Source organism: Pan troglodytes, chromosome 10 (assembly GCF_028858775.2).
Source record: "Pan troglodytes isolate AG18354 chromosome 10, NHGRI_mPanTro3-v2.0_pri, whole genome shotgun sequence".
NCBI classification, from domain to species: Eukaryota; Metazoa; Chordata; class Mammalia; order Primates; family Hominidae; genus Pan; species Pan troglodytes.
In genome coordinates this window covers 97,860,387-97,932,475 of record NC_072408.2, presented here as the reverse complement: position 1 = coordinate 97,932,475, position 72,089 = coordinate 97,860,387, and the positions used below count along the sequence as shown (strand labels likewise).

General features: G+C 34.5%; 1 protein-coding gene across 1 annotated transcript; it reads left to right on the top strand.

Moving 5' to 3' along the window:
* The first annotated feature begins 41,090 nt into the window (after positions 1-41,090).
* On the top strand, positions 41,091-48,590 carry KERA (keratocan). The gene is made up of 3 exons (XM_001135135.6): positions 41,091-41,371; positions 42,803-43,696; positions 47,560-48,590. Exons 2-3 carry the CDS (start codon positions 42,811-42,813, stop codon positions 47,730-47,732), a joined length of 1,059 nt encoding a protein of 352 aa, XP_001135135.1. The 5' UTR covers positions 41,091-41,371; positions 42,803-42,810; the 3' UTR covers positions 47,733-48,590.
* The last annotated feature ends 23,499 nt before the right edge of the window (positions 48,591-72,089 follow it).

Here is a 72,089-nt window from a genome sequence, read left to right as displayed (position 1 = left end):
TGTGTTTACATGTGTGTTTGTAAATTTCCTCATCTTAGCCCTGACAAAACACAGGGCCTGGAAGTAAGTTTTCCAGACGTGGTTGCTGAGTAGCATTAATGGAATGAAGCTGTGGTTGGAAGGAACAAGTTACAAAGGTCAGTCATGAGGCGGGCCTCTCCTGGTGAACTCCAGCACAATTGCTTCTGCTTTACGCCCTTTAACATTACACAAAACATTGCAATTTACTTTAATTCCTGGAATTATTTACAAACATCTATCTATTAAATATATTTTTTCATTAAAGTGTACTTGACAAATAAAAATTGTATATATTTACAGTGGACAACATGATGCTTTGATATGTGTATCCACTGTGAAATGGTTAAATAAAGCTAATTAACAAGCACATTACCTCACATTCCTATAATTTTCTATTGTGAGAACATTTAAGATCTGCTTTTATTAGCAACTTTCAAGTGTACAATACACTATTATTAACTGCAGTTACCATACACCATAAATCTCCCATGCTTATTTATCCTGTCTAATTGAAACTTTGTACCCTTTAACCAACATTTTCCCATCTACCCAGCCCTCACCCTCAGCTCCTGGTAGCCACCATTCTACTCTTTCTGCTTCTATGAGTTTGACTTGTTTTAGATTCCACATATAAGTGAAATCATGCAGTATATTTCTTTTTGTGCTTGGTTTATTTCACTTAGCAGAATGTTCTCCAGTTTTGTCTGTTATTCCAAAAATAGGACTACCTTTTTTATGGTTAAATGGTAATCTACTGTATATGCAGATGCTCCTTGACTTATGATGGTGTTATGTCCCAGTTAACCCGTCATGAGTTGAAAATATATGTCAAAAATGCATTGAATACACCTAACCTATGGAACATCATATCTAGCACAACTTATCTTAAATATGCTCAAAGCACTCACATTAGCTACAGTTAGACAAAAATCTTCTAAAATAAAGCCTATTTTATAACAAAGTATTGAATATCTCATGTAATTTATTGACTAACGTACTGAAGGTTAAAATTGTGTGATTGTATACTCAAAATATGGTTTCTACTGAATGTGTTATCACTTTTGCACCATCATAAAGTCAAAAAATCATAAACCGAACTATTCTAAGTTGAGGACCATCTGTATATACACCACATTTGTATCCATTTATACATGAAGGAACACTTACATTGATTCCATATCTTGGCTATTTTGAATAATGCTGCAATGAACAGGGGAGTACAGATAACTCTGTGAAATACTAATTTCAATTACTTTGGTATATACCCAGAAGTGCCATTGCTGGATCATAGGTTAGTTCTACTTTTAATTTTTTGGGAAGCCTCTTACTGTTCTCTGTCACGGCCGTGGTAACTTACATTCTCACCAACAGTGTGTAAGGGTTCCCTTTTCTCCACATCTTTGCAAACACTTATCTTTCAACTTTTCGATAATAGCCATTGTAACAGACACGAGGCAATATCTCATTGTGGTTTTACTTTGCAATCCTCTGATGATTAGTGATGTTAATCATTTTTTAATATACCTGCTGGTCATTTGTATGTCTTTGTTTTGGAAATGTCTATTCAGATTCTTTGCCCGTGTTTTAATTGGGTTATGTGTTTCCTTGCTATTGTATTGTACATTATATTTTGGATAACTCCTTGTAAGATGTATGGCTTGGACATCTTTTCTCCCATTTCACAGGTTGTTTCTTCACACTATTGATTGTTACCTTTGCTGGGCTGAAGGTTTTTAATTTGATGTAATATCTATTGCCTGTTTTTGCTTTTATTGCCAGTGCTTTTAAGTTCATATCCTAAAAATATTCGCTGAGACTAATGTCAAGGAGCTTTTCAATCCTGTGTGTGCTTCCAGTAGATTTATAATTTCAGGTCTTATGTTTAAATCTTCAATCCATTCTGAGTTGATTTTTTGTATGGTATGAACTAAGGATCCAATCTCATTCTTCTATATGTGAATATTCAGTTTTCTCAACACTATTAAGAAGAGTCTTCTTTCCCCATTTTGTGTTCATGGCAACTTTGTTGAAACTTAACTGACCATAATATCATGGATTTACTTTGGGGCTCTCTATTCAGCTTCCTTGCCCTATGTGTATATTTTTATGCCAATACCATTTTCTTTTGGTTGCTGTAGATTTAAAGTCAAATAGTGTGAGACCTCTAACTTTTTGCTCAACATTGCCTTGGATATTTGGGATCTTGATTAGTTCTATGCAAATTTTAGAAATTATTTCCTATTTCTGTAAAAAATGTTATTGTAATTTTCATATGTATTGTGTTGAATTTTTTTTTGGATAGTACTATGGCTTAAGTGTATCCCCCAAATTTCATATGTTGAAAACTTAACCCCAAATCCAATAATGTTGGGAGATGGGACCTAATAAGAGGTGATTCGGTCATGGTCATGAGGGCTCTACCCAAATAAATGAATTAATTTCATTATTGGAAGAAATAGTTTTGTTATAAAAATGAATTTGGCTTATTTTGCACATGTGCATGTGTTCTCCTACCCTTCCAACATGAGATGACACAGCAAGAAGGCCCTCGCCAGATGTGAGCGCCTTGACTTTGTACTTTCCAGTCTTCAGGACTGTAAGAAATAAAATTGACATACTTATTTTAATTTATAATTACATTTTTATAAAGTTATTCATTTTTGGTAATAAATAAATAATTTGTTACAAATAAAATTTATAAATATATAAAATACATAAATAAATATATACAAATTGTTATAATTACACAGTTTCAAGTATTTTGTTATAGCAGCACAGAACAGGACTAAAACAGGTGGTACAGACATTTTAACAACACTACATTTTTCCCTATGAACACAGGTTATCTGTCAATATATTTGTGTCTTAATTTTGTTCACTAATGTTTTACAGTTTTCAATGTACATACCTTTCTCTTCTTTGGTTAAATTAATTGCTAAGTTTGTTTTGTTTTTTGTTTGTTTGTTTGTTTGTTTGTTTTTTTGAGACAAAGTCTTGCCCTATTGCCAGGCTGGAGTGCTGTGGCGCAATCTTGGCTCACTGCAACCTCCGTCTCCTGGGTTCAAGTGATTCTCCTGCCTCAGCCTCCAGAGCAGCTGGGACTACAGGTGTGCACCACCACGCCCAGCTCACTTTTTTGTATTTTTAGTAGAGATGGGGTTTCACCATTTTGGCCAGGATGGTCTTGATCTCCTGACCTCGTGATCTGTCAACCTTGGCCTCCCAAAGTGCTGGGATTGCAGACATGAGCCACCGTACCCAGTCAATTGATAAGTATTTTTGAAGCTATTATAGATGATATTGTTTTCTTGATACCTTTTTTGGATCATTCATTGTTAGTGTATAGAAGTGCTACTAATTTTTGTGTGTTGATTTTTTATCCTGCAACTTTATTGAATTTGTTTATTAATTCTAACACTTATTTTAGTGGAATGTTTAGGGTTTTCTGTATAAAACATCATCTATAAACAGAGACCATGTTACTTCCTTTTCCCCAATTTGGATGCCTTTTATCTCTTTTTCTTGTCTAATTGCTCTGGCTAGGTCTTCCAGTACTACACTGAACAGAACTGGTGAGAATGGGCATGCTTATCTTGTCTGTTATCTTAGAATAAAAGCTTTCAGCTTTTAACCATTAACTATGATGTTAGCAGTCAGTATTCTATCTTTTTTTCAGAGAGTATTGTCTACCCTCATAACTTGGGATACTGAATAGAGACATATTAATTCATATGAATTGATTTACTCATATTTAATCTATTGTCTCAGCCCAATTTTGTGCTGCTCTAACAGAACACCAGAGACTAGGTAATTATAATAAGCAGACCTTTACTGGCTCACAGTTCTGGGAGCTGGGACTTCCAAGATTGAGGGGCTGGAATTTTTCAAGGACCTTCTTTGCTTGTTTGTTTTGTATCATCCCATAGTAGATGGGGAAAGAGAGGGAGAGAGAAACAAAAGGAGACCAAACTCATTCTTTTATAAGGAAACCACTCCTGAAACAACAGCATTAATTCCTTCAAGAGGGTGATGACGTCATGACCCACACACTTCCTACTGGTCCCCACTTCTTAACACATTCATATTTGAGATCAAATTTTCAGCACAAGAACTTTGGGAGACACAGTCAAACCATAGTATTCACCAACAAATTTTTGGGCTGTATCTTAAAAATATATCACAAATCTTACTACTTACCACTACTGGTCCAATCTACTATTACCTCTATTCTGTATTAATATAGTACCTCCAAATTTATTTCAGAAAATATTCAAGCATGGAATCTTGCAGTTAATTTTCAAACAGAAGTCAGGGTGAGGCTTGAAAAATACAAATCAGCTCATGCCCTGTCTCATCTTAAATACCTGAAATGTCTTCTCATCAAACTTAAAAGCCTTTATCATAACCTCCAAGGTAATGTTCCCTTATTACACTTCTTGCCCACTCCTCTCCAAACACACTGATCTCCCTGTTTCTTGAAAATTCCAGATAAATATCATTGTTCCAGGTTTTTATGCATTTGTCTCTGCCTGTTCCCCAGCTAGTGATATAGTTAATTTCCTCCTTAATTATGATCTCTTTTCAAAATAATTATAGTTATTTGCTAATCACTTCATGTTAAAAAGCACCCCATGTTGATCTCTACCCTTCCACCCAAGTAAAGCACATGCTTTTCCTCCCCACAAGATCAATCCATAGTCCTCAGAAGTATGCCTGCACACAGTAGGTTCTCAAAACTTTTTGTGGGATAAAAAATTAATCTTCCATTTATGTGGCACTTTATACTTTGTGGAACAGTTTCACCTATATGTGAACAGTTTCACCAGTATGAATCATCACAACTTTAAAACTGAAACTGAGGAGAGAAAATAATCTGCTAACACGATGTAACCATTGAGATGCAGAAATGAAGCTCACTCTTAACTCTTTTATTGTTGTTAGGGTTTCTAATTAAAAGCAGTGCTCTTGCTACTATACTTTGTGATTTAAAAGAGATTGAATATTTGGAATTATGTTCCTTCTCTGCCTAATTTTTTGAGGTTTTTTTTTCATGAAGTGATACTAAATTTTATCAAATGCCTTTTCTGCATCTATTAAGAACATCATGTGTTTTTTCCTTAATTCTGTGTATGTGATGAATCATATTTATTGCATATGTTGAACCATCCTCACATCCCTGAAATAAAATCCATTTGATCATGGCATATTTTCTTTTTGATGTGCTGTTGTATTTGGTTTGATAGTATTTTGGTGACAATTTTTGCATCTATGTTAATCAACCATGTACTACAAATCCATAGCCAACATCTTACTAAATGGGGAAAAGTTGAAGGCAATCCTTCTAATAACTGAAACAAGACAATGATGCCCACTTTCACCACGTCTATTCAATACAATACTGGAAGACCTAGCCAGTGCTATCAGGCAAGAGAAAGAACTAAAAGACAAATAAATTGGAAAAGAGGAAGTCAAATTATCTCTGTTCACTAATAATATGATTTAAAACAACTCTATAAATTAAGAGCAGATTAAGTACAGTTAGAAAATGACTTACAAGATATTTAAGTGGAAATGTTATGCAGCGCTCTGCTAAAGGAGATAAGGAGACAAAAACAAAAAAGGATTAAGACATAGGAAGACCAAGTATTTTTAATATAGCTCTAAATGAAGACCTATAAAGAAATAAATGAAATAATGCAGAAGAGAAATATCTGAAGAGAGAACTATTTTTCACAAATTGGTAAAAATATGAATGTATTAATCCAGGAAAAAATTACTTACAAAAAAATCATTTAGAATGACAGTAAATTTCTCTACTAAAACCAATACATGCCAGAAGATAATTGTGTAACATCTTTGAAGCACTTAGAGTAAATAACTGTTAACATTTATATATGAAAACTATTTTTAAACATACTATTTCAAATAAAGATATGTATAGTTTACCACCTAGAAAGTTCTAAAGAATGATATTCACGGAGGAAAATGATCTCAGAAATACTGTCTAAGGAGTAAGATGAAAATTGAACAAATTAAATGACAAATATTAGATTAATCAAAATAAATATTTTAAGTATCTAATTATATGATTATGTTTAATGTGTATAAATTTTAAGAGGCTAGAATAGAAATATTGCATGCAATAGGTAAATAAAATTATGTGAGTTAGGAAACATAAATGAAGATGTTTGAAATCCTCTTATCATTAGAAAAAAGAGGATCAATATGTTGTTTTACTTTATTTTTTCAAAGATAATTTTGTAGGATAAAATTTTAAGAGTAAGAAAATTTAATGAGGTTTATAAATTAAAAATCAATAGAGGTTTAAAAAGTGGAATAAAGAAAAATAAACATACATTCACTACTGAAGGCAGGGGTTCAGGGCCAAATGACCAATTAGAAGCAGCTGTGGTCTGCAGTGTGGACAGAGGGGAATGAAAACATGTGAGTGAATTCAGCACCTTCAACTGAAATATCCCACTGGGACTGATTAGACAAAAAACTTGACCCATGAAAAATGAAGAAAAGCAAGGCGGGGTGACGATCCACCCAGAAGCATGGAGCCGAAGGAACCCTCACACCCAGCCAAGGGAAGCAGTGAATGACTGTTCAACCACACCTGGGAAACCACACTTCTCCCATGAATCTTTGCAATCTACAGATCAGGAGATCCCCTTGTGAGCCCATGCCACTAGGGCCTTGGGTGCAATCCACAGAGCTGTGTGGAGTCTTGGCAGAGCAGCCACTCAGTCACACACAGAGACCCAGGAGATTTACATATTGTGGCCCCAGGATCCCCTTTAAGGCAGGAGATCTGTCCATACATATTCCCAGGAAGGGGGCTGAATCCAGGGAGTCAAGCAGCATCATTCAGTAGGCCCCACTTCCACAGCAGCTCACAAGTTATGACCTACTGACTTGGAATTCCAGCCAGCCAACAGCAACAGGCTGGAGTCTGCCAGAGGCAGGACTGAGTTCCTGGGGGTAGGGGCAACTGCCATCTCTACAGTTCGGTTGACTCAGCCATTCCAGCCTCCCAGCTTTGGATAATCCAAATTGCCCAAACAAGGAAGGGTTCCCCACAATGCAGCACAGCTGCTTTGCCAGATAGTGGTCAAACTGATTTTTTAAGTTTGACCCCCATCCATTCCTTCTCACTGGGTGGGACCTCCCTGCATAGGCTTCAGCCACTCCACCCAGGGTTATATGGACAGTGTTCTTATCTTTCCCTGGGATGGAGCCCCCAGTGAAGAAGGGGCAGCTGCTATCTCTGAGGTTTGGTCAAATCAGCCATCCCAGCCTGCTAGCTTTGGAGATTCCAAATGGTCCAGAAAAGAAAGGGTCCCCCACAAAGCAGCACAGCTGCTCTACCAATAAACAACCAGAGTGCTTCTTTAACTGGGTCCCTGATCCTGTTCCTCATTACAGGGTGAGACCTCCAAACAAGGGTCTCCATCCACCTCTTATACCATTTGTGCAGCCAATAGGTCAGTAATCCTGTGGGACAGAGCTTCCAGAGGAAGAAGCAGGTTGCCATCTTTACTGTTTCACTGGTGATATCTCTAGGTTTGAAAAAAACCAAGGCAGATAGGGTCTGGAGTGGACCCCCAAATAACTGCAGCAGCCCTACAGAAGAGTGACCTGACTGTTAAAAGAAAAACAGAAAATAACATCAACAAAAGAGAAAAGAACCATTCAAAGGTCAGCAACCTCAAAGATCAAAGATAGATAAGCCCACAAAGATGAGAACAAATCAACACAAAAATGCTGAAAACTCAAAAAGCCAGAGTGCCTTGTCTCCTCCAAATGAGTGCAACACCTCTCCAGCAAGGGCACAGAACTGGGCTGAGACTGAGATGGCTGAATTGACAGAAGTTAGGCCTCAGAAGGTGGGGAATAATGAACTTCACTGAGCTAAAGGAGCATGTTGTACCTCAATGGAAAGAAGCTAAGAATCACGATAAAACAATATAGGAGCTGATAGCCAGAGAGGAACATAACCAACCTGATAGAGCTGAAAAACACAACATGAGAAATTAATAATGCAATCACAGTATCAACAGGGGAATAGATCAAGCAGAGAAAGGAATCTCAGAGTTTGAAGACTATCATTCTGAAATGAGACAGGCAGACAAGAAAAGATAAAAAACAATGAAAAGGAATCCCTCCAAGAAATATGGGATTATGTAAAAAGACCAAACTTACAACAGATTGGGGTACCTGAAACGGACAGGGAGAATGGAACCAAGTTGGAAAACATACTTTGGTATACCATCCAGGAGAACCTCCCCAAACTACCAAGACAGGGCAACATTCAAATTCAGGAAATCCAGAGAACTCCAGAAAGATACTCTATGAGATCAACCTCAAGATACATAATCATCAGATTCCCAAAGGTCGAAAAGAAAGAAAAAATGTTAAGGGCAGCCAGAGAAAAAGGCCAGGTCACCTACAAAGGGAAGCCCATCAGACTAACAGTGGACCTCTAAGTGGAAACACTTAGAGGTTCTAAGTCAGAGAAGATTGGGGACCAATATTCAACATTCTTAAAGAAAATAATTTCCCACCCCCCACCAATGAGACTTTCATATTCAGCCAAACTAAGCTTCATAAGTGAAGGAGAAATAAGATCCTTTTCATACAATCAAATGCTAAGGAATTCATCACTACCAGGCCTGCCTTGTAAGAGCTCTTGTAGGAAGCACTAAATATGGAAAGAAAAATTGTTACCAGTCACTACAAAAACACACTGAAGTACACAGACCAGTGACACTATGAAGCAATCACATAAACAAGTCTGCAAAATAACCAGCTAGCATCATGACTACAGTAGCAAATTTATATATAACAATACTAACCTTAAATGTAAACAGACTAACAGCCCCAATTAAATGACACAGAATGGCAACCTGGATAAACAGCCAAGACCCATTGGTATGCTGTCTTCAAGAGATATGTCGCAAGTGCAAGGACAAACATAGGCTCAAAATAAAGGGATGGAAGAAAATTTAACAAACGAATGGAAAAGAGAAAAAAGCAGGGTTGGAATCCTAGTTTCTGACAAAACAGACTTTAAACCTAAAAAGATCAAAAAGATAAAGAATGGCATTACATAATGGTGAAGGGCTTAATTCAAAAAGAAGAGAACTAACTATCCTAAATATATATGTACCCAATATAGGAGCACCCAGATTTATAAAGCAAGTTCTTAGAGACCTAGACTTAGGCTCCCACACAATAATAGTGGGAGATTTTAACACCCCACTGACAATATTAGACAGATTGAGACAGAAAGTAAACAAAGATATTTTCAGGACCTGAACTCAGCTCTGGATCAAGTGGACCTGATAGATCTCTACAGAACTCTTCACCCCAAAACAACAGATTATACATTCTTCTCCTTGTCACATGGCACTTACTCTAGAATTGAACACATAATCAGAAGCAAAACACCCCTCAGCAAATGCAAAATAACTGAAATGATAAAAAAATCTCATACCACAACACAATCAAATTAAAACTCAAGATTAAGAGATTCCCCTAAAACACACAACTACATGGAAACTGAACAACCTATTTTTGAATGACTCTTGGGTAAATAATGAAATGAATACATAAATTAAAAAGTTCTTAAAACTAACGAGAACAAAGAAACAATGCACTAGAATCTCTGGGATGCAGCTAAAGCAGTGTTAAGAGGAAAATTCATAGCACTAAAATCCCCACATCAAAAAGCTAGAAGGATCTTAGGTTAACAACCTAACGTTATAACTAAAAGAATTAGAGAAACAAGAGCAAACAGACCCCAAAGCTAGCAGAAGACAAGAAATAACCAAGATGAGATCTAAAGTGTAGGAGAGGAGACACAAAAATCTCTTCAAAATATAAACGAATCCAGGAGCTGTTTTTTTTTTGTAAAAATTAATAAAATAGACTGCTGGCTAGACTAATAATGAAGAAAAGAGAGAACATTCAACTGAACACAATCAGAAATGATAAAGGGGAATTTTACCACTGACCCCACAGAAATATAAACAGCCATCAGAGAATACTATAAACACCTTTAGGTACATAAACTAGAAAATCTAGGAGAAATCGATAAGTTCCTGGATGCATACATCCTCTCAAGACAACCAGGAAGATATTAAATGTCTGAATAGATCAATAATGATTTCTGAAATTGAAGCAGTAATAAATAGGCTACCAAAAACAACAACAAAAAGTCCAGGACCAGACAGCTTCATAGATGAATTATACTACTGGTACAAAGAAGAGCTGGTACTATTTCTACAGAAACTATTCCAAACCATTGAAAAGGAGGAACTCCTCCCTAACTCATTTTATAAGGCCAGCATCATCCTGACACCAAAGCCTGGCAGAGATACAACAACAACAACAACAACAAAAACAACAACAACAAAAACTTCAGGCCCATATCCCTGATGAACATTGATGCAAAAATCCTCAATGAAATACTAGTGACTGAATCCAGGAGCACATCAAAAAGCTTGTCCACCACAATCAAGTTGGCTTCATTCCTGGGTTTCAAGATTGGTTTAACATACACAAATCAATAAATGTGATTCATCACATTAAACTAAAGACAAAAAACTCATGATTATCTCAATAGATGCAGAATATGCCTTTGATGAAATCCAACATCCCTTCATGTTAAAAACTCTCAATAAACTAGGTGTTAAAGGAACATACCTCAAAATAATAAAAGCCATATATGACAAACCCACAGCCAATATCATGCTGAATGGGCTTAAAGACTGAAAGCATTCTCCTTGAAAACTGGCACAACACCAGGATGCCCTGTCTCACCACTCCTGTTCAATGTAGTGTTGGAATTTCTGGCTAGGGCAGTCAGGCAAGAGAAAGAAATAAAGGGTATTTGATATGGTTTGACTACGTGTGCACCCAAATCTCAGTTTGAGTTGTAGTTCCCATAGTCCACATGTGTTGTAGGAGGGACCAGGTGGAAGTAATTGAATCATGGGGGCAGTTGTTCCCAAGTTGTTCTTGTGATATTGAGTGAGTCTCACAAGATCTGATGGTTTTATAAGCATCTGGTCTTTCCACTGCTTGCAGTCATTCTATTTCTTGCCACTCTGTGAAGAGGTGCCTTCTGCCATGATTGTAAGTTTCCTGAGCGCTTCCTAGCCATGAAGAATTGGGAGTCAATTAAACTTCTTTCCTTCATAAATTTCCCAGTCTCGGGTATTTCTTCACAGCAGCATGAAAACAGAATGATAAACTATTCAAATAGGAGGAGAGGAAGTCAAATTATCTTTGTTTGCAGATGACATGATTCTGTATCAAGAAAACCCTATCATCTTAGCCCAAAAGCTTCTTAAGCTTGTAAGCAACCTGAGCAAAGTCTTAGGATACAAAATCAATGTGCAAAAATCACTAGCATTTTTATACACCAACAACAGGCGAGCAGAAAGCGAAGTCATAAATGAACTCCCATTCATAATTGCTACAAACAAAATAAAACACCTAGAAATACAGCTAACAAAGGAAGTGAATGACCTCTTCAAGGAGAACTACAAACCACTGCTCAAATAAATCAGAGAGGACACAAACAAATGGAAAAACATTCCATGCTCATGGATAGGAAGAATCAATTTCATGAAAATGGCCATACTTCCCAAAGTCATTTATAGATTCAATACTATTCCCATTAAACAACCATTGATATTTTTCAGAGAATTAGAAAAAAATGCTATTTTAAAATTTATATGAAACCAAAAAATGCCTAAATAGCCAAGACAATCATAAGCAAAAAGAACAAAGCTGGTGGCATCACACTACCCTACTTCAAACTAAACCACAAGGTTACGGTAACCAAAATGGCATGGTACTGGTTCAGGAACAGACACATAGACCAATGAAGCAGAATAGAGAACTCAGAAATAAGACCACACACCTACAACCATCTGATCTTCAACAAACCTAAAAAAAAAAAAAAGCAATGGGGAAAGGACTCATTATTTAATAAATTGTGTTGGGAAAGCTGGCTAGCCATATGCAGAAAATTGAAACTGGACCCCTTCCTTACACCATAATTACAGGCTCATGCCTGTAATCCCAGCACTTTGGGAGGCCTATGTGGGTGGACCATGAGGTCAAGAGTTCAAGACCAGCCTGGCCAACATGGTGAAACCCCACCTCTACTAAAAACACAAAAAATTAGCCAGGCATGGTGGCACGTGCCTGTAATCCCAGCTACTTGGGAGGCTGAGGCAGGAGAATCACTTGAATCCAGGAGGCGGAGGTTGCAGTGAGCAGATGTCATGCCACTGCACTCCAGCCTGGGTGACAAAGCAAGACTTCATCTCAAAAAAAAAAAAAAAAAAAAAAAAGAAGAAGAAAAGAAACTATCATCAGAGTGAACAGAACCTACAGAATGTGAGAACATTTTTTGCATTCTAATCATCTGACAAAGGTCTAATATTCAGCACCTATAAGGAACTGAAACAAATTTACAAGAAAAAAATAACTCCATTAAAAAGTGGGCAAAGGACATGAACACGAACTTCTTGAAAGAAGACCTATATGTGGCCAACATACTTACGGAAAAAAAACTCAACATCAATAATCATTAGAAAAATACAAAAAAAACCCACAATGAGATGTCATCTCACACCAGTCAGAATTGCTATTATTAAAAAGTCAAAAAACAACAGATGCTGGTGAGGTTGTGAAGATAAAGGAATGCTTTTAAACTGTTGGTGGGAGTGTAAATTCGTTCAGCCATTGTAGAAGACAGTGTGGTGATTCCTCAAAGACCTAGAAGCAGGATCACCACTTGACCCAGCAATCCCATTGCCTATCGTATACCCAAAGGAATATAAATTATTCTAGTATGAAGATACATGCACATGTATGTTCATTGCAGCACTGTTCACAGTAGAAAAGTTATGGAATCAACCTAAATTCCCATTAGTGATAAACTGGATAAAGAAAATGTGGTACTTATACAGCAAGGGATAACTATGCAGCTATAAAAAGGAACGAGATCATGTCCTTTGCAGAAACATGGATAGAGTTGGAAGCCATTATCTTCAGCAAACTAAAACAGGAACAGAAAATCAAACACCTCATGTTCTCACTTATAAGTAGGAGCTGAATGATGACAACACATGGACACATGGTGGGGAACAACACACAGTGGGGCCTGTTGGTGGTAGGGGTCTGGGGAGGGAGAGTATCAGGAAGAATAGCTAATGGATGCTGGGCTTAATACCTAGGTGATGGAATGACCAGTGTAGCAAACCACTAAGGCACACATTTACTTATGTAGCAAACCTGCAAATACTGTACAAGTACCCCTGAACTTAAAATAAAAGTTGAAGAAAAAAAATTGAAGACAATAAAGAAGAAACAAAAAAGAAAATGGGACAGTAGAAATCAAAAGGTATGATAATAGAATAGAGTCTCAGCATGTCAGCATTCACAATAAAACCAAATTTATCAGCTGAAAAACATTATTTGTCATGATCACAGAGAGAAGTCAAATTTAAAAGGGTGAAAAAAAATACATATTGGATAAATAATAGCCAAATGTCCGGTGCAGCTCTAATCGTATCAGACAAAATACACTTTAAGACAACATACATCATTAGCAACAAGAAACTTCATAATGGCACAACATAAAGTTTAATGTGCCAGAAAAACATACCATAATTTAAAATACATTTGCAACTGAGATAATATTAAAATATATAGAGAAAAATAATATAATTATAGGAAGAAAAAATAGCATTTTGGTACATTTCTAAGCAGACCTTTAAATTATTAATATTCAAACAGATAAAAAAATTAGCTAAAATATAAAATGTTAGAGCTACAAAATTTCCAACCTGCATTTAGTAGATAGTTTACATTCAAAAATGAGATAATTTACAGCCTTGTTAAATTCAAATAGAGCATTTGTAAGAATTTTATACTAGGCCACAAAACCAAATTTGTTTTAACAAATTTCAAACAATAGATAGTATATAGATCCCATTTTCCATCCACAAAATAAGCCAGAATATGACCAAAAAATATAAAGAATGTTCACATATTTTTCAAAATTCATATGACAATTTAAAAACACTTATGGGTCAAGGAAGAAATCAGAATAGAGACTTTAAAAATATGATAATAGTAAAAACATTGTATATAAAAGTAATTTGATTCTGTGAAAGTAGTAATTCAAGTATAATATATAGCCTTAAGTCTGCTTATTGCATTGGGAATTAATGCAGTATACATTCAATTTAAATTAGAATTATTTTTCTTAAAATATGAAATAAAGAAAAGATATTCACTATCACCACTTCTATTCAATGGTTTATTGGTGGAATTTGGCAACACAATTTGAAAAGAAAAATAGATTCATGCGTTGCTTAGATAGGAATATGTTTTGAGAAATGTCATTAGACAACTTGGTTGTTTTTTGAACATCATAGAGTGTACTTACATTAATTTAGTTGTTACATATTTTTATTTATGTGTGTATATATATATATTCAAATGGTAAACCAAATGTCTCAGCATCATTACTGAATATCAATCATTTTCCATACTTTCCTCCTGCTCTGCAATGTTAATATCAAGTGCCATTTATTAAGCTTCTATACACATTCTATTAGTCTCATGGGACCAGTGTATATGCAGTCTGCTGTTGATATCATGGTGAATGACTGTAAATGGACTGCATGAACCAAACACCGCATGTTCTCACTCATAGGTGGGAATTGAACAATGAGAACAGTTGGACACAGGGCAGGGAACATCACACACTGGGGCCTGTCATGGGGTGGGGGGAGAGGGGAGGGATGGCATTAAGTGAAATACCTATTGTAAATGACGAGTTAATGGGTGCAGCACACCAACACGGCACATGTATAGGTATGTAACAAACCTGCACATTGTGCACATGTACCCTAGAACTTAAAGTATAATAAAAATAAATAAATAAATAAATAAATAAATAAAATAAAGAATTAAAAGAAAAGAATTATTGCAATTGTTGCCAATTTTATGATTGTCTACATAAACAACACAATGGACTCTATAAAAGCATTATTAGAAATAATAAATGAAAGTGCCATTTACTTATCTATAGAATCTCAGATTAAAATCTGTGTCTTTATATTCTGTGATGTTGGATGTGGAACTTTGCAAACTATTTTTCCAAGATGCCTTTGCCTGCAGGAGTATGTCAGGGAAGACACTACATGAAAATTAAAAGATAGAAGAAGAAAAAGGACTGGGAAGATACTACATGAAAATTGAAATATAAAAGAAGAAAAGGGACTTTCAGTATTAGTTACTTGGTTTGCAACTAATTCTAAAATGTATATGGAAAGCAATGGGCCAAAAATATCCAAAACACTCTTGATGAGAAATTATGGAGAACTTGTCCTACTATAAGATTTAATTAGTATTATGGCCATTAAGACAAAGTGATACTGTCAAAGAATAAAAACGTTAACCAATTGGATAGAATAGAAAATCTATAACCATATTCACACATATATGGAAATTTGCATATCATCAGAGACATGTCATTGCACATCACTGAGGAATATAGGAGCTAGTCAATAAAAATAACTAGAAAAATTGGTAATCCAAAAGAAAATAAAAGATGAATTTGGATTCTTTATCTTACTCACAAAATCTGTTCCCCATAAAGACTAAAATATCAAGAATAAAACTTTAAAATATTTGGAAAAAATCGATATGTGACTACATTTCCAATATGGAACAAGGAATGGTTCCTTAACAAAGATAGAAAATCAAGGAAGAGGTTAATTAATTTGACTGCAGTGCTATTAAGACCTTCTATTCATCAAATAATATTACAAAGCAGATGAAAAGACATAAACCAAGAGATTATGGTTACAATAAATATAGCCTACAGATAATTAAAAACAAGAATCCAAACCAATAGGAAACGGGAAACATCTTAATTTTAAAATGAACAAAGAGAAAGTACACATAACCAAAAGAAATAAAGAGATGTTCAACTCACTAGAAATTAAAGAAATGCAAAGGAACAACTACAAAATTATATTATTTTTAGCTATTCAGTTACCAAAAATTAAGAAGTCTGGCAATTTAAAGATCGAAGGGGGTATAAACAATTTTATCTGGTATAAATTAGTACAACTACACAGGTAAACAATCTTACCTGGTATAAATTGGTACAACTCCCTAGGTATTATCAGGAAAGTTTAATGTTCATGTATCATATAATCCAGCAGTTCCCTTCCTGCAATGCTTCTCAAACTTTAATGTGCATATTAATTGACCAAGGATCTTGCTAAATTGCAAACTCTCAGGTGTGAGCTGAGGTTACATAGTTTTAGCAAGCTCCCAGGTGATGCCCATGCAGCCTGTCAACCCACACTTTGAGTAGCAAGATAAACCCAATACAAACTTTGCATTTGGGCAATAGGAGATGTGAGATGTATACAAAACACCCTTACAAATGGCAAAAGACTGCCAATAATCCAAACGTTTGTTAATAGAATAGATTACAAATTGCGTTGTCCAATGGAATATTTTACTGCAGTAAAAATGAATGTACTGCGACTAAACACAATAACATGCATGAATCTTGGTAATAGAACACTGAGTGGATAAACAATCCTGAGAATACCATGATATACTTTTTACAAAGTTCAACATTAAACAAATTAAGACATATTTATTTATGCATAAGTATAGGTATGATGAGGTTCGGGACAATATGTCATCTTGGAACCTTAGCATTTGAGAAAACAGCACAAGCAGGAAGGTCACCCTTCTTCCCTGAAGCAGGTCATAAAATCCAGGAAGAATTTTCTGATCTTCACCTGAAGTAAGCCATAAGACAGTTATTCAAGAGATGCTCTCCCTATACCTGAAGGAAAAGAGCTAAAGACATACAGATGCCATGAGGAACCTGAACAAATAGGCCTTTATAAGTTTCCTCAGTTTATTACCATTAGATCCTACACTTTTGTCCTCTAATAATGTATCTCCAGTACTTTCTACTTTTCCTCAAACCTAGCACACACAAAAAAATACACAGGTTTATCTGTTTCTTCAGGTCTTCATTTCCTAATGAAGACTCCCTTTTCATGTAAAATGTATATTCAATAAATTTGTATGCTTTTCTCTTGTTAATCTGTCTTTTACTATAGAAACCCCTTTCATGAACCTAAAATGTGAAAGAAAGAAATTTTATTTTCTTTACTAAGGATACAATTATGAAAACAAAACCAAAAGCATGACAAACACTAAATTAAGGTAATATTTTCCTAATGAGGATGAACAGCAGGGTGATGCCATAAGGAGAAGGAAATAGGCAGATGGAAGTTACTTGCAATGTTCTGTTTGCTGAATTGAATGTTGAACCCATGAGTGTTATTATATGTTTTAAAAATAATGAATTTATATTATGCATCATAAATCAATAGAAAATAATACCTAATACAAATATGTATTTTACTACTTTATACATACATTAGCAAATTTAATTCTCACAACATTCCTATGCATTTATATATGCTGTTATCAGCAAGTTACAAATAAGGATTTGGGAAGAAAGAGGTGAGGTAACTTGTCTAGAGTTGCACAGCTAATACATGGCATTCAATAGTTGCTGAAAACAAAAAACTAGCAGGCATCCTTGATTCTTCTTTTTCTCTCATACCTCACATCCATTTCATTAGCAATTCCTAATGAATGTGTCACCAAAATAGATCCCAAGTTTATCTATTTATTTCTCCGCATCTCCACTGTTACCTCCTGATATGGTTTGGCTTTGTGTCCCTACCCAATCTCATCTTGAATTGTAATCCCCAGGTGTTGAGGGAGAGACCTGGTGGAAAGTGATTGGATTATGGGGGTGATTTCCTCCAAGTTGTTCTTGTAGTATTGAATGAGTTCTCAGGAGATCTGATGGTTTTATAAGGGGCTCTTCTCCCTTCACTTCCATCACACATGTAAGACATGCCTGCTTCCCCATTTGCCATGGCCTCCCCAGCCATGCAGAACTGTGAGTCAATTAAATCTCTTTTCTTTATAAATTACCCAGTCTCAAGCAGTTATTTATAACAGTGTGAGAATAGGCTAATGCACCTTTCCAATGCAACCTTCAGTTAATCTGACATGAATGACCTCAACGTTTTCGAAGTCTTTTTGCTTCCTCTCTTCCTCCATATTATGAGTTGAATTATGTCCCCATATATTCATATGTTGAAGTCCTGACTCCCAGAACCTCAGAATGACTTTATTTGGAGGTCTCTGTAATGACAGGGTCCAGAACCTATATTCTCAACCACTTGTACACTGTCCTTATCAGTTTCCCAGAGTTAGTTCTGTTCCTTAACAAGATCTTGGGTAACTTGTTTTATTTCATCGGCCAATGCTTAACAATACTGACATATTTGGGTTGGGCACTACCCAAGGAACCTTTCGTTCTAAAGTCCCTCACAGACCAACAGGGCCCTGGCTTGAAATGACCAGATCATGAGGCATTTCACTCTCCTTTAGGTGTCATGTAGATTCCTGCTCTACATCAGTTTGGTCTTAAATATTGCTGTAAGAAGATAATTGGGAGGACTGAAGAGATCATTTGTTTTGCTAATTACATTTGACCAGTGTTATTCTATTGAGTAGGTTTACTCTTCCAGACAAGTACACAGACAGAAAACCTGGCCCATTCTTATGGAACCTGAGCATTTTGTTGATAGGAACATGTCTTATTTTCTCTTAGATTAGTTCAGACGGAAGCTTTCCAAGATTTTGCAGTTACTTTTCAGATTTATCAACTCATTGGCATAAAACAAATACAAATAAAAATTCCATATGTCATCCCATTTTTATTCCTTGGCAATTTCCCAGAAAAAATCTGGGATAAAAATTTTATTTCATATTTTTAATGGCTTGGAATCCTGAGTAAAAACCTCTGAATACTAAGTTTATTATTAAACTTCTATTGTCCTGAGAAAACAATGACCTTTATTTGTCAAAGGTGGAAACCACGGGAACTATGACTTCATGGCTATTGGGATGTATGAAGCCGTGTTCAGATGCCTATTCTTGAAATGTCAAGGTGCTGCCTAAATTCTTGGCCAAGACTTGCTTAAAAAGGATTTTTTAAATTAAAAAAAAACCAAACAACAGGAAATCAAATGCCATTTGCTAGACTTATTAGTCATGGCTTAGATACCATAAATCAGATCATTTGAGTGAGGGACATTGCCCAGTAAATACACATTTTAAATTTAACAGGAAAGACTGTCATAGATACAAATAAATCGCTACACTCTCAGAAACTTACATACCCATTTGAAATATTTTCCAGATATATATCTTTAAAGAGTCTTGCAGGAGAGTTTCTTAAAACTACATTCTTGAACATTACCTCTTTCTTCCAATACAAGACCATTTTCACTGACGTTTCAGCTCTTGCTAAGGCCAGATTTTTATTTTTTATTTTTTCATGGTATATTCTTCTTTTTATTTAGACTTTTAAACATTTCATTATTTTACATTTGTGTATGTAATATTTTATAAGTAATATTTTATACTTGTCTATGTAGAAGTCTTACACACTTTTTATTAGACATATTCCTGGGTACCTAATATTTATTCTTTTCCTAATTTTTTTTGAATGTGCAGTCTTTTATCCCTCAGCCCCCTCCCATTATGCCTCCTCCCCCTCCTGCCTCACCCAGTCCCCAAAGTCCATTATATTATTTTTATGTAAGGCCAGATATTTCTGAACCATTGCTAGCCTTCTTTTAGCTATTTCTTGGTTGTATTTTCCCTCCAAAAAACAAAACAAAACAAAACACATCAAAAAGAACACTTACTGTGTTTTTTTCTGTTAACCTCATTTCATTATTTGAGTTATTAAGCTAAAAGGTAATCACATTGAAAAGTACCTAAAAATAAGACTAACACATGCCAGAAAATAAGTTGAGAGCATTATCTTACCTTTATGCAACGGATATATTTTGAAATATTCTCAATTTCAAACAAGACAACCATTTTGAGTTTGCCTTTATCTCTAGTCTCTTTATCTTTCCCCAGAAATAAGAAACAAGTGGAATTAGATTTCACTGAAACCTTGAAAAAGCTGTTGGAGATACACTTCAGTGCTATTTGTAACCATGATAGATTCTTCTACATTCGGCTCCAGAGAAGTCTTTCATTCTTGAATTTTTTTTCCCCTAAACTGTACCTAATTCTTACTTCAGAGATGAAATATCAGGCAGCAGTCTGTCAGGTTCCAAATAATTCTTTTAATGTAGAAGTTAAATGCTTTCTTTGTTTCCCAAGTAAACCCATTTAGCACCTGCTGAGCTGATAAGAAAATTGCAGTTGCCTGAGTCCAGGTCTCTCTCCTGAGAAGATGAGAATGTTTAGCTTAAGATAGAAAAATTCTCTTTCATTCATACCTTTCCAATCTCAAGTTTAGAGTGAGGACAAAGCTTAAAGGTTTGATTGTTTATCTAAAGTGTGAGTTTTGGTGGTGATGGCTGCTTCTTCACTGTATTCTTATTCTTATTCTCCTCCTCTTCCTCCTTTTCCTCCTCTTTCTCTCCCTTCTCCTCCTCCTCCTTTTCTTCCTGTCCTTTTTCCTCATCTTCATCTTTGCCTTCATCTTTATCAAGGACTACATAAGATATGACAATAAACATAAACAATATTGACAAAACAAATAATTCAATTTATACCAAACAACCCAAACAAGTTGTTTTTTCAACCATTAACATTTTTCCTCAAAACCTTCATATGATTATTTCCTTTAATAATCACACAAGTTTTATGAGATAGATCTCATCTTCACTTTACAAACCAGAATTCTGAGGCTCAGAAGAGTTAAATTGGTCAAATTTCACACAGATGGTAAGTTTTGCAGCTGACACTTAAACCCAGCTCAATCTCATCCAAAAGACTATGAACTGTTCCACAGACATTAGTACACATTTTCTGAAACAAAATAAAATGAAGCAGGGTTTCCTGGCTTAGCAGGTGATTTCATAGAGTGGCAAGAAGATTAAGTGAGGAATAAACAGAACTGTATTATAGTCACACTTTTGCCTCTATGTTCATGACTGATTACCTCTGTGAACTTTGGTTTCCATATCCATAAGTTAAAAAGATTGGACTAGACCCTACAGTCCTTTGGGCTCTAAGATTCTGCGCTCGTTAGTGTATTTGAGGCTACAGAGTTAGATACTGACATCACCAGCTACCTTGATTGTCTGTCTTTCTCCATTGATAAGCAGGAAACAGAGACGGAGGTAACCCAGGCAATTGCAGAACAGTGCTAGACTCCTGACTTCCGTTTTACTTGCCATGGGTGTCTCCCCTTTTACTGTCTCTGTATATAGCTTCCAGACTTGTCTGCTCAAACTCTAGTAAGTTTATCCTTCCTACCTGAAGGCTGCTTAGAGATACCAAGAAGGACACCCTAGGCAGAAAATAACCCTCTTCCCTCCTCCATTTTTTTTGAAAAAACATGTAACTCAGTGTTGCAGGTACAAATTGGTTTCTATCCTTCCTTATTTCAGTGGCCTAGTCCACATTACTTACCCTTTTTCAGTGACCTCATCTCTGCAGAACCTCCTCACCCCAATAAACGACTTTCTCGGTCTTTCTTGGTTGCAATTGATTTTCTTATGACCTGAAATGAGTCAGTAATATTCTCGCTTCTAAAAATATAAAAACCCCATAAGAGACACAGAGATGAAAGCTATTCCAAAGCAGCAAACTAAATCCAGCAAGTCTTGGGGTAGAAGTCCACAGATTTCTCTTTGGTGGTTTCTTCTACAACTGTGAACATTTTTTGTTTAATTATTTAATTTTTGTTTGTTTCTTACATGTTTGCTTTTTTGATTTATCTTCCTTAGTTATGCAAGTGACCTTGGTATCTTCCTAATAAACCTTCCTCTATGTTTAGAGTTGATTTTGGTAGTATTCCCCCAAAACTTAAATTGATTCGATGATTTGCCTCATTCATATAATTACAAAATATCCCCCTAATTGGACTCCTTTAACTAAATTTTAAACCCCTTCACACCCTGTCTCACTACCCTGCACTTGTCACCATCTAACATAAACATTTTACTTACTTATATTCTCTTATTATTACATTACTCCTAATAGAATATAAGTCCTATGGAAGCAGAAATTTTAGTCTGTTATTCCCAGTGCTATATATTCAGGGTCTAGAATAGTTTCTGGCACTCACTTAGGAGTTATTTGTTAGATTTGTAGACATTTATGGTACTAAAGGTACTGGGATATGATTTATATCTCTCAGGATTTCTAATCTCTTAAGGAACTCTTTCTCCTCTCCTCTCCTGTCCTGTCCTCTCCTGTCCCCTCATCCTCCCCTTCCAGCCTCCTCCTCTCTCCTCCTCTCTCATTCTCCTCTTCCTTTCTCCTACTTTTCCCTCCCTTCTCCATCTCCTTATCCTCCTCTTCTCCCTGCACTTCCCTTCCCTCCTCTCCTCATCATCTGTCCTCTCTGTCTCCTGTCTCTCTCTTTCTCTTTCTCACAAAAGCTACATTTGTTTGTTAGTTTGCCTTCTCATAAGTTGATAACTCAGTGGGATGGCACAGGGTGAAATTTTCCCTTCCAGACCTTTGTCTAGGACTCACCATTTTCACCTTTGTAATAATATAAAATAGAAAATTAACATTTAGTTATGGTCTTGGGGAAAAGTTAAGGCTGCCTTTAGTGTTATTAGCCTCTGATGCCTGCCTATAGCCTAGGAAAAGGGTGCCTTCTCTGCAGGTCAACATTGTTACTGAGGAACACTGGGGGAAAAAAAAAGTCTCAGAAATGTGTATTTGTATGATCTTGACTTCTGTGCATTTATTCTCCAAATTCCTGGAGTGGAGAAGAGGAGTGGAATGCAGGACAGAATAAAGACAGGATGATCCCTTGGTTGTGGCCATCATTCAATATCTTTTTCTCCTTGGATACAGGAAATTGAAAACTTAAAAGGAAAAACAAATGTTAAAAATCTACAATAAACAGAAATAATTTGATAGAGGCCAGATTCCTTATTCCATGTGTTTTCCTGCATTATTGAAGAAGTATGCAAGGAAGCGCCATCAAAAGAAATAAAATAAAATAAAAATAAATAAAATAAATACAATTTATTTGGCATAAATTAAATGTGCACAAATTCTAGAAAATAACACAACACTTTTTGTTTATTTGGGGAGAACCTATGCAATTTTTTTCTGCTTACAGGAACTACAATAGTATCAATAAGTTGTGATATTTAAGACAATTTTACCAAGGTATGTATTCTTTTCCTAGAAGCTGAAACACACCTAGAAGAGGGGGAAAATGTAATACCTGCAAGACTTTTTAAAAAATCTTTTATTTTTTTTTAGAGATGAACTTGGCTTGCTTTTTTTGTTTCTGAGTACAAAGTAAAGAAAACTTTTCACTCAGTCTCTTAAATGATTAGGTAGGTGAAATAAGAGAAGTTTATCTTTTGTAACAAACTCTAAAGGTGCTTGGTGCAAACTTTTTTGTTTTGTTTTAAATACTCTCTTGCTCCCTTCAGCCCAATAAAGCCTTTTCAATGCCCTAGAGAACCTCTACTTGACTAAATACTGATTAACCAAATGCAGGATCTAGTGAGGTGTTTATTAGCAATAATTCTAACTATACTCCTTTAAAGACCCAGTCTGACCATTCATCACTTTTAATATTTCCCACGTTCCCAGGCCCTTGTACCAACACTTTAGGGTCGCTTTCCATGCCACTTTTTCCATAAAGTCATTATTGTCTCCCATTATAAAATCAAATGACCTTCTCTTGCCCTGATTTTCTTCTCTATTCATCCCCTTCTTTTCCTTTACCTCCCCTTCCCTCCTCTCCCTTTTCCTGCCCTCTCTCTCCTCTCTCTCTTTCTTCTTTTCTTTTATCTGAACTCTATATTTACCCCTGCTTCATGCCACATTCCCCTTTGTACCTTATGTTAAGTTTGTTTACACATCTCTTACTCATCCATTTAGAATATGAGTTTTATGGAAGTGGTGTTTATCTCCCATTTATTCAAGTGATTACTGAGGAGAAGACTTTTGCCAAAATGTGCTAGGTCTGGGGAACACAAAGTGGTTTTCCACCTGCAATTCAAGTCTGCTAAATGTGCTAAGGCATCTGTTATGTTAGACCAGTTGGGAGAAGAGTGAAGTTTCCTTTCTCTATGCCCTGGGAATAAACTCATGTTAACAAATAAATGAGCATAACGAATTAATAGTAAAGGCTAATTAATAGCTTTTGCAACAGCGGTTATAAGTTTTCCAAGAGAGAAATGCAACTCCCAGAAATAAGGATCCTGTCAACACTGGAGCTGACAGTTTGTCTACGACTCACCCCACCCACCCTTAGGGGCTTTTCTAAAAAACTGATTGTTACGATAGAGTCCATCTGGTGAAAATGGCAAGAAAACGACAAAGGTTTTTCATCACCGTCCTCACATTGGCATTGCAGCCAATTGGCAGCAGAGTAAACTTGGAGTTTCTTTATTTTTTCTCTCTCATCTCATGGGCTATGGAAAGTTCTAAATTTTAAAGGACAACAAGGCTGTATTTCAGAGGTGACAGAGTGAAATTCTATGCCCTGCCTTCCACTTCAAGCTCAAGTAACTCCTGACTAACATATTGTAATATAGCAGAAAGAACAGTTTTGAATACTTCTGCCCTAGGATCTGCTCTCCCAAGAAGCAGTGGGAAAAATAGTTGAGATCAGAAGTCATAATTCAGTAAAAAATGTAGAGCAGATTTGCTCAGAGTGTTATGCTTGGCCAGTTTGAATCTGCAACACCCTGCAGCCATGATAAAAGTGCAAATTTCTAGGCTCCCTCACAAGCCTAAGTCAGAACCTCTGAAGTTAGGGCTCAGCAACATGAAATTTTGACAAGCTGTCAGGATGATTCTAAACTGTAACAATTCCTTAGGTAAGGGTAGTGAAAGGATATTAAAATATTCTAGAAGGAACCCTCATTTAAAAATTGGCTTTTTATTTTTTTTGTGGGGATTATTAATAGAAAACATTGTTTTTGAAATCTGAGTTTAGATTATTGTTCTTGTCTTCTAGGAATTCAGAAATTTGTAAAGAATATGCTAAAAATTACTTTGGGGCACTATCTTGAACATTAAGAGAGTGAATATGTTAAAGGTAATGCAATTAGTTGGCTATTAAATGACTTAAAAAGCCAAAGAATTCAAATAGTCTTGCATGAAGTTTATAGAGTTGAACAGAAATCCTAGAAATGAGTGTAGAGAGTGAGTTTTCAATTTATGAAGCCAACAGGTTAAGGCCATTTTCAGCAGTTGAAAATAAATTTAACAGTGAAGATATTTATTGCCCTTTGGCTGAAAACAATGTTTAGAATTAAGTTGCTGGCTTTGGAGAAATCTGTAAAATGTATAGTAGATTATGTGGCCAGTTCTTTCTAACTTTCAAATACTTGAAATAAAATCTGCAGTTTTCTACATGAGGGAGAAAAGTGCTTAGTGGTACATATTCCTGGCCAAATCACTTTAGAATCCAACAGCTTTACTTTACAAGAATTCTTTTCTATAAAATGTGCATTCTTGTTCAATTTCCCTCCCTCCATTTTCCTTCTATAACTTTATAATCTTTAGTCAGATTTTAAGCAAATATAACAATAACTTCAACTATAATAGAAAATATACAAGATGAAAATAAAGCCTGTGTCATTTTGGATACAGACCTCTGTAAACAAAATGTTTGAGCTCACTACAAAATTTCAACTGATATGAAGAAAGTATTTTGTGGTTTTTGGAAGCAAGAAAACATATCTTTTAAAAACCCTCTGTAGCAGTCCTTTAGTTAAGGTGTTGTGGTTGATTTCATTGTGCAAAGCAAATTTCAAAGAGCTTCAGATGGTCATTTGATACTGTGCAATCTCATGCGCCTAGTGGATCATGTTTCCCTAGACAGAATTACAGTGTAAACTTGCATAAAATTTTAATTTGATATTGGTTTTTTCCTTCTTGTTCAGTAAGAGAAACCTATTTTCAGTAATAGCAATATCATATACACACAAAGACTTCAATGTAAAGGATTCTACAAATAAGATCTTCAGAATTGATAGACACAGTTAAAATGATGTGATAGATAAAATTCCATGGAATCTTCATAGTATGAAAGTTAAGTATTAAAAAATCCAAATGTTTGAACTACATTTGGGGGAAGTTTTGATTGTGTGACATTTTGAGGTTATAAAACGTAAGAATAGTCTCATATAAGATTTATTCCAAGTTCATCTAATATACTAGCACACAGTTTGTACTAATGCATGTAACTATTTCATCATAGCCTTAAATGCAAATTATGGCACAGAGATTTGACTGAGCTTATTACAATAAATTATTTTTGAGAGATCAAATCAATTGACAAATGGATGGAGGAGTAATTTGACACCTAATTGAATTTTTTTTTTTTTGGGGGGGGGGACGGTGTCTCGCTCTGTTGCCCAGGCTGGAGTGCAGTTGCGTGATCTCGGCTCACTGCAAGCTCCGCCTCCCGGGTTCATGCCATTCTCCTGCCTCAGCCTCCCGAGTAGAGTAGCTGGGATTACAGGCGCCCACCACCATGCCCGGCTAATTTTTTTGTATTTTTAGTAGAGACGGGGTTTCACCATGTTAGCCAGGATGGTCTCGATCTCCTGACCTCGTGATCCACCCGTCACGGCCTCCCAAAGTGCTGGGATTACAGGCGTAAGCCACTGCACCCGACACCTAATTGAATTTTTATGAACTCTATAGTAGAGCATCTCTTCTATATGACTACCTTTTACAGCACTTACTAAGGTATATCATAACTTTTTGTAAATGATTATTGTCTTCAGTTCATATTGATGTAGAACTAAAATATTGTCAAATTTGCCTGTTTAAAAACATGCTCCAGGCCAGGCGCAGTGGCTCATGCCTGTAATCCCAGAACTTTGGGAGGCCGAGGCAGGTGGATCACCTGAGATCAGGAGTTCGAGACCAGCCTGGCCAACATGGTGAAACCCCATCTCTACTACAAATATTAAAAAAATTAGCCGGGCGTGGTACTGGGCGCCTGTAATCCCAACTACTCAGGAAGCTGAGGCAGGAGAATTGCTTGAACCCAGAAGATGGAGGTTGCAGTGAGCCAACATGGTCCCTCTGCACTCCAGCTTGGGTGACAGAGTAAGACTCCGTGTCAAAAAAAAAAAAAAAAAAAAAAAAACAAAAAACAAAAAACAAAAAACATGCTCCAGTTATCCACATAATAAAAAATAACAAAAAAATCCCTGCAAATGTCTTACTATTTAAATTACCATAATCCTTCGCATTGTTTTTCTTTGCCAAATAACAATTTTAAGTCCATCACTTACCATCAAGTGATAAATTACTTACAAGCAAAGTAAAGGACCAATGACAATGACTATTTCAAGGTTGTTATTCTCCTTGAACTTTCTGAAGCATTGAACACAGATAGGTACCTGTATTGAAAATTGTTTTTTTTTTTGAATGCCTAAATCACACAGCTTTTTTCCTGGTTTTATTCTTTTATTCATTTATATACTAATTTGTTTGTATTTTCACCAGAAAAAATTACACTGTATATAAGATTATAGAAAGTAGTTTCATCCTAAGAGCAGTAAATATTAGTAATGAGATAATTTAAGTGAACAAAAAGTAGCTGATAACTTTTCCTTCTTTCTACTAGCAAAAGTCTTTTTAAAAATTGTATACAGAACAAAAGGCATCAGATTCAGGTGTTTACAATATAATTGTAATCACTTTATTTCTGCTTCCCTAATTTAGGAGATAGAGGGTGAAGAAAACTTGGCTGTGTTACCATCAGTGCAGTTTATTTCTTCAGATTCAACAAATGAAATTCACAGTGGTTTCTGGAATCTCCATTACTATCCACTGGCACCAAACACAGAATAACAAACACATACTTTTTTGGTTCTATTCAAGAATTACACACAAGAAAAGTAGGTTTGTGTTATATACTTCTTCAGCATCTTTAGTTACTGTGGTAATACAACAGCACCAGACATTTTTTCTTTATAGTTTTTTAGATGACATCTTTCTTAATGCCTCAATTAAGAAGGGTATCCCTTTAATAGAAAAAGAAATCACATCTTATCCAAAATTATGAATATGGAAAATATGGATGTGATCTTTAGCCAGCAACATGAATGACTATTCCAACAAGAAACTGAAAAGAAAATTATTATACAACATTCAAGCTATTCTCAAAGATACCTCCATGAAAAATCAGGTTCTCAATTAGAGGTCATGGACCAGATGGACACATTGCAAGGCTGAAACATAAAAATAAATTCTGGTTGAAAACAAAACCAATGAGATATAAACAACAATATTTAAATAAATTTAAAATATACAAGCTTATGTATATTTTAAAAAATAAACATTTTACAGGAACCTATATAAACAAAAAGATGTATTTAAATATACTAAAAGTATGGTGCATGAGGAGAGGCATAAAATAAAAAAGGAATGGTTAAAAATGCAAAACATCATTAAAACAGAAGAAGAGCTTTGTATGGAAAATTATCACAATCATCTATGCCTGAGTTATGGCTAAATGAATGTGAAATCCTGCTTTCATTAAGATATGTTTTAATGGATGTATCTTGAGACAAATTCTCATTACAACTCCAGTTAGAGGTTTTTCTTTCCCTAGCAATCTGCTTTCTTATTCCTTCTGACAGTAGTAATAATAAAAGCTAACCTTTGATGATTGCCTATGTTCTAAACGTGTTAAATGTTGAATTATACCTAATCTTAAAAATGATCCAATGACGTAAGTGTCATCATTGTCCTTATTTTACTAATGAAGAAGATTAGGTGAATTATCCAAGGTCACAAGCTTATTGCCCATCTGATTCTGGATACCTGCTTTAACTTTTAGACTTCAGCAACCACTGAAATTCTGTGTGTAGCTGAAGTCAGTGTTTAATATTCAATTGTATAGTATCTTTAGCTAGCTGTCTTTTAAAAAAATTTTAACTATGTTATCCATGAGTGAGGAAACTAGTACATCATATTTTTATTTAAAACAATTTTGCCCAAATATATTTTAAATTATTGAGGTAAATACAAAAAGTCCCTATTCAGAGGTGAGGTCTGTGTTAAAATTTTTAAGAAAGAAGAAATAGATATACTTAGCCAAAAGAAAGAAAGAAAACCTAATTATAGAGAAGAAATTAATTAGAATATTCAGCTTCAAAGAGTAGTTTTAATCGGTGGAACTGCAAATTCCTATTGGAATAAAGAATAAATATGCTAAATATTAATAATATTAAATAATTTTATTTTTTATATCCAATTCTCACAATAGAGGAAAAAGTTAGAAACTAGATACTTAAAATTCAAGAGGACACGTAACTTATTTTGTTGTGGGAATGTAAAGGTTGACTAGGGCTATGTGTTATTACCAAATTTAATTCTTCTTCCTCATTACATAAGCACCTATGATAGGGCAGCACAGTGCTAGTCATTGAAAAAAAAATGCCTGGCTTTAAGCAACTTGCAATCTAGGAGATATACGTGGAAAGAACTGCAAATTGTTTTAGTTGGAATTATTTTAGTCTACAGTAGTTTCTGAAAGGAGTATGTGCTTAGTTCTATAAGTGGGGGACAGAAAATATTGGAAACCTTCATTGCGACAGTATTGCTATATCAAATATGTGTTTTGTGGACAGATGTGTGGTAAGATCATTTCTGGCAGAAATTTCATTGCAGCCAAGGCTTGGGGCTGAGGACATACCAGTAAATTCAGAAAACTGCACAAAATTTGATAAGGTTGCAGCAGGAGACCTGTAGTCGTGGGTAGGAAAGAGTCCTGGAGGGGCAAACAAGGGGAAGATTCCTGTGCACAAAAAAAAGAAGTCTAGTTTATTATTATTATTTTTAATCAGGTCTTTATATATTTCTGGGTAGAAGACAATCACTTCTTTACCTGTCTCAACTTCAGACTCTTCCTATGCATACTGAACCGACCTTGCTTGCAGTCTTATTGGGACTCAGTAGCCCACAAGTATTTCTTCTGTCTTTATCCCTGTAAATCCAGGGTGAAACCTTGTGTCAGATGCTTGTTTTTGGTTTAGGATTCATTTGAAGTAGCCGCCAGTGAAGACTGTGTCAGTGGGAGCTTCTAGTCTCAGTTATGTTTAGTAGCGATGACCGACTGCCTGGTCAGATTATCTCTCTTTGTCAAGAGCCTCTTTGTCATCTGCCTGCTTTCCAACTACAGTCTTCCAGCCAGAAGACTGTAGTTGGAAAGACTTTCATTTGGAAAGAAAGACTGTATCTGGAAAGACTGTATTTGGAAAGACTTTCACTTATTCAATTCCACGTATCTCCTTCAAAGAAATTCATTTTTTGCTGAGAACATTGAGTTACCCTCTGGTGTTTATATTCTAGAAGCCTGTTTAACAAGGATATCATTAACAGAAATTGGTTATTGACATCTGATATGATTTGAATCTGTGTCCCCAGGAAACCTCAGTTTAAACTGTAATCTCCTATGTTGAAGGTGGGGTCTAGTGGGAGGTGATTAGATCATGGGGGAGGATCCCTCATGACTTAGTGCTGTGTTTATGATAGTGATTTCTTGTGAGATCTGGTTGTTTTAAGTGTGTGGCACCTCTTCCCACCACCTCTCTCTCTTCTTCCTTCTTTTGCCATGTGATGTGCAAGATTCTGATTCACCTTCAACCTTCAGAACCATCAGCCAATTAAACCTCTTATAAATTACCGTTTTCCAGGTATTTCTTTATAGCAATACAAGAATAGCCTAATACATCAGATTGTTGGCCAATGTAGGGACTTCAACATTGGCTATCTGCATAGCTTAGGTAAAAGATGGTTAAAACCCTGAAATTATTTGGGAGTGAAAGTCTGGAAGACAGTGATTCATAAAATTGAAACATATAGTTACCTGAAAGACACAACTCCTAAAGGTAAGGCTTTGAGGAACAATGTATCTATGGTCACAGAAAAAGGTGAAGGGCATGAAATAATTAATAGGTAGAGTAGCTGCTTAAAGGCCCATGGAACAGCTGGAAAAAAGAGAATGGGAAACTCAGATACCTGTGTTCTCAGCTCAAGTTCAGAAAATTGCAAAATGTTTTATAAGGTTGTAGCAGTGAATTTGTAAATAAGGATAGATAGGAAGTTCTGGAAGAGCTTTATCTAAGGGTTTTATAAATCTAGGGGGTTATAAAATTATTTTAACACTGTAAAGGCTTTATTTTTACCCATTGCAGGACGAGAGAGCTAAAATCAAAAAGCCTATTCTGAATTGTAATGAATGCACTATTCAACTTGTCTCTTTATAAAAAGTTAGAGCATTGATCTGGAAACAGAACCTCCCTCCCAAGAAATGGAATAGGGATTATACAACAAGATTCAGATGCATTGGTGTGCCAAGGATTCCCCAATCCTCACTGAAGCTCCTTTGCTTGCTGAAAAGCCCCACTCTTCTTGAGTTGTAAAGCAATTTCTACTTGTTCAGAGACTGTTTCCTCAACTCAGGCATTCATTTGCTTTAGGGGAAACATAATTCTTGTCATGCCCCATCCCCTTAATCTTCAATATGAGAGGTAGCAACAGGGTATCAATTAAAAAGTAAAATCTAGGGATGAAAACATTATTCTAAATGAACTATAAGAATTTTCTAATCTATACTAGCTACACATTAGGAAAGACAGATCTTTAGGATACTCAACAAAGGAGGGAGAGCAATAAAAATAGAGCAGACTAGCTTTAGTTATAAGAGCATACTTATAGGTTCTGGTTCCGGATTTATTATATTAGAGGTTCTGGATTTATTATACTAGTTTAAGTAGGTGGGAGTCTGATAGTTTCGTGGACCACTTATCACAAAATGGAACTCAATGGAATCTTACATTAAATGAAGTTGATCCTTTGGTAGATTATAAAGGCACAAAATCAGAACTTTCTCAAAATGAAATTTTGTAGTGGATTTATTATACCTTCACCAAGCATTGAGACCGATATTAGGGATGGGAGTACCAGCATCTTTTAAAAGATTTTAGTGATGTCCATGGGTTGCTGGTTGTCTTAGTTCATTTGAGATGCTATGACAAAGTACTATACACAGGGTGACTTATAAACCATTTAAATGTATTTTCTTTGTAGCTCTGGAGGCTGAAAAGTCCAAAGTAAAGGTGCTGACAGATTTAGTGTCAGACAGGAGCTTCTTTGTTATTTATAGTCAGTGGTTTCTTGCCATGTCCTCACATGGCAGAAGAGATGGGGGATCTCTCAGGCCTCTTTTATAAGGGTCTAATCCAATTTATCTGTTGTCAGGCCCTAAGTACCTCCCAAAGGCCCCACCTCATAGTAACATCAGTTTGGGGGTTAAGATTTCAACATATGAATTTCCAAGGGACACAAAAATTCAGACCATAGTGTAGGTAGAAGGCAGAGTCATGAAAATTGATCCCCTTTAGTGAAGAAGAGAAAAGCTGGAGTGGAAGAGATCAAGTAGTGTCACTTGACTGCCAATGAGCAAAGTAACTATATTTTTTATTTATAGGTATTAGGATCAGCATGAAATCAGAATCACCCGTCACAAAGAGAACTTAATAATGGCCAATTGCAAATTAGATTTCTAGCAATGAAGGAGAAGTGAAATTCGCCGTCTTGTTATTTGATTTGTAAAACTCCAGAACCACTCATCAGAGCCCTGAATTGAGTCATTACAATATATGAGGCAGACTTTCTGCCTTTCATTGAATTTTTAAACCTCAGTCAAATCATGGACCTAGAAATGCCAGAATTAAGGATAGAGCATTTTTTCTTAAATATGTATTTTGTAATGATATCACAAGTGTTTGCTACTATATATATTTTTAAACCTAGTCCCTGAAGAGGAAAATATGGCTTTGAGGCAAAACTAATTCCTGGGGTCATCAGCCATTTTATAAGGGTTGTTTGGTGTTAAGATGGGACAAGTGAATAATTTATCTTGTTCTAGGTTATACCCTTTTCATATTTATATTTCCCAAGTAATTGTATGTATAATTAAAATTAATGAGCTTTGAAAGTGATAGATTTCTCATACTGACTCTGTAAGCCATAAATGAAGGAGCCATTCTGATTGAAAAAAAACTCAAATATTTCAGAGCTCCTCACTTCTATAAAAATATTGGATTAATAGCAAGGTCATGTCAGTAAAAAAATAGACATATCAGTGCCACCTTCAAAGACTTAAAAGTGCAGAATTAATGATTCCCAGCAGATTTCCATTTAAACTAGTGCCTGGCAGTACAGCAGACAAATAGTCTTAGAGGATAAAAATGAATTTTCCAAAGTTTAATTACATGGCAACTCCTGTTGCAACTGCTGTGCCATATGTAGTCTAAATCATTACAGCTCTTAGTGCCTTGTATGAAGCAAATGATCTGAGGAATGTCTGTTCCTTCTATTCCAATAAACAAAATGACCAGAAGCAGTATGCTTTCTTTTACCAGACAAGAACAGCAATACAATTTTGCTATACTATTCCTGGATTGTGTTAATTCCTTGACTTTGTGCCATATTTTAGTCTGCAGAAATACTGTCTTACAGGACATCGTGTGATACAATTAAGAGGGTAAACTGTATTAGCTAGATACTTTCTGACATTCACTTGAATGTCAGAAATGTTGGAGATAAATAAAATAGAAGGCTGTAAGTGGCCAACTCATTGATTTATTATAGAGGTTTAGGGTCTAGGACAAGTTGAGATATCCCTCCACAGTGGAGACATTTTGTTGAACCCTACATCCATTACCACTAGAAACATAGTCTCTTTGAATTGTGGAGGCCACATACAACCACATGCGAATCCACTGCTGAGAAAGCATAAGCTTTCAGTTTGTCCCATGGCAAGAAGTGGTTCTCCAGAGAGATGTGGTCACAGTGATTTCACTGGTTATCACTCATCTGATTAAACGATATTCAAAGAATATATGGCAGCTAGATGCAGCCAGTGGTAAGCCTTAATAGGAGGATTCAACCTCCAGCTTTCCAAAATAAAAGCATGCTATCTTTAGTAAGTAATTATTATCCTTTTTGGACCTTAGGGGAGACTGAACAATAATTTGATGTTAACTGCCCATAAACTCAGTATTGTCTGGTCTATCTAGCCTAATCTGAATTGCCCAGCAGTGCTGATTCAGCAAGTACATGATATAAATGGAAATGAGACCAAACAGATTCTAGTCCTATGGCACTGCTGCCTTTCTGGTAAATCACACTTATGACCTCATAGAGGTTTTCTCTATAACTTGAAAGAGTATAAATACCATCTGATGATAGTTGACAAGATATAATACGCAGGAACTGATTGCAAAAATATAGCTCTGATTTTGGATGGCCTGGAAGGGCAGTTTTGTAAGATGTTAAGATGTTAAGGATAACAAGGATAAGGATATGCAAGAATACATCTGGGATTCAGTGAAATCTCAATATTATTGGAGATATTATGAATCTAACAGTATTTTTTTTCAGCATTCTGAAGACATTGTGTCTTGTATGAGAGCTCATCTGAAGTGTTTTGGAGATGAGGTGTAAACTGATTGGTGTCTAAGCTGCTAGCCTCCTGTGGTAATATCTCCTGAAGGCCAATGGTTCTAAGGCTAACTTGGTAGAAATGGAGATAATTTGAGAAGCAGGAAGAAAATGATTCTAGGTAAGAGTGATCTGGGTAGCTGGTAACAGAGCTCTCCCCAAAATCACAAGGCTGTATTTATTTTTATTGTTTAATTAGCTAGTGAAAGCCTTCCTGTGGAGTCCTGGAGCAACTGGCACAAGAGAGTTATAAATATGCCAGTTGAATCAAAATATAACTAGCTTAGAAGTGGCAGAGTTTATAACTAGTTTAATATTAGTTTTGGAATCAGCATAGCCTCAGGATGGTTTAGACACAAAGAGTAAGCTGTAAACAGAAGGTTATTTACTATTTATTCATAATGACAGAAAAATTTCTTATTACCAGTATTAATAAAAAATCATAGTGATACAAAGTGCAGTGAAAGGCAAAATATTGACATTTCTTTGTCAATTTATATTCAGTATATGCAGACCCCCACATGCATATATGTGTGTACAATTGCATAATATATGTGTGTATGTAAATAAGCATGTATATACATTTTGTGTGTGTCTGTGTGTGTATGCGTGTAGAGAGAGAGAAGAACATTTTTCTGGAGAAATTGAATAGTCACAAAGAAAAAGACATATAGATATTGATTTGGGGATTGGTTCGCCCCAATAAAATAGCAAAGTCCATACCTACTCATTCTAGAGTAAAGCTGATTGGTGCTATCAATTCTCACAGATATTTTAATAAGGACTTTCTTTTTAAATATGAATCTATGTTCAGCAAAGCACTAACAGACATATGAGGAAAGACTCTAATATAAAATATCTCTGGAGGTTAAGTAAAACCAAGAAAAAAGTCAAAGAAAACAAAATTATTGCAAGAAGACAAAAACCTCGCACTGCCAGCAAAACTCTTTAGTTAAGATCCTAAGTGAGATAAGAGATAGTAATTACATGAAACAAAAGAATGCTTTAGTAAAAAAGATCAGAGAACAAGTTGATGTATACTAAGAGTAAGTGTATACGATATAGAAAATTTTAAAAACCAGAAGATGAAATCTGTCAGAAATCATAAACAATTTTGAGAAGGGAATTAGAAAAGACTAGATAGAATTAGACAGTCTAATCAGATTTACTTTAAGCCTTAGAAAAAGAGAATATAAAAAAATTGATAGACTATATGAACATGAACTTCCAGGTTGGAAGAATTTTTGAATGCCCCGTGAGTGAGTAAAATACACCCTTTCAAAACACACTATTATAAAATTACAGAAAGTGAAGATTGAAAAAAAAACCCTAAGGGTTTTCAGAGAGGGAAAGGGGTCACATTCTGAAGACTCAGGTCATCATTTTATCAACGTTTTCAGTCTCAACTCGAAAAGTTCCAAGACAATTGCTTCTTTGAATATCGTCAAACTTTTGAAGGAACACTATTTTAAATTAAAATTCTATTTAGTTAAAATACCAGGTAGGAGGGTAGGCTGAATAAACACATTTTAAAACGTGAATTTTCAAAAAAAAAAAAAAAAAGGCAAAAACATATCCCAGGTAACAGGAAGTGAAGCGATTAGAGGATAGACTCTGCCAATATTGTGGTGTTAACCAAGAAAACACAAGATGGTGGAAGCAACAAGGAATCCGACAGGGAAGCTGGGTGAAGGGAAGTCCAGGACCATAACCGTCGCTGACAGACCCAGAAAGCGAGGTTTATAATATCCATACATTCACTTTAAAAGGCAGTAATTCAAGAGAAACAGTGTGATTTATTTTTGTGTTAATTTTAATTTATACCTTAGGGAAGCTTACTTAACATTGGAAGAAACCTTATAATGAAGACCTACTACATGAATTCTTTTAATGCCTGCTGCAAGTAAATGTCTACTACATTAGATACAATTGAGTTGCACTTACTTTTATCAAAACACCTCCACGTACGTTGTAAGAGAGGATTCTTATAGCCTTTGATAACTATAAGGCAACTGAAATGTCACATAAAGAACCTAATAACTGTGATCTACCAAATAAGCTTAGGTTGCTTTCTAACAGCAAGGAAATTGCCTTGAAGTAGGAAGTTATGACATCCCAGGAGAAATACTATCTCCCAGGAGAAAAAAAATGAATCTAATATGTCTGTTTTTTTTAATCAACACTTGTAAAATGTTCTAAGTCGTTTCAAAATATTGACTCATTTAATCTTCACCACAACTTTATGAGGTACATATTAGTATCATTGTTATTATTATTGTTAATTTAAAGATGAGGAGACTAAGGCAGAGAAAACTAGAAATATAATTGTCTAAGATCTCACAGCCACTAAATAGCAGAGATGTATTCAAACCCAAGTAGGTGTGGCTTTAAGCACCATGCCATTTGCCTCTATTCACTGAGTGGAAACAATTTTTTCAAATGATTTTACAATTCTGTTTGAGATTTTGGAAAATATGAATGAAATATTTGTATATGTAATGTATTATGTACAGTTACATATACAGAGAGAAAGCAAATAAATGTGCTACAATAAAGAATCTATAGTACTTTTGCAATGTTTTAGTAGTAGACAATGTTTATATTGTAGAAAAAAGTATGCACTAAATATTCATTTAATAAAAGCTTGTGATATGCATATATGGGACTGAGCAAGCATGTTAAATGTTAACTTAATTAAAAAGGTTAAATTGATAAATTAAAAAATAACATAAGCTGGAATATTAAAGCAAATACTTAAAAAAAGCTTTAGAATAAAGTTAAAAATAATGGCCTCTTGGGAGCAGGGCTTACACTGAAATGGGTGGGGTTGGTAATTATTACCTTCATTATGAGTTTTGTGGTAGTCTTGACTTTTTAAATTATCATTACACTATTTTAAATGTCTTACTTTGACATTTTAAGATTTTATATATATGTGTGTGTATATGTGTGTTAGATAGATATTTTAGTGGATTCCTTTTATATTTAAAAAATTATATAACAAAGTTTAGTCAAACAAAGCTGAAATTGATTTATTAAGAGAAAATTCTTTTTTTTAGCAAAAGTTCAATCAATTCTAAATAAACAAAGCTCCCAGGAGCACCTAAGGAGTCCATCCAACCATCGCCGAAAACAGATGTGTCAGATACAAGTGCCAGCAAATTTGAAATTTCATGTCTTTTATCCACTCACGCATTGTCTTCTTTTCTAAATGTCAATAGTCTTCAAGAATGTGACAAGCTAAATTCCTTAGTGAAAGACAGTTTAGCAAAGTATCTTCCTTTTTAGTAGGAAGAAGTAGAAGCAATATAAGTAAATTTAAAACAAAAAATGCTAAAAAAAAAAAGGAGGGAAGTTACAAAAAATACAACAACAACAGCTTTATTTCCTATCAAATTTCTCAAAGGATTTATGTCTGGAAGGCAAAATTATCGACTATCACATTCTCTTCTGAAATAAATTTCTAGCATCATTTCCTCATATGTGAAAGCAAAGTTTGCAGAAATGATTTGTAAGATCCCCTTGAACTTTGAATTTTTCACTATGAAAATTGTCTATACTTATCCAACATGTTCACCTTCATTATCTCATTTGATCTTAAGATGACCTCGAGCACTTCTCAGGGAAAATACATTATGGGGAGACTTAGGCTCATGATAGTTAAATGGCCTATGCAAGGCCAAGGAACTACTAAGTTGCCAAAGGAAAATTCAAACTCACATTTTTAAAACATCAAAATCTAAGGCTTTCCATTAAGTTCCTACTTACACAATTATGCTGATCAAAAACTCATGGCTATAAAAGTGATACAAGTGCCTTATATGTTTATTTGCTCATTTATTCCTTCAGTAAACATGTGTTGACTACTTGCTATATGCAAAGTCTCATAGACATTTAAAATATCAAATTGTCACTAGATAGATAGTGCCATAGCCACCTTACTAAACTTTAGGATTCCTTTCTACCTTTTTGAAATATCAGATAGGACTAGCCAGAGTCTTTTATTAATTTTTATATCAGTTCATATGACTCAGACATTCTTACTAACTTCTGAAATTTATTCAACTTAAACAGTTCCAGAGAAGAGTTAAAGTACCCACTCTTCAAGAATCAATAATCGAAGAAAAGTAGATTAGAATGTTACAGGAAAAATCGAGACACACATAGTGATTACCCTGACAGTGGAAACAATTCTATGTTTTTAGTCTGGAAACAATGATATTAAAACTCGGCAAGCATTGTAGATGATCATTTTTATTTGTGTCATGTCTCCCAAAGTCCTTAAAATGTGATTATTATCATACGCACACAGAATGAGAGAGCAGAGTTAAGAATGATTTCCAGATTTGTGGTTTGGGAGACTGAATGTGACAAAAGTCTCAAAAGTATAAAATGACAGGAGCAGTTAGAAGTAAAAGGAGACAGAGAATTTCGTTTTACATATACGCCCTTGAGACATGCAACAGGAGATGTCTAGAAAGCAGATATACACACACATTGGAAAGCAGGTCTTCTAGAAGCTGGGTTGCAGATACAGACTCAGGAGTTACCATGATGGAGGAGATGGTTGGAACCATAGAATCATGCAGGAAATGTGTATAGAGCAAGAAGAGCACAAAGCAGAGGACAGAATCTCAAAGGGTTCTAAATGCTAGAAATGCTCTTAAATAATGTTATAAAGAGGAAATAGAGCTTTGGGATATAGACAGAGAGAAGTCACCAGAAAATGGGAGGAAAAACTAGGAAAGAGTAATGTCAGAACAACTAAGATGAACATTTAGTAAAAGGGGGTGGGTCAGTATTGTCAAAGGCCAAGTATGCTTAACACTAAAAGACTTCAACAGATTAGTAAATGTGAGGATCATTGCTGATTTTCTGTCAGAACCATTTTAGGGAAGCAGAATTAGAAGTTGTATTTTGGTTGGCAGATCATGAGTGGAATGGTGAAGAGGAAATAGATTGGAGGCAGCCAGTATACTACTCTAATTTTCCTACAATGAACATGTGGCAACATTTGTATAAGAAAATTATAAAAAGACTAAAATCAGTTTGGCTAAAAAAATCAACAGTAAGACAATAGCTGGAAGAGGGCCATGCAGATTTGAAGATCATCTGTTGTTTAAATCCTGAGGGTTTAGGAAAGGGAGAAGGAGAAAAAATGCAACAGAGAGAGGAGACAATTGTTGTGAGAAAGCAAGTAACACTTGGTTGTCTTCTTAAAATGTGATGTGAGTACACCTACATACCTATAGGACTAGTAAAAAATCATGTCAAAATAGGATCTCAATCTATAAAAACCCTTTAATATAAATGTATTTTCCAGTTGAGAGTGTAGGGCTAATTCCAAATAAGGCTATTATTTCTGTAATTGTTTATAACAAACTAGACCTAACTCTGTGAAGCAATCCATTACTATTTTGTAGATGACAAAACTGAACTTTAATTGACCCTCCTATGGTTAGGAGAGAGGAAAGAGGTGGTTCACAAAAGGTCCTCTGAATCCAATGCTTACTCCTCTTCACGGTGCTCTTTGACAATACTCATGTGAGCTGTTAAATGAGTCATATAACATTCACTGAAGCTAGAATAAGAGAGATTTTGAAAAACAAAACATAACAATCAATCCACATAATAACACCTAAATGAAATATTTTTTGTTTGCATCTTTTCTCAAGAAGCATAATTTTTTTTTCATCAAGTATCAGAAGTGGAGGACACACTAGTTTAGATATGTGTTAAAGAAAAAAGTAGCAGTGTAACAGAATGTCTCATAAAGGACTATATGCAAAACGTGTTATATTATAATGAATAAAAAATTATCCCACCTTAGCAGGTACTTGGAATAAATTGTTAAAAGAAATATAATAGGAAATAGGGATACAAAAATTATTTCTCTGAAAAAAAGCATAATACCAAGATTAGCACCAAAATCAGGTAGTGCTTTCCAGATAGCACATTTACATTTTTTCAAATATATATATTTATTTATTTTTCCCTTAGTCAAACACATTACAGCATCTATTTTATATCAGGAACAGATAAAATATGTCCATATAAACAGAAGACATTGGCTTTTAATTATTTGTATTCAATTTTTAAGAAATGATCATCTAGGGAAAATGTTTTAAAATCTTTTAAAATATCTTTTTGTTATACTTTAAAACTGCCTTTAGCTGCCTATTGGTAAATAAGGTCTGGATATCAGTACATGACAACATGTACTAATGAATTGAACTGTGAATTAGGAATGAAAATTGCCTAGAAGTTTTTTTATGAGTTCTTAGGATTAAAGTAAGAATTTCCTTTGCTGGGCTGTGTAGGCACTAAGATTCCATGGTTGTTGGAGGGGTTAAATTTGGATCTACTAGTGCATATATATTACCGAGGATTCATAAAAACATGACAGTGGAGCCTGGGTCAATCCATTACCATGTACAAGCAGTGACCAATAGAAAAGGAAGAAGAAGATCCAAGAAGGCTGAGGTAAGCAGTCTTCTGAAGCCCTGTCAAAGTGGAAACAATAGATCAAAGGTGTTCATGGTGACTGGGACGAGTAGGTTTCACTGTTTCTCATAGGAGACTTGACAGCTTAAAGTAAAAACAAATTATTTTCGTCAAAGTTTTTTTTTTTCTCTTAACTGATTTTTAGCAAACCTCAGACTGAGATACAGGACTCAACGGTGTATTCCTGGAAGGCAAGGTAAACTATTTTGCACTTTTAAAAACTCTTAAAGTTAAGCATGCAAAGTACTTATTCAACAGACGCAGGGTTACAACTTCAATAAATAAACCAAAACCCTATTCTGAAAAAGAAAAAAAAAATAATGTTTCTTTGTTGGAACATGGCCAGAGCAGCGTTCTGCAATCCTAGAAAATTTGACAGCTTGCAGAAGCAGCTCTGCACTTGTTTTCTGCAATTTAATGGCAAAATTGAATGATCAGCATTTCATAAATGAAGTTGACTTTATCTTTTCCTAAGGAATCAGTAAAATTTATTTCATCCTATTATCAATCAGTTCAATAAATGTACATTGGTCAGAATGTTACTGATATATATATAAATATATATGTAACATATGTATGCTATAAATTATTAAAATATATATGTATATTTCCTGTTAAAATAATTATTTGTACCAATAATCTTTGATGATCAGTGGGGAGGGTTTATGTGTTTTAAATGTATCAAATATTAGTAAATGCTAACCTACTTTCTATTATCCACACTGATAATATGAATATAAAGAAATTCTCTACCTGTATCCTAAATATGTTTTTGGTTGTTTTTGTTTCTTATCAACCATAATAATGGCATAGTTAAATACAATACTCACGTACTTGTGCTATACATCACAATGTATTCAACTCTATATAATAAACTCTATCTCTATATATACATATATACACATATATAGAGACAGAATATACATATTCTCTGAGAGAGAGAGAGGGAGAGAGAGAACTGATAATTCAATAGCTTGGCTGAACAACTTAATTGTGTGCTTAAAATTATAGACATCTTCCCCCACCCTCAAAAAACTTACCTGAGAAGTTGAGCTAGAGAATAACAGATTAATCACATTTTTATTCAGATCCTAGAACCTTCCTTCACCATAAAGTGCTAAAATGTTCTTTGATCTCTTCATTCCTTTGGTTCAAGGGCCAAAAGGCCTAGGAAATCTCATCCAGATGTTCTGCTCATTTAAGAGTAAAAGTAAAAGCATATGCTTTCCTCTCAGGAACAACACAGATTTCCAGTTTGAGTTTTTAAAAGATCACTTTTTTGTATTCTCATATTCAACTACTGATGTCAGTTCAGTTCTTTAAATTAAATAGCTTGAAATGGAAAAACACTTAGAGCTGCTAAAATTTTCTTTCCATTTCTCGGCTTTTATTGCGTTTGGGTTACAACCAGAAAGCTACAAGTCGGTGAATTATTCTCAATGTTTGCAAAATGCTTTGCATATGGTGCCTACTAACTAGTGTATATTAATTAAGATCTGTGTATGAAATGTTGACATATTTTCACCTCTTCCCTGAAGAAGAAATGCTTACTGATCATTTTGATGTATAAAATTATCTAAAGGTCAAGATCTTCAAATATCTAACAGTTGTGTTCCTTTTCCTGTAGGTGCTATAATGGCAGGCACAATCTGTTTCATCATGTGGGTGTTATTCATAACAGACACTGTGTGGTCTAGAAGTGTGAGGCAGGTCTATGAAGTACATGATTCAGATGATTGGACTATTCATGACTTCGAGTGTCCCATGGAATGTTTCTGCCCACCCAATTTTCCTACTGCTTTATATTGTGAAAACAGAGGTCTCAAAGAAATTCCTGCTATTCCTTCAAGAATTTGGTATCTTTATCTTCAAAACAACCTGATAGAAACCATTCCTGAAAAGCCATTTGAGAATGCCACCCAGCTAAGATGGATAAATCTAAACAAGAACAAAATAACCAACTACGGAATTGAAAAAGGAGCCCTAAGCCAGCTGAAGAAGTTGCTCTTCTTATTTCTGGAAGATAATGAGCTAGAGGAGGTACCTTCTCCATTGCCAAGAAGTTTAGAACAATTACAATTAGCTAGAAATAAGGTGTCCAGAATTCCTCAAGGGACCTTTAGCAATCTGGAGAACCTGACCCTTCTTGACCTACAGAACAACAAATTAGTGGACAATGCCTTTCAAAGAGACACTTTTAAAGGACTCAAGAACCTCATGCAGCTAAACATGGCCAAGAATGCCCTGAGGAATATGCCTCCAAGATTACCAGCCAATACAATGCAGTTGTTTTTAGACAACAATTCCATTGAAGGAATACCAGAAAATTATTTTAATGTGATTCCTAAAGTGGCCTTTTTGAGACTAAATCACAACAAATTGTCAGATGAGGGTCTCCCATCAAGAGGATTTGATGTATCATCAATTCTAGATCTTCAACTGTCGCACAATCAACTTACAAAGGTTCCCCGAATCAGTGCTCATCTGCAGCACCTTCACCTTGATCATAACAAAATTAAAAGTAAGTAACCTGCAGAGTATGTCTTTGACTAAAGGGCTCATGGTCATTAAATGTATCTTTATTTTCATTAAAAAGAGCAAATGTGTTGCCCCCTCCCCCACTAATGTTCCTTTAGATTTTTAGTGTGTTTTCAATTTTCAGTATTAAATTTTGTCCATACACAGTCTTAATGAACCAAGAAGTCCAAATCTTCAAACTGAAGACTAAAAAGTGGACTTGAGTCATCTACAGAGGACTATTATCCATTAGAGAAACTAAATGCCTCTATCTTCTTTTACTCCAGGAGATTCCAATATTTCTGCCCCATTGGGTAGGCTTATTTAAGAAACCATACCAGGCACAAACAACCTCATGACTAGTAATAAAGAAAATATGATTTAAGAGGCATTAGGAAGGCATCTCTGTCCTAAACACTATATGACAGCTGATGCCTGAAACCCTCCTAATGGGAGTCTCTAATTAAACTCCCCTAATTACAGTGGGAGTCTCAAACAAGTGTGTAAAGGCTGGTGACTCCACCCCCAGAATTCAGTAGATGTGGAGTGAGACTTGAGAATTTTCATCTCTAACAGCCGTCCAGTTGATGTTCTGGGAACTACACATTGAGAACCACTACTATAGTTTAAGGCTTTATTAATTAAAATGGAAAGAAATTTCCCTGGTAGCTGGCAACTCCTTGGGACTTACAGGCAATCGTCAGGTAGAATACTCTCTCTTTTCCTGAAAAGAGCTTTTCATAAGGGAGTGAGAGATGAATTCAAAGTTTTTGGAGGCAGAGGCATCATCAAGAGAAGAAATGATTATAGAAAGCAGATGTTGGACACATTAGAGACAAACTCGGCTTCTTCACAATTATGCATGAGACCAGGCTGGACTTGGTGTAAAAATAGGTCCAGCCACGGGGGTACGATACCTAGCCTGGCATTTATCTATGCATCTTCAAACTCAGAGTAGACCCTTTAAAAATAACTTTGGGGAGATTTCTCCAGGGCAACCTAAGAAAATGCATTCCAAAAGTAATATTCAGTCAGGATAGTTTGTAAGAGAATAACAAAGATAATTTGTCAAAAGATTGTGCTGCCTGGGTATTACTCACTAAAGCTTTTTAAGCAAATAATCACATAAACATATCATTTATAGAAACAGACTATTTTTCCACTGGGAACTGCTCAGTTATTTAAGACTTTTTTGTTTTTTTGGTGGGGGGAGTTAAATAACAGTGTACTTGAGTCTACAATCCAGGAATTAAATGGCAGCCTGCCATCACAGCAGTTATTTTTCCATGGTGATGAAATGTATTGTTTAATCCTGTAGTCAAAAACAAAAGATGCAACAGAAAAAAAATGTTAAGAGATGAATCTGTTTAGCTGAATCAAATAGAACAACAACAATATTGACCTAAATACATAATTTTTCCTGACGAGTGTTCTGTGCTTCTACAGGTATATTACAGGTACATTCCTTAAAAGCCCCACGGACAATTGATGTGGGAAGTAAACTTCAAGTGACTCCACATGGAGCCTTTGCTTACAAATTAGGCGTTTCATCCTGAGCATTTGTGAATTAGGGTGTTTAGGAGTGAGGTAGCAGTATTTAAAACACAGTTGAGAAGTATAAGACTTTAGCTTATGGAGTATTATGTGTGTAGTATAGACCCACATTTTAGAGTTTTATCAAAGTGTTTTCTCATAGATTTCTAATTTTCTATCATTCTCAAATCTGAGTGTGCATCAGAATCACCTGGAGATCTTGTAAACCCAGGTTGCTGTTTCCCACCCGCAGAATTTCTGACTTGCTAGGTCAGAGGTTGGGCCTCACAGTTTACTCCCCAGGTATTAATAGTATTGATGTTGCTGGCTCACGATTTGAGAACTACTATTTAATCCTTGCAAGAAACTTGTGTGATATTATTAGGAATTTCTGAAAGAGAGAAACTGAAGATCAGCTAGGGGAAGATATTTGCCCAAGGACAAAGGGTAAATGCAATAGCCAGAACCTGAGTCTGAAGTGTTTTTTTCACTCATACAGTATAATAACAATACTTTCCTTCATTGTCATGAATACAAATTTTTAAAAAATTCTATCAGTAGAACAGCAACGAAGAGAAATCTAGTTATTTACTTTTTAATGTAGATATCAAATTTTGTCATTTCAATATTCAAGAAAATAAATATAAGAGTTTCCCTGGAGAGAATATTGACACAATAATATCACACTGTGTCAAAACTGTTTAAGTACTTGCTTCTTCTAGCCACATAATCTACTCTAGTTGTAACAAAGTGGTCTCTAAGAAACATACCTCCTCTATGAAAAGACATCAAAATTTATGAGACAGTGAACTTGTCTTAAGCAATATGATGGAAATATTTATTTTTCTGAAAACTTTCAGGGATTTAAGATTAGGTAAAAATGTTATTTACTCAACTACATTACTTTCTGGTGTTCCCTGAGAAACACTGTAATTTATGAAAATGTAATTAAATTTAGAATACTTCTTTTTTATATTCATTTATTCAGACATACATTGATTATGGGACATGAGCTTGATGAGGATAAGAGGATTGCACATCGAAAGGGACATATTCTTTTGGGCAAGAGACACATTGTAGAAATAGAAAGAATAGGCCAGGTCTCAGCTCTGCCACTTACTTTCTGAAATAAGTTGTGTGCATTTCCTTATTTCTCTGAACCAGAATTCCCACAAAATGCCCAGGTAGGTAGAATAATAATATTGGCTGATAAAGCCTGTGAGATGATCAGGTGATACTTGGATGTATGTAAAAAAAGAGAACCTGATTTTATAACAACTAAACTGCTATTCAAATGAGTCATTTTTATTAAATTCAGTTTACAAAATGGCATAAATTCAAAGCAAAGCAACCTTGCTGGAAACATAAAATTATTCACTACAATATGAATCTATATAAAACAATAGGCCACAGAGGAGGGGCATTGCCCAAGTTCAGTGGGTCTAATCGGGGAAGATCTCTTGTTTGGAATGGTTTTGAAAAGGAATTTAAAGGTAATATATGGATTCATGGTTGAAATCAGCTGTTACAGAGTTCCCTGAATTTTGCTAGTTTAACTGGCCTTCTCTCCTGTATGTTCCTAAATCTCAGCATAGTCATTGGTGCCAAGGGCTTTGATCCAAGGCAGGTGCACAATTACTCCCATCCTAACCATATGAAAAGGATGTTGGGATATTTTCTGGCTTGAGTTCTTTGTCATTCAATTCTTGGCAAAATTTTAGTTTCCAATTAAATAAATTTGAAGATGAAGATTCAAGATTATTTTCTGTATTGCTTATGTAAAGTTATGTTAATTGTACTTTTAAAATCATGTTATGCACACTATTTTGCATCTTTTAAGGTAATTTTCAAGCATTTTCTTTTATATTAGATTGATTTTCTACTTACCCATCCAGGATCCATCCATCCATCCATCCATCTACTCTTGTACTTACTCATTCTTTCAGTCCCAAATCTGAACTGTTGTCTCCACCTCTGATGCCCTAAATCCTACCTACAGCAATCTAAATGTGCTTTATCTTACCTGCAAGTTTAGAAAAGAAGTGATGTCTTATACACATTTGTTTCTATCACAGATCTTAACAGTATTTCTTTACTAGTGCTCTATACTAAGTAGCAGAACATGGCCTGAGATGACTGTAAGTTTGCTGAACGTTTGTTTGGGGGAAACAGATAGGCACAATTTCTCACTGACACAAATGTTTTGTATAACCACTATTTTCATATATTAGGCCACTAAACCCTCCATAGGACCGTGGCATTAGTTTTTTGGTCTTCCCACTGTTAGTTTCTCTTGTGTTCCAATTCATTCATCTATTCTCTTTGTTTCTGTAGGTGTGAATGTCTCTGTAATATGTCCCAGCCCATCCATGCTGCCTGCAGAACGAGATTCCTTCAGTTATGGACCTCATCTTCGCTACCTCCGTCTGGATGGAAATGAAATCAAACCACCAATTCCAATGGCTTTAATGACCTGCTTCAGACTTCTGCAGGCTGTCATTATTTAAACACATTCTCACCAAATCTAAAATTAGTTTAATGAGCTAATGTTTCTGACATGAAATGTGGTTACCATTAATAGGTTTAGGACACAAGTCATATTCCCCATTGCTCTCGGCCACCATTTTCATTTGCGCAGTGTATTTTTTCTATTCAAAGATGCTTTTGCCAGTTACATGCATCACAGCCTGCATTAATTTGCTTTTCTTTTAATTAATAAAACAGACACAGAGTTAAGATAGTTTATCAACTCAAAGATAGTTTTATTTTGGTCTCTTCCATAGCTTATTAACACTAAATAAAACAATTATATTCTTATACAATAAAAATGACATATTTGTGTATGTTTAAAATTACTTATGCAGATACCGTAATTTACAGTATAAATGTAATAATCAAACAGGAGGAGAACGACCTGAAGAAAATGAGAAAATAAAATATTTCTTAATTGTAATCATAATAAAATAATTGCAGATTGCTAAGTAGCTGTTGGCGGTACAAGTTTGATATTTAGCTTGAGAATGGGTATGGAATGAATCAAATACTTCATCACTAAAGAATTCTTGTTATTTAATATCAAATAATGAAACAGCAGTCACTTCTAGTTCATTACCATTTTTTGTAGCTGTTGTTTTTAGATATAGTCCGCTGTATTCTTCTAAGTTCTAAATTTTATGTTTATCATAATGCATTTCTTGTGGAATCTTAGTGTTTTAACATTTGAAATCCACTTAAATTGCAAATTGTTCTTTATATTTGATTGTGTTTTTTGGATTTTCTAAATAAAAATATTGAATGCGTTCTAACAAAACAGAATATTTCAAAGAAATTAGCAAGCTTCATTAAAGAACATGTTTTAATAAAAATGTGTTATAGTAAAAATTATTTTCATTTTTCTGGCATAAATATATTCAAATATGTTTACTCCTACCTTCATTTTCCTTTTCTTCCAGAAAACACAAAAAAGTTTTTATTCTAATCACTTGACATAATATTTCTGATTTTTGTGAATTAAGAAAAACAGAATTTCATTAAGTAACAAAGTACCGTGTACTTTACATTACCCTTATGACTTTACAAGCATATGCTATAAGCAATCTGTATTCCATAAAGATCAATGGATGCCTTTATATACATTTTCCCAACAGTATTCTTTAAAATCCTACAAATCTGGCATATTTCCACAGAAAAATGATTATATATATTTGTAAAACACTAGGTTAAAAATGTCCAATTGTTTACTTCAAAGCCTCTCAGAAACTTAATATGCTATTTTATAATGTACATTTCCAAGAAAATAATATAATGTGCAACTATGTTTTTACACCAAACTTATTTGAGGGTGAAGAAGAACCAATCCTTACTATAACCTTATACCAAACTTACTACTTATTTTTACACCAAAACTTATTTGAGATTGAGGAAGGAGAACCAATCAACAAACTTTGAACATAGTTTTTAAAATGCTGGCTGAAAGTAATAAATCAAATCAATTGACATTAACAAAAAGAAAAGTGTTTTAAATGACCTCAAAGCACAAAAATAAAATTATATAAATTATGTCATAAAAATAGAAGTAATCAGATATCATTAGACCGAGAAAAAATATGTGAAGGGGAACATAACTTTAAATATTTGAAAACATGCCATTTGAAAAGGGCACAAAACATATGCCAGGAAGCCCCAAAATGAAGAGTAGAATATATGGTTAAAATTGATAAGAAGTCATATTTTGGCTCTAGTTAAGAAAGAATTTTCTGATATTGTTCCAAGTCACCCGGCAATGGAAGTAACTTTTCTTGAGGTAGAGTTACCCACCTCTGGACTTCAAACAGTGAATAAGTGATAATTCAAGAGGCAGAGTATAAAATGGAGTCCTATGTGGAAACAACATTGTCGTGGTATGTTTCTCCAAGAACTTTTCAGCCCTAAGAATTTTCTACCTTCCCTCCTTCTTTAAATGTTTCTTGAGTACCATATATATGACTGTACTACACACAGATGAAATAATATTTTTTATGGTTTATTCTACAGTGAGACACAAATTAACTGAAAATCACAAAAATATGTACAATTTCATATGTGATAAATATTGACAGAGAGCTGCATGCTGCGAAGGAATTAATAATAGTGATTTGAGAGAAGGATTCCCTAAAGAAATAATGATTAAGGAAACATATAAAAGATTAAAAGTACTTAGCAGCACAAGGTAGAAGGGAAGAATATTCCACGCCGAATTTAAAGATTCTAGTCCTTAGGAATAATTTGAAAGTCACTGAAGAGTTTTAAATCATAAGGGATTATTTTCATTGTAGAGTAACATCATGCAGTGGTAAAGAACACTAACATTGAAGCTAAAGTTGCTGAGTTCAAATCCCAGCTTTGCCACTTACTGGCTTCATATCCTGGGCAGAACCTTTAAATTATGTATGCCTCAGTGTTCTCTTATCTGTAAAATGGAGACAGGTAATGGCATCTACCATACGGTGAGGATTAAATGAGTTGGAATATGTAAAGTCCCTTGAAGAGCACCTGACCCATGGTAAATACTAAGTAAGTGTTATTTATTATTATTACTGTGTGCATGTGTATGTTTCTCCTTGGCACTGTGAGTAAAACAGTTTGCAGGGAACCAAAAGTAAATGTTCAGAGATCGGTTAGAACTTCAGTATTACAGTACTAGCTAGAAAAAAAAAAAAAAAAAAGGAAGTTTGGATTATAAGGTTGTGGTGGAATTAGAGGTAAGTGGACAAATGTGAGAGTATTAGAAGGTAAAATTGTCAAGACTTGGTGGCAGATTGTATAAAGGGGAGTGAGAGGAACGAGGGTATTAAAGTTTCTGGCTTGCATGACAGAATAGACGGCAGTATATTTTCTAATAGAGATACATTTAGAAAGAATTATGAGTTTGTCTTTACACATAGTTTGAACAAGTTCAAACTATGATTGATCCAGAAGAAGATGTCATATAAGTTTTTGAAAGAGGTCTGGATGAATATATAAACATGTGGTACAATTTTCTAGACTTTGTTAATCTATTCAATAATTTGGAAGAATTTTGCACTTAAACATTCATACTCCCATGAGGTAAGACTGGTCAGGGACAGGCGACAGATTAGGAGAATACAGACATCATTCGGAGTATTGACATGTGAAGCTAAGAGTAATGGAATCACTTTCTTCATACAATTTTTTGACGTATGTACAAAGCTACTATAGGTTCCCTGAAGCTTTCAAATGATATGCTGTTCTCTTTCTTGATGTTACGTACAATGTGACTATCATTCTTAAAACTCAGGAGTAATAACTAGGAGATAAGTTCAAGCCATTTTGTAAATTATGGCTCTTTTAAATATTCAATCCATCATTTAATGGACCTACTTAAAATACAATACAAAACAAAACAAAATAATATTATCTATAATCTTTCCATGTAAATATCATAAATTTAATTCATAAGCAAGAAAAAAGGGCACAAACAAATCAAAGAAAAGAAATATACAAGGATAGACTGAGCAATTTATTTGCAAATGATGTTTTAAAAAATTAAGATAGATTTTTGGTGGTTAAAAATATTGCAACAGAATTATTTTATTTAACTTCTCCAAATACCCTTAAAAAACCTAGATAGGACAAATGGTATGGAGGAAAAAAATTCCAGATGACATATTTGATAAGACTTGTGTCAAAGAATTCAGCAAATCATCAAAATAATTGAGTGTAAAAATGTGTGTGTGTGTGTGTGTGTGTGTTTAAGAAGTGGGAAGAAATGTGTTTTTCCTACTCTGACACATTCAACAGAACACTATACCTCTGGTCACCAAAATGTGAGGGAATTTCTCCCCACCCACCAAAAACTAATTCTCTGGCAGACAGAAGCTGGGTATTCCATAATTCAATTCAATTCTGGAACTACCTACCTGGAGACAGTGTCAGGTCTCACAGGTTAAGAGTTTAGTCCCACAAAACTGCCCCAGGCCCCACTTCAGATGTCAAAGGCAAATAGTAGATTTTCACCTACATGTCCAACCAACCAGCTATAAATTGGAGTTTCCGCAAGCCCCTCATCAGGTTTGATTAATTTGCTAGGGTAGCTCACAGACTAAGGGAAACACTTTGCTTACATTTATAGATTTATTATAAAAGATATTACAAAGGATACAGATGAATAGCCAGATGGAAGAAATGCATAGGGTAAGTATACAAAAAGGGGCATGGAGCCTCATGACACCTCCAGGTGCTCAGCAAACTGGAAGCTCTGGGACTGCGTGCTTAAGAGTTTTTATGGAGGCTTCATTATGTTGGCATAATTGATTGCATCACTGGCCATTAGTGGTCAACTCAACCTTAAGCCTCTCTTTCCTCACCGACGGTCGTGGCAGATGAAAGTTTAAACCCTTGCAAGCCAGTTGTTTCCTGGGCAACTAGCCTCCATCCAGAGGCTATCAAGGAGTTGCCTCATTAGAACAAAAGATGCTTCAATCACCCAGGATATATCAAAGGATTTAGGAGTTCTGTATCAGGTGTTCCTATCATTCAGAAAATTACAGAGATCTTAAGAGCTGTGTCAATAACTGGGATCAAAAACCAAATATTAGAACAAAAGATTATCCTATTGCCCCCATCTACAAGAGTTTTAGAAGCTCTATATCTGGAAGCCAAGGGCCAAGACATTAATCTCTCTCTCTCTCTCTCTGTATATATATACACACACATGGTAACTACTAAGTGTTATTTATTATTATTGTGTGCATGTGTATGTGTATATATATGTGTGTGTGTATATATATATATGCACAAACACACAAACATATACACATACATGCACTAATATTTCTTATCATAATATGGGTATTTGATAAATTGATGGGTAGATAAAGATACTTAAAATTTACAGTGCTCTAAGAATGGTGCATTGCCTAGGAGGAGTGTAAAGTTTATTGGTTACAGTTAGGTTATATGTCATAAAGGATGGATGCATTTTTTTGTTCAAAGTTAACCAGAGCATATAGGTAGAGAATGTATAACTGTCAAACTAATACAATGGAAAAAAAAGAGTGAAAAGTTATTTACAGAATCCAAAAGAAGAGAAGAACAGAAAGTTAAAAAAAACAAGTAGAAAGCACGTTGTAAAATGGTACGTTTCAACCTACATATATTGGTAATTACATGTACAGTGGCTAAGAACTTGTGCTATGGAGAGAAAAGATGAAGTTTCAAATCCACCCTGTGCTGTTACTAACTCTTTGATCTTTGGTAAATGTCTTAACATTTCTAAGCATTGCATCCTCATCTGTAAAATAAAGAACAATATCATCTATCTTACACAGTTGCTGTGAGAATTAAGAGAGAATAGATGTAAAACTTTTTATCATCTGACACATAGAAAATACCCAATAAATGATAGGTTGGAATTTTTTTATTAGGAGGGACTCTGATACACACAATTGCATAGACTTTCTCCACCAGATCAGACCATTTTATGAATAAAAAACTGAGAAAAATAAATGGTGAACTCATCCATGTCAAAGGTTTTAAATTTTTATGCAATGCATGGGTAAACAGACAAGTGAAGTTGAGGGCGATAGAATGGGGCTAGTGAACTATGAAGTTGAAGTTGGATAGTGAAAAAAATAATGAGATCAGGAGGCGAAAGACAATTGGGAGAAAAATACTGAAGGCTCAGTAGGTTGAAGTACGGGTATGAGAGGCATTAGGGCATATATAAGCTGGAAGAAAAAGAGTAACCTGAGCCTGGGAGCCTACAGCTGAAGATATCTTAAGAGGCTCAATGTTGAGAGATGAAAAGATTCTGGGTGTGGTCATAGGATGGGACTCACAAAATTAAGAGGAAGTAAGTCATGAAGTCAAAAGATCAAGGAACTCGGATTTGGTAGGAATCTCTGATGCAAGTGATCATTATTTACTTTAGAACCCAGGAAAGAGGAGAGCACAAAATGATGAAAATTTTGAACTATTGAAAACAAATAGTTTGAATGTCTTGTTCAGTGTCACATAGCTGCTGAAAGGCAGATACAGGATTCATACCTAAGCAGTCTGGCTTCAGAGGCCCTGTTTTTGACCACTATGTTATACTAATTCTAATGATAAAATATGTCATTATAACTGAAAAAAAGTTAAAGGATTATTATAGAATAATACATATAAATACATAGAAATTGATTATTAAAACACTTGTTTAAAAATTATTTGTCTCATTGAATGAAAGTTTGCACAACATCTGCAGCACTGCCTATAACGAAGGTGATTTATGGCTTAGCAAAACAGTGAAATGTCATATTTACCAAAAATTCTAAAGAATTTATGTTCTTTATGCAGCTGTGACAGATCTCAGGACATTTTGCCAAGAATATTTCTATACTGGGAAAAGAAAGCAAATAATATATGAGCACATTGTAGAAAAAACTGTGAAGCAAATATAACATGATTTGGCAAATCACAGAATTATTATCTTTGTATTTATTTTTATAACTCTCAAAAATATTACTTTCTTTGTGACATTCAGCTGAGCAAACAAAATTCAAGTGTAGAAAAAGATTCATTGTCTTGAGTTCTTAATGCTTTCTTAAGACAAGTTAAAGTTGTCCTGGAAAAAGATCAGAACTGTAAAATGACTAGCAGAACTGTGTTTTGCAAAAGTCATCTGAAAAGCTATCCATTGTTTATATTATGGTGCCAGGATTTGTTTCCAATAAGGCAAGAGTTCTGCCATATATTCAATTTTCTGACCTCTCACTTACATTAAAAATGACATAAAAAAAGCTGTTGGTTAATGGGAGTATAAACCAAGCACATGATTCAGGTTCAAAGGTAGAGACTCTGCCTTCAGAGAAATGGAAACAGACATGGAACAAACAAGATTTCTACACAAGATAAGCTACTTCTGCATAGTAAGATCATGTACAAGGTCTTTATATAGTTAAGAGGAAAGAGACAAAATGTTTTGAGTTACTTAGTACACCAACGTATCAAAAAGCAAGGATGGCAAGGTATATGTCGAAGAGCATAGAGACTGTTGACTCTGATACAAATGAGTTTGAATTCTCTATCTGCTAAAGGAACTGAGCAAGTTAATTAAACACTTGCAACATTGGTTCTTTAATTACAGTAGGCAAAGAATAGTATGCTTTGCCTGAGAGTCCTCTTAGAGTAATAGTGTAGTTAAGATGCCTAAATATACTAGGTGCTGATGAACAAGATTATTATCATTAATATTATTGGTATTATTAACATTTGAATTTCTTAAACAAAGATGCACTGAAGAGATTTTAGATGGCCATATACCTGGAACAATATGTGACAGAGTTAGAATAGTCAAATGCTAATATTAGAGTCTAGGTGCTTGGTATATAGGTATTCATTGTAAAATTCTTTCAAGTTTGTTGTCTCAAAAGTTTTATCATAAAAGTTTGGCAAAAAATATATAGAGGGAGAAAAAGACTTGATAATGTATTAGTTATTTTCCCTTATAATATACTAGTGGTTCGTACAGGTTTCCAAATACTGATCACAATACTGTACTTACCTAAAATCTTTGAATGCAAATTTCTTTATTTTAATGAAGCTGTCCAGTGTTTACTTAGACCATATTTCTCTCTTTCAGGACACATTGTGGAATTAAACTTTCTCATCTTCATGAAAGAAAACAAAGAAACCATAAGAATATTTCTGGTCACTGTGCAGTAACTGGAAGTGACAGATATTACTTCCGGGTCAAAGAATTGCATTGCTCAGGTGCAACTCTCTTTTCCTTTCCACTGTTGTGGAGAGAGGGAAAGTCTGCACCTTTCAGGTGACAGATGGCAGAAGGTCTGCCATTCTATTAGTCTGGCTGCCTGAGAGATTACATAAGGCAGACCTGCTCTGCTGACTGATACAAGAACGTGTACCACATGAGAGAAATTAACTTTTGTTGGAGGGGGGATATTAAGCCACTGAATTTTGTAGTATATGTCATTACATCATAACAGTCTATCATGAATAATTCATTCATATTTTGCATATCTTTTTAGTGACAGGAATTGATAAATTATGAAAACCTAATGCTATGAAATTAGTACAGCATTTCCAATTTAAGGTTAAATTTGTCTCTAAATGATGCGTGAGCTTTGTAAAAGTCCAATAGCTAAGCTTCTAGTGAGAACAGTAATTTACTGCCCTACCTTTTCTATCCCAGTCCTACTCCCTAGAAATAACAGTTCTTAGTATTTACTGTTTTTGTGAAGTTATCTACATACTGCTAATAATATGTTTTTATCTTTCTTGATTTGGCAGCTTTAAGCAACCTGTGTTGATTCTGTTATGGAAGATCATTTAGCACACGTATGCTTATCTACTCCCTTCTTTCTATATTTTGATAGCTGTGTTAATACTTGAATTTCTTAACTTAGTTAATAAACTTTGGGAGGAAAAAAACTCTCATACTTCTATTTCCAGTTGCAACAACTCTACAAGTCCATCTCAATTGTTCTCTTTGTGAGAGGAGGTAATTTTCTAACCATCCTCTCTACTTTGACATCATCTTTTGTCAGATATACCTTTATATTCGTGGTCAAAGTTGTTCAAACTTATACTGTACTAAAGCATCAATGAGGTTTGCAATACATTTCCTATAAATTGATTCTAAAATGTGAAAGATTTAAAAAAGGACAGTCACAGTATGAGTATCTAAACATTGTTTTTTTTCTCTTGGGTTCCAATAGGAGATTGAATCCCTTTTCTGTGTTCATTCCTGAGCAGACATTAAACTGCAGCCTTGTCCTCTCTAATTAACCAATTAACACATTTCCACCTTGTTTCCATTATCATCCAAAGAAATGTTGAAATCTGTCTTCCACCGTTGACCTCCCCTTCAATTCTCTTTGCAGTAATGGATTTATTCCTTATAAAAATTCTGCACAATGACTTCGGTGAGATTCTAGGAGGAATATGAGGCAAATATGTTTAGACAGCATCTTCTCTGTTTTTTATTAACTTGATTAAAGACTTAATGCCATGCAGGTGTTTGATACCTCCCACTTGAAATATCTTCATGAGTCCTGGGAAAAGGAAGGAGAAGTGTTTGTGAAAGTGTTAAAAATAGGGAGTTAAAGGTAAAGGTGCATGGAGTAAAGCATCAAAAGAGAGCTACAGACAGAAGGGAAAGCGATTATGTATGGTACCATGGGTCGCTTAACTGAGCTAACTAAACCTGAATGAATTCTGACTACATTTGGACTTGCATATGTAGAGGTAGATATTAATTTCACTTTTGAGAGGTAAGTACCTTTCAGTGAATATTATTTTTATGCTTTTAGAAATGTCTTATTTCTCCACTTGGTCTACATAAGAAACTTTGCTCAAATGTCCCACTGATAACCCAACAACCACCCCCACACCTCCTTTCCCTATACTTTCACTCTCTAATGCCTAATAGTAGTAGGATTCCTCTTTCCTCTAATTGTGAGATTTTTTGTTTCAGTTAAATACTGAAACTACTTTGAGTTGCTTTCCATTTTTCCTTCAAATCTGTGGAACTCCAAACAACTGCTTTCCAAATGTATTGTTTAATGTGCTTCTTTCTTCTCAAAACACTAGAATTCATAGATTTTTTTAACATGGTAGGTGTGTTAGCTTTCTAGGGCGGCCATAACAAAATCACAGATTTGGTGACTTAAATAATAGAAATGTATTTTTTCACAGTTCTGAAAATTTAGGATCTAGAAATTAGGATCTAGAAAATTTAGGATCCAGTTCGATTTCTCCTGAGTCCTCCCTCCTTGGATTGCAAATGGTTGTCTTTCTTTGTGTCTCATAGCGTCTTTTTTCTGTATGTGCACATCCCTGGGGGTTCTCAGCATATTCAAATTTCCTCCGCTTGTAAGCACAAGAGTCAAACTGGACCCACTCTAAAGACCTTTATGAGGCGATTAAGCCATGAGTGCTCCTCCTTTGTGATTGGTATTAAGATTCTTATAAAAGGAACATCAAGCAGTGTTTGATCTCTTGCTCTTCTGACTTTCAACATGTGAGGACACAACATTCCCCCCTCTGGAGAATGCAGCAACAAGAAGCCATCTTGGAAGTGGAAAGACCAGGCCTTCAGTGGCTGATACCTTAATCTTGGACTCCCAGCCTCCAGAACTGTGAGAAATGAGTTTCTGTTCTTTGTAAATTACCCACTCTCAAGTATTGTTAGAACAGCTCAGAAGGACTAAGACAGCATCCGAAAACGTAGTGTTTCCTTTACTTACTAATTTAAACATTTTGAGTAACTAACAAAGGTACACAAAGTTAGATTACATGTGTGTATTACCCATATTTTGGCAGATCAATTATTACTACTATACACAAGAATTCATGCTAGAAGTTTTAGTGCTTACAGGACAGACAACATTAAGTTGGTGTAGTTTGAAGATTGATACAATTGTTTTGTTTTTTTTCAAAAGGTTAAAGGCAAGACATCCCAGAAAAAGGAAAACACATCAGTCATGTCTAGATTCAACCTCAGTTATCAATCCTTCAAAATATGTCAAACTTTAAATATAGGCATACATAATTTCTGATAGAAATAAAACTAATTAATAAAGTGAGTAAAACCAATCCATTGCTTATGAAAATTGAAGCTTTTTACCCTCACAATCTAAGCAAACAAACTTTTAAAAGAATGATCAGTGTAAATTTTCAGCACTAACGATCAAGATATTTCAATAATTTCTAAGTTATCTGACAGAATATTTTGGCCCTAAGGAATAATTCCAAATGTTTGGTGAAAGATCTCAACAGAATAAAATGAGAATTGCCACATCAAAGCTTCTGTGTTTATAAAAGAAACAGCTGTGACTAAGGGGCCTGAGGGCAATGAATTAATATTCAAGGTTTTCCTTCTCAAACAGAGTTATGAATTTGAACATGTTCGCAAGAAAATATAATAAGCTCACAGTCATTTGAAATGATCTTTACAGATGCCATGTAAATATATACCAATCAGCTTTGCAATTAAATACCATATAATTAGTTCAGGGACTTCATGCCAAAAGTATGTTGTAATTTTACTAAATTTAAATTGTGCACAGTGGTAAATGAGAATGAATGTTCCAAAATGATAGCCCATTTTGCATATTTTACTGCACACACATGCATGCACATACACATACACACATATACAACAAAATCAAACCAATGCAAATCTGGAAAGAATTGTATGGTCTCCATTATTGGCAACTCTAAAGGAAAATTTCACAAGAAAAATTAGTTTTACATTTAATTTCTCATATTTTATGTACCTCCAAAAAAAGTTGGCAAACAAAATTTGTTTTAATGTATGATTTGTTAAAATCAGAAGAATACTTATTCTACAATCATATTGTAAAAATGCCCTAATATTCATTCTGTATCTATTTTATTAAATGGCAAGTATTTCGATTCCAGATGGTACATATTACACAATGTCATTTATCAAAATTGTATTTATTCCAAGCACATAAAACTCTTTAAAAAATAACTTCTCTGGGCCAGGCGCGGTGGTTCACGCCTGTAATCCCAGCACTTTGGGAGGCCGAGGCGGGCGGATAACGAGGTCAGGAGATCGAGACCATCCTGGCTAACGCGGTGAATCCCCGTCTCTACTATAAAAACAAAAAAATTAGCCAGGTGTGGTGGCGGGCGCCTGTAGTCCCAGCTACTTGGGAGTCTGAGGCAGGAGAATGGTGTGAACCAAGGAGGCGGAGCTTGCAGTGAGCAAAGACCGCGCCACTGCACTCCAGCCTGGGCAACAGAGCGAGACCCCATCTCAAAAAAAAATTCTCTGAATTGTTCCTTTTTAAAATTCTATTTTTCCCCCCTGTTTTTGTGGTGGTAGTGGTGATACTAATTTCTGATAGGGTGACATCTAATAGTATATTTGAAAAGAAATAAATATTCAGAGACCGGTATTCTTTTTCTCTAAGTAGAAAGTCAGCCTCTACTCACAATTCTTTTAATAAGCATTTATTGAGCCATATACTTTGTCAAAGGGAGTGTGAAAAGCTATGTAATACAGTGGCTACAAAAATCATCAAGATGACAGAAAGGGCAAAGAAAACAATTAGTCTAAAGTGAGCAGAAGATAATTTGTCAAAAATATTATGCTATGCCTATATGACATTTAAAAAAATCAGAAACTAGAACTCCTACCAGAGTCTTAGGTCCTAGTAGAATAAGTTTCCTGTAATCAGTTCGGCCCTTGTCTAAGAGGGTAGTATAGTCATTGAGTTTATAGCTGAGATTAAAACGAAAAATAAATTTAAAGAAAAAAATGCTGTTTTTAATCACCAAAAGTAAACTGGAAAGTGTATAGATAACTTTGTAAGTATACATGGATCTAATTCATGTTGCCCATGAATAGTAAATAGTAATAGAAACTTTAACTATGTAAATAAGCCAGTAAAATTATTATAAATAAGAAATCAAAGATGTTAATTCTCAGTCTTCAAAGTAGGGAAAATAAATTGTAGAATCAAATAAGACAAAATAAATTTGATCCACTTCTATTTCTAGTTTATTTTAGCCACAGGGAATGTGTTCTCACATCCTATAATTGTTGACAAGTAAATAATAGATTATATTTGTCAGTCACAGCACTGACTCACTTCTTGTCTGATTTCAGACTCCTTATAACATATCTAGACTATAATGCTTTCATTAGTTAAGTGTGATTAATAACAGATGCTATAGTAAAAATCATCGATTAGCTACACTAAAATCCATTCCCAAATCCGAGTTTCTATTTCCCATTTCTCTATAGAGACTGGAAAGGATAAATTACTTACTTCCCAATTCTCCCTTTGTCCTAATTTTATATATCCATAAATTAGATTCTGAGACAAGGATTTAGGTGTGGACAGCTAATATAAGTTATCCCTGGAGTAAATTAAGGGGTAATTGAGGCAGAAAAGCCAGAAAAATTAATGAAGAATGTGGTAATGAATGTACCACGCTCGACAACTGAGGATGAAACACAGTGGGGGCTGTCTGAAAGACTATGTAGGACACCTCTTGGAAATATCCAGTGTGGGGTGGGGAAGCTATGGACTTTATATAATTACTCCCATTGTTACCAATTCAATTTCTCTTCTCTATAAAATGGGCAGTTGAACATGACTGCATCAAGAGTAATTGGAGGTGAAGGCATAGTTTGAAAAATGTCATGTTAAAATATGTGCTTTAATGTGTATATAGCATTGCAAATTTGTCCCGGTAGTAGATACAGTACAGAATTTAATAGGGTACCCGAGTTTTAACTCATTCTGGCTTTGCCACTTGCTGATAGCAAAATGGAATAGTCTTTCTGTCTGGGCCTTAGAATTTTTTTTATTAAATAATGGTGAGCTTGAAACACTGATGAAACTAACTGCTCTTCCAGTTCTAAGTTCCAAGGGTATTTGATTGAATACATTTTTAGGAGGTTTACAATAATTCTACTCTTTCTAGTTTGGGCCCCAAAATCTTCATGTCCACATTTACCTTTTTTCATTAAATAGAAAACAGAATGTCTTTCCAATGTCAGGAAACCATCTGTAAAGTGAATAAATTATCACTGCTAAAACAAAATCTCTCCACAGGAGAAGACAAATCATCTGTTAAAGTAATTGGACAAGCTCACAAATGTTCATTATACTTCATGTAGTACAAGCAATATTACCTCAAGGTTTGGAAAAAAGTTACTCAATGTTTAATTTTGAATTTTAAAAAGAAAGAAAGAAAAGGAATGATAGCATGAGTAAGTAATAAAAAAAATCCCAAACAAACCCAGATCCTCAAGAAAGACTTATGATTAAAATTGTTTCCCAAAATACCGTATTATTGATGCCAGATGTTAATCATGAAAGCAGATAATAAAGAACTCATGGAGAGAGAAAGCCGCATTTTAAACAGTAGGAAGTTAACTTATGAAAATAAAGAGCCAGAGCAAGTCTGGTTAGGCAATAAGCCTTCTGTAACATATTAAAACATTTTTTCCATTGACAACCATAGTTTATATAGTTAAAATCTTTTTTGCTGGATGCAATACATAAATTTTGGATAGAGTTTTAGGCTGCCAGAGGTTAGCAGCCATATGATTAAAGCTAAAAGAAGGTTACTTTTAAGAGATTTCTAAGAGTGTTTCTTTTCTGTGCACTTTATTTTCCTGTAATGCGATTAGTCTCAATTATCACCACTAGCTATATCTCTAAATTCTGCCTTTCTCTTATAATTCAAATCCATGTTGCAGAGCTTTTGTAATATCTTGACATGATTGCTACTTAAGCACCACCAGTTTGGTATGCCCAAACTTAGCTTCTTTTCCCTAAAAGTTCTTTATTCTTGCTAATTTCTCTTTTAATCAATGATGCATATTTTCATGCAATCATTTTTTCCTTCATTTAATCATCTCTTTAGTCATTGAACATTTAGTGTCTTCCAGGAAGTAGATATATTTGTAAAAGCTACAGCATGTACACAGAACAATGGAATTATAGTGCCTGCTCTCAAGGAGTCTAGCAGAGGATTGTCATATATGGTAGTTACAATACAATGGAACAAGTACATCATTGGTGTTAATGAAGCCTACAGCACTTGTTTACTCTAAAAATTCTCAGGAAGGTACATTGGATAGAGTCAAATGACTTCAAAGTTGAATGACTTTTTCACAGACTAAAAAGAGAAGCAGTGATACAGTATAAACCAATCAAAGAGATGGGGGAAGTGAAGTGTAGCATGTCTAAACTCTAGATTCCTGCTTCAGAGGGTATCGTTCCAGTTATCCCCATTTTTTTGTGTGTTGTTATCACATATATTACATCTACATATGTTATAATTCCCATAGAAGAGCATTATAATTTTTGCTTTAGGGTCATATATAATTATTTTAAATAAGTAGAATAAAATATTGTTGCATGCTTATGTATATATTTTTCATTTATGATGTGCCACATTTCTTTCTGCAGCTTCAAACTTTTCTTTCAGACTGAAAAAAAGTATTAGCACTTCTTCTAGAAGTACTGAACACTGCCGACCTACTCGTTTTGAAAATTTATTGAAAATGCCTTTATTTTACTTTTATTTTACATTTATTTTTAATTATTGTGGGTATATGATGGTTACATATATGTATAAAGTACATGTGATATTTTGTGTATTGATAAAATCAGGGTAATTATCACATTAGGTATTTAGCTCTTCTTTTTGTTAGGAACATTCCGATTTCACTCTTTCAGTTATTTTAAAATATATAATAAATTACTGTTAACTGTAGTCACGGTATTGTGCTACCAAATCCAGGATCTTATTCATTCTATCAAACTGTATTTTTGTACTCATTAACTATCCTCATTTTATCCCTGTCTCCCCGTGACCCTTCCCAGCCTCTGGTGACCATCATTCTATTCTCTATCTTTGTGAGTTTGATTTTTTTTTTAGCTCCCACATACGAGTGAGAACATGTGATATTTGTGTTTTCCTGCCTGGCTTACTTCCCTTATTTTTGGATAATTATTTTTTTCTGTATATTAACTTCATAGTAGACATCATTTCAGCACTTAAAGATGTCACCCCACTATCAGCTGACCTCTATTGTTTTTTATCAGAAGTCCGTTGTTATTTGTATTGTTAATCCCCTATAGATAATATATCAAATCTGACATATTTTCCTCTGTCTTCTTTTAGGATATTCTCTTTATTGTTTTATTTTTAACAGTTTATCACTTAATAAAACTAGTTGTGTGTGTGTGTGTGTGTGTGTGTGTTTTGTATGTATCTTGCTCGGGGTTTGCTGAGAATCTTCGATATGATGGTAGCTGTTTGTCACCACCTTTAGAAAAAATTTCAGGCATCTTTCCTCTGTTATGGACTAATTTATATTCTCCCCAGATGTATATGTTAAAGCCCTAACTCCCAATATAACTATATTTGGACACAGGCACTATAAGGAGGTAATAAAGATTAAATAATGTCATAGTGTGGAACCTTAATTCAATAAGACTGATGGCCTTGAAAAAAAAGAGAGAGACAGAGACAGAAGCAACACAGATCTCTCTCTCTCTCTCTCCTCTCACATGCACAGAGAAGAGGCCATATGTGAGGACACAGCAAGAAGATGGCCATCTACAAGTCAGGAAGAGAAGCCTCAACAGAAACCTACCCTCACCTGCCAGCACCTTGATCTTGTACTTCTAGTCTCTAAAATTGTGAGAAAATAAATTTCTGTTGCTTAAACTACCCAACCTGTGGTATTGTGTCCCAAGGACACTACTATGTCCTCTAAACATCTCCCCAACTCGTTATTTCTCTCCTTTCCTTCTCGGATTTCAGTTACGTATATCTTAGACCCCTTGATACAATCTCAAAAATCACTGAGACTACTGTTTTATTTCCAACTTCTCCTCTGTCTTTGCTATTCAAATCTGATATATTTTTAAAATTCACATATTCTCAAACTTAGTAACCATTTATTCTGCCGTATATAGCAACATTTTTAATACTACATATTGTTTTGCTCATTTGGAAAATTTCCATTGGGCTATTTTCTAGAGTGTCTTTTTTTTTTTTTGGAGATCCCTTATCTACCTATTTATTATGACCATATTTTGCTCAAGTTCTCAAACTTTTTAATCTATAATTATTTAAGTTTTTGTAATTTAATTTTAATATTCAAGGTATTTTACCATTGGTTTCTGTTGACTGTTTTTTCTCTTAAATATGGGTTGCAATTCATTTTTTCCATTGTCTACTACCTTTTCATTGCATCGTGAATATTGTTAATGACACATTGTAGAGACTGCAGTTTACCTTTTTTTAAAAGATTTTTTTTATTCTAGTAGAATAAATTATTAACTTGCTTGATTCAGACTCAAAATTCTGATTTTCTAGAAGTGGGCATCAGTTGAAACTATGCATTTATCTCAGTCTTCCAGCTGTTGCTTTTCACTAAGTTCTCTGAAGTTTCCCCTGCATGTGTGCAGTTCAGTAGTTAGAAAATAATTTTGGTGGAATACATGTACAGATGTGGGGCTCTTTACTCTGTTATTCCTTCTTTCAGGATCTCCTTTCTTACTCTTCCCAACTCAGCAAAATTCCAGCTTGTATTATATATCAACTTAACAGTACCTTGGCCACATCAAGTTTCCTCACTTTTTTCTTTTCTTTCTCTTTTTTTATGGTCTTTAGTAAGTTGTATGTTGTAAGTACTTGTTTATTTCACATTATTTTTAAAAATGTATTTGTATGTATTCTGAGCCTTTGGTTGCACTATTGAGTGATATATCATACAGAGTTTGGTGCATGGCCTGCCTCTAGACTCTGAGTTGTGATTTATATAATATTACCTTAGCAGTCATAAATTTGAGTCAAATTGAAAATTTTGTTTGTCTCATAGCATTTTGACTAAAGAATATGTAAACAAAAATGCTGATATAAATTTAGTTGTTAAGATTGAGAATTTTTACATAAAATGTATTGTTTATAGATTGCCATCAAATAAAATTTTTCAGAAAAAACGACAATTTCTCTGTTTGAAATGTTTCTATAATCAACACCAATTCATAGTATGGAAATTTTCAGTATTTTGTTAAAAATTTAGAAATAATTTATCTTAATTTATCCCTTGTAGATGCAAGTAAAATATAATTTTTCAAGTTAGCTGCAAACAGTGAGGTTAGGGGTAGCTTATTACAAGGATCCAATGGGGAATATATTGTGAGGAAATATGAAACTAAGGCATGCAACCTTAGAATAAGAAAAATCATAGTTGTACAAGGCATCACAAAGACTGAAACTAGATTCTAAGAAGATTTAGATAATTCAGTACTGGTTAGCCTTTAATTTATAGCTACTATCTCTAGACATCTGTTCTTCATTCTTTCCCCAAAACCAACTTATTTCCTGAATTGCTTCTGCTTCCTCCTAACTTTGCGCTTCTTATGATTTCTCATGTTTCTGTGCCTTTTAAGCTTCAGATCACTTTGCCTATGAATAAAGGTTCTGCATTAATTGAGATACATGCAGTTACAGTTAATAGAAACCCAGAGCAAATTAGCATTATCAGAAACCACAATTTATTGGTGTACAGAACTGATATGTAAAAGTTTATTATTGAATTCTGGAATAGTTGTAACAGGGGCTTAAATAATCTCTTTCTCTGTCTCAAACAAGTTTGTTCCATGTAATGGACTAGATTGACACTACCACTTTTAGAATTGCATTTCATATAGTGACCTAGTGGAAGGGAATGTATATTCCAATTGCTTCAACATAATATCTTCAAGGAGGATTCTGATGGACATAACATATTATGAGCCCATCTCTGAACCAATCTTTGTGTCATACCTGTAGTAGTGGGGGCAGGACCAGTTTCAGGCCCTCCTGAACCATATTCAACAGGTTTCTCATAAGTAAGATTGTTCTATATCTAGAAAAGGATCTGGAAATAATTATTAGACATTAACAAAAAGAAAAGAAAGCAACCATACACTGTAGTACCTAACTCAGATTCTGACAATGATTATGTTGCTGTTCAGAGCATTTTCCATGGAGCACCCTCATAGTCTCTCGTGGATATACTTTTCTTGGATGCAACATTCAGTCATAGTCTGGTAATAAGTGCTTATGAGTGGTGTCACACTGTACAAAACTAGGCATAGAGAAGTCACACTGTACAAAACTAGGCATTGCTTATGACTAGTGTCCCACTGCACAAAATTTGGCACAGGCTTTCACTGTCATAAAAGCCCTGAGTGAACCTGCTTCCCTTACAAGTTGTTCTGGGCTTGGCCAATATCATTATTGTCATATCTAGTTGAATAAATATTATTTTAGATAAAGTCAGTTGGTTATATTTCTATTACAAATGCCAAATATATCATTACTCTTTTCAAATTTCTGTTTAATATGTTTATACACTGGTGCCTTAATACTTATTACAACTACAGCTATAAGATATTGACATTTTATAAATATGATAATATGGCGTGTAGCTCTACTTGATTAGGGTTAATAATTAGCTGGACTGGAGAGGTAAGATAATTGGATCCAACAAATTGTCTCTTTAAAATGAACATTTTGGACTCCTGGATTGACTGTGATTCATTCCATAAAATTAAACAATTCCAGAATTATAAATTTTTATTGAAACCAAAGATAACCCTTATGCAAAAATGACCACTAAAACATAGGAAGAGATAGAATAAATTTCATACAGAATAACTATATTACTATTTTTTACTAAACTCCAATGTGCATTAAACTTCTGAATGACCTTATAACTTCAAATGTTAGTGTTCAATAAAGATATGTCAATATTTAAATCAAATAAGCTAATATTTATTAGACTCATAAACATCTTGAGCTTAATGCTGAGTATTGTTGCACAGGAGAAGAATAATGCATAGAAAAATAAAGAGTAAAACACAAAATATTTAATTAGTTGGTTTTAATACAAAATAGGATACCAACTGGGTAAAATTAACCTTCTTATCTTTAAGTATTTTCAGCAAAACAATTGGGGCATCACGATTTGAATGCCAAGTCATAGAAAAAGTATTACATTCAAAAAACAAAACACAAAACAGAACAAATGTTTCCTTCTGTTCTGTCTTTAAATCTAGAAAAGGCTTAACTTGGAAATCTAAGTTATTAATTAAATATTCAATAATTCTGAATTTCTCAGTAAAATTAAAAGGAAATTATTTTTCCTCAACTAAATATTCTTCATGCATTCCTTACAATAAAAGATATGGTTGGACTGATCTACCTACTGATCATAAACACTTGTCTAAACACAGTTTTTTCTGAAAGTTCATAAAAAGTTCACCCTACTTCCCAATCCTAGTCCACATGTTTGAAATGCTCCCCAGCCCTTACCTTCAGTGGGAAACAGCAACAGAAGACTCCAACTGTCACTATCAACTTTCCCCAATTTTTAAAAATTTGCCACTTTCAATACAAATCTTTTAAAATAGCAGCAGTGCCACATCATCATTTCATTTCTTAGGCATAATATTTACAAAATACTCATGTAGGGATCACATATTCCCTTCTGCAAATGAGAAATAAAAAGTGATTCCCCAATAGACCACATGGTTTCAAGTCAACAAGCAGGCCACAGGCCACTGCTGTATTAATATTCTCAAAGGTAACATTTGTGGTAAATTGTTTTTTGTATAAGTCATGATCTCTATTTCATTTCATGAATGCTTTCCCTAATTTTGCAATTTAAGAAATAGAAAATTTTGCAGCTGAAGTCAGAAATGTCTATGCATATACACATTTGTGTTCATATTAATGTTCATATTTGAGAATATATAAACATATTTTGAGATTTTGGAACAAATTTTAATTCAAAACATTATAAACAAAACAAATAAAAGTGAAACATTGTATGTCTATATAACTGTGTAGTGCTTAAAGCTCATCCAGTACTTCAGATTTTCTTTAGTTACTCTTTCCTTTAGAGTAAAATTTCATGAAAATTTTGTCCTCGCATGCTTTTGACACTTCTTCACTTCTCTTTATCCTTCCTTTAACCCCAGTAACTCTAATTTGGCTCCTAATCCTACCATATTACTGGAACTGTTTATCACCAGGGACATCCATGTTGCTAACTTCTATCTTTAACTTGAAGTGTGGCTGTTAATACTCTTTCCAATATCTATTCTCTCCTTCTGTACAAAGAGAATTGCAATTTTCTTTGGTGTGGCAATGTTCTATCCAATACCCGCCACCTGCTACATTTCCTAATTTTCAATGCAGTAGTGTTTCCTTGTGTGATGTCCGACCGATGAGATGGAAATTGAAGACAACATTCAGAGTATGTTAAAATTACAGATATAGGCACCATATCCATTGTTTTGTTGCTTCCATCTTTTTTCTGCTTGTAAAATGAACAGAAAGTTAGAGATGGTGAAGCATTTTGTTACTACAGCTTCACATAAAAACCGTATTTTACATATAGTATATTAGAATCCTTAACTGATGCAACCTCTTTGCTTAATTCACAATGTCTTTTTTATGGAATCACGATCTTCCTTTTGTTTGTGACAAATTAATACATCTGTTTTCCTCATTCCTCTCTGTCCCTTATTGTTATCTGTCATACTTATTTTGCTTTGCTTTGTGTTGCTTTCACTTTGTCTTCATTTAGGTACCGATTTTATTTTATGTTTTCACTTTCCTTAGCTCTGCTCTTCTGTGGTCTTGCTGTTTTTTCTTTGATTGCTTATATTCTGCTTAGTTCTGTGACTTAGGTCAAATTAGTCTCAAATTACTTAAACTCTCTATGCCTCAGGTTTCTTATTTTTAATGTAGAAATAACAAAATTACCTACCTCATAGGGGTTTAGTGAGAATTAAATGAGATATATGTCAATCAAAACATTAGAAATATTTTTGACACAAAATCAGCATTCAGTAAAGGTCACTAATTATTACTTTATCATGGTTGTTATTTTATTTATTTTTAAACATTTTTATAGAAGCATAACCATACATAGAAAATTATTTAGCTAAATGATGAAAGATGTGAACAAAATTTATTGACATAAATGTGCTTAAAAATCCTCATTTAGTTTTTGAACATCTATGGGAACTGTAATTTTTTTCCATTTCATCCTTCAACTTGTGTCTCCTTTCTCACATTTTTTCTTGATAAAATTCATAAGAAATTTACCAATTTGATCAGTTTTTCAAATACCAAATTAAGTGTTCTTGATTTTTTCTATTTTCGTTTTCTACTTTATTATTTAATTTTATATTCTCATTGTTTTCTTCCTTCTTTCATTTGATGAACTTTTCTGCCTTGTATCTAAACACTTTACATAAATATTTACATCCTTGATATTTTATCTTTTCTTCAGGTTAAATATATGCACTTTAGGCTACTAATTTCCTCCTACTAATGACTAGCTACATTCCATGGGCTTTGATATATAGTATTTTGTTATAATTGAGTTCAAAATATTTTCATTTGAGCCATGAGTCATTTAGAAATGTATTTTCTAATTTCTCATTGCCTTAGTTATTGTTTTGTTGTTGATTTGTAGCTTACTTCGTCTAGTCAGAGACTATATTCCACATGATTTTGGTGCTTTAAAATGTCTTCAGACATGCCTTATAGCTCAACAAATAATCAATTTTTGTAAATATGACGTATGAAACTAAAAATAATCTGTATTCTGCTATTTGGGGTGCAATGTTCTATGTTTGTTATGTTGTTGTATTTGTAGTAGACTCCACAATTAGCCCCAATCCTCTTTCCCTCTCTTTGTCTTCATCTTTTTCATGGCCTCATCATGAAAAGAGTGTATGTCTTTGTCAGGTGATTTTGGCCTTGGTCATATAATTTGCTTTGGTGAATTTCATGTGGGCAGAAGTAACAGTCTGCCAGTTTGGAGCTAGGCCTTAAGAAATCTCACAAATTTCCAATTGTTTTGTTGTACTTTTTCCATTTTCATGAAATAAGCATACTCCATCTAACTTATCCGTCCAAGGTAGGGCAACCCGAAGGAGTCCTAGGCAACCTCAGATCCATGACAATAAATAACTGATATTTTAAGATATGAAATTTTCAGTGGGTTGTTATGTAACATTGTTGTGATAAAGCTAGCTGTTACAATTTTGTTCTTCAAATTTTCTAAATCCTAATATTTATTTCTGTTTTCCATATCAATTTAATTCACCAAAAATGCATTTGGACATTGAGTTTATCAATATTGCTTCAAAATTTTATCATCCTATAGATTTCATGTTGGCCTGTGTTATGACATTTTACTTCAAAAGTTTCCAGATATACTAGAGATTTGAAAGAATTTTACATTGAATACTCATATATTCACCACGATTTCAGAATTAACATTCTAACCTACTTGTTTTTATATTTATCATATGTAAATTCTTTTAGCCATCCATCAACCACTTCATTTTTTTGTCACTTCTCAAAATAAATCTCAGATATGGGTATACTGATATTATTATTATATCAGCATATGTAATAACTATATATTGATATATGTTATATATTATAGTATTATCTATAGTTTAGGGTATTTTTCCTTTTGTTATAAAGTCTGCATACAATGAAATATGTAAACCTTTAGTGTGCATTTGCTGAATTTTAACACACATATACATCTGTGTATCAAATTCTTACTAGGATATAGAATATTAACAACAGCCCAGAAATTTCCTTCATTGGCCTTCCCAGTCTCTTGCCCTCGATTTCGTATAAACACCCACTCTTCTAATTTTTTCTATTATAGATTTATTTGTGATATAGTCTGAAAGTATCCTCCAAAATTTGTATGTTAAAACTCAATTGTCAATGTGATACAGGCTGAGCGTCCTTAATGTGAAAACTTGAAATTTGAAATTCTCCAAAATCTGAAACTTTTTGAGTGCTGACACATTGCCACAAGTAAAAAATTTGATGCCTAACCTCAAGTGATGGATCACAGTCAACACTGTTTCATACACAAAATTATTAAAAGTGTTATATAAAATTACTGTCTTAGTCCATTTGCATTTCTATAAATGAATAGTTGAGACTGAATAATTTACGAAGAAAAAGGGTTTATTTGGCTCCCAGTTCTGCAGGTTGTTCAAGAAGCATGACACCAGCATCTGTTTCTAGTGGAGGCCTCAGTACGCTTCCACTTACGATGGAAGGGAAAGGAAAGCAGGCATTGCATGGTGAGAGGAGGAAGACAGAGGAGAGGAGGTGCCAGGCTCTTTTTAACAGTCAGATCTGGTGGGAACTAATAGAATGGGAATTCACTCACTACCATGAGGACAGCACCAAGATGTTCATGAAGGATCAGTCCCCATGACCCAAACACCAGCCACCAGGCCCCACCTCCACAATGGGGATCACATTTCAACATGAGATTCGGAAGGGACAAATACCCAAACTATATCAATTGCCTTCAGTTTATATGTATAAGGTATATATGAAACATAAATTTTGTGTTTAGATTCAGTACCATCCTCAGTTATGTATATGCAAATATTCTGAAATTGAAAAAAAATCCCAAATCCAAAACACTCCTGGTCCTAACAGTTTTTGCTGAGGGATACTCAACCTGTAATATTAAGAGGTGGGGCTTTAGGAAGTGATTAAATCATGACAGTGGAGTCCTTATGGTTGAGACGAGACCCTTACAAAAGGGCTTGAGGGGGTGAGTTCACCTCCTTCCATCTCTTCTGCCATGTGAGGACACAGCAATTGTCTCCTCTAGAGGAAGAAGCAACAAAGCACCATCTTGGAAACAGAGACAAGGCCCTCACTAGACACCTTAATCTTGGACTTTCAGCCTCCAGATCTATAAGAAATAAGTTTCTGTTGTTTATAAATTACCCAGT

Bases quoted from the DNA above. Each gene is read 5' to 3' on its own strand.
- KERA (XM_001135135.6), top strand. From the start codon at position 42,811: ATGGCAGGCACAATCTGTTTCATCATGTGGGTGTTATTCATAACAGAC. The intron at 43,697-47,559 runs GTAAGTAACCTG...TTGTTTCTGTAG, and splicing joins TGATCATAACAAAATTAAAA to GTGTGAATGTCTCTGTAATA.